The sequence below is a fragment of the Homalodisca vitripennis genome, chromosome 2 (assembly GCF_021130785.1).
Source record: "Homalodisca vitripennis isolate AUS2020 chromosome 2, UT_GWSS_2.1, whole genome shotgun sequence".
Lineage (NCBI taxonomy): Eukaryota > Metazoa > Arthropoda > Insecta > Hemiptera > Cicadellidae > Homalodisca > Homalodisca vitripennis.
Window position 1 is genome coordinate 7998739 of NC_060208.1, and position 72089 is coordinate 8070827.

At 34.6% G+C, this 72089-nt stretch overlaps 2 protein-coding genes across 2 annotated transcripts; both read left to right on the top strand.

Annotated features, from left to right (window-relative positions):
• Positions 1-1558: 1558 nt before the first annotated feature.
• Positions 1559-27060, top strand: LOC124353505 (ATP-dependent RNA helicase abstrakt-like). Its single transcript, XM_046803367.1, is given in 15 exon segments — positions 1559-1858; positions 5430-5549; positions 5837-5978; positions 7000-7135; positions 9889-9904; positions 9907-10100; positions 13350-13483; positions 16249-16405; positions 18547-18627; positions 19412-19493; positions 21809-21940; positions 22661-22829; positions 23809-23958; positions 25926-26108; positions 26866-27060. Coding segments are annotated over 15 exon segments (1884 nt in total). The 5' UTR covers positions 1559-1807; the 3' UTR covers positions 27003-27060.
• Positions 27061-32422: 5362 nt separating this feature from the next.
• On the top strand, positions 32423-50680 carry LOC124353506 (tRNA pseudouridine synthase Pus10). The gene is made up of 9 exons (XM_046803368.1): positions 32423-32825; positions 35276-35380; positions 36245-36546; positions 40108-40334; positions 41411-41536; positions 43606-43798; positions 44914-45146; positions 45851-45996; positions 50589-50680. Exons 1-9 carry the CDS (start codon positions 32643-32645, stop codon positions 50616-50618), a joined length of 1545 nt encoding a protein of 514 aa, XP_046659324.1. The 5' UTR covers positions 32423-32642; the 3' UTR covers positions 50619-50680.
• The last annotated feature ends 21409 nt before the right edge of the window (positions 50681-72089 follow it).

Genomic DNA, 72089 nt, shown 5'->3' on the forward strand with positions numbered 1-72089 from the left:
ACGAATAAACATAGTTATCTGCTTTATCCCGTGCGGCGGACCCACAGTTATCTGCTTTATCCCGTGCGGATCCCGTGCGGCGGACCCACTGGACGGGCATCGTAACGTTACCGGGCGTTACACTTTTTCATGAGTGACTCCGAGCCGCAACCTAATTTAAGACGTTGTCACGTCAAAATAAATATGTTGTTCATTAATAAAATAAAACAAATTAAATAGTAATAGATAATTTTAAATCTAAAACTATCTAAACCTTAAATTTAGAACATCCGAATGTATAGTTGTTAGATCTCTGATGAACTATTTCTAAATAATTAATTTTAAGCTTATGCGGATTCAGAATTTTGTTAATACTTTTTAAAGAAAAACATTCATCGAATTTTTGATGCTCCATTGTATAGCATTGTTGCACGGGCCCGGTATCAGGTATGAAGTTAACGTGATTAAATTGGTACAGTGTATGAGACAAGGTTCAGGCCTTCCAATACTGTACTCTCTTTAGCCAATTGATGGTCTGTAATTGGATGAATGTTCATTGTTTATTATGGAGTAATATCCTTTATGATTACTCTTAGTTAATTGACGAAATTTCTTACAGGTTGTTTTTTACGTGTGAGTTTATCCTCGTCGAGGTATTTTAAGGATTTACTAGACAGTAGTTTGTTTATTATAGGTTGAGGGAGTAAGTAAATACGCTTACTGGCAGTTCATGAAGAAGTTCTCTTAACGTATTTAGTGCCAAGTATAATTTCATTATGAAAATTTAATAAGGTTTTTGTCACAATAAAGTGTAGAATGAAAAGCTAAATGCTCCATGTTTCTATGCCAAAATCATGTATGAATAATAATAAAAAAGCATTAATTAACGTACTTTGAGGGTTTAACTTTGCAGCCATTGTGAAAGGATAGGGGTAAATCAAACCACTATCCAAAGTACCTTGTGGGGCTATACCAAGAGGTAGTTAAGCGATAACAAAAAACAAAATAAACCACTTTAAAATTTAATTTTTGTGTATGATTGGTATCTACATTTTATTAGTTCAGGTAGTAATTTTCTGTGAAGAATTTGATAAAGAAGGTTACGTTTCGCTTGTTATCAGTATGTTTGTTCTGGAACGTAATGACTTGTGTTGCGTAGTGTTTAAGTACCTATTTAAATTAGAATAGTTTGAACAAAACTGAGTGTATTAAATGTATGATATTATTTCATCGTTTTGTAGCTTTTTCAAGTATACATAGAAAATAAATGCTATATGAAATAAATAGTACATAAAGTAAGGTGCACCTAATTGTACACATTTAACAGTCAAATATGTTCTGAGATTTTGAATAAATCTATATAAGTTGTTATCTACATAAAAATAAACTATAATAAATGTTAAAATTATACTCTGATAATCATAAATAAAATTAATTCTAACAACTATTTATCCCACATTTTATACATATATACCTAATCTGAAAAGTATTTGGATTTTAATGCGGGTGCCTTTGGAAAAATAAACAATTTTCTTTTTTGTACATCTATGATATAGATGTTGATGTTGGAGTTGGACAAGTTTCTAAATAAATGTAAACAAACAAGGTTACGTGTTGTATTGCAATTCACTAGTGCAATTTACCTACTTAGAATCGTATTATGTAATGTATTTTAGTTATTAATCAAGCTTTAATAAATATGATCGTTTGCTAAAAAGCATAATAGATATAAATAACGTTATTCAGATACATTTTACTGTCTCTTCCTTCAATAGTTTAGGTTAGGTATCGTACAACATTTTGGTCTGTTTATGCTAATTTGTTTTAAATGGATAACTATAGTGACATCGACAGAAAACGTCCTGAGCCGCCAATAAAGGTATAGTAATAAGCATTAATTTATATCTGTAAATAGTAATTAGTATCCTATAACCCAACAGATTTAACACCCATTCATTGAACCTACATGTATCGTAGTTGTAAACAAAAAATTAGTTATGGGCTATATTTGTAAACCACATGCATATTCACGTTTCACCTACCATCCACTTACTGGAGTGTTAAGAAGTAAGTTGGGTAGCAATATCAATTAAATAAAGTGAAGAAAGACGTTAAACCCAAGAACAGGAGAATATCTTTTATTGTCAGTGAATTTCTAATACACCCTGGCATAGGCCTTACAATGATGTAATTTTACTCCCAGTAGCGTTGATTGGCTACTTTCTGGTTGATTCTGTCTACCAAGTGCAATCAACCACTTTATAGGTGATCGTTAGTCACCAGTTAAAATCATATTTTGGCCTTTATCTTTTTGTTCATAGAGAAACAAGCTATTGTTCATTATTAAATTGACGCATAACAGAATATTATAGTGCAAATATTAAAATTAGCATCAAATGTATGATTACATTGATTACATTTCTTATGCGATCACCAATGATCAAATAGTCGTTATGAGACTTACATATGTTGTTTGTTCTGACCTACCTTCAGATGGTTTGTTTTCAGTATTTATTAAATTTTTCTTTGTCTTATTATTATACATTGCCCAAGGTAATTCATAAGTAAAATACAATAAATAGTATTGCTGAGTAGGATAATCTCGATGATATCATCACCAAAAGTTCTCTTAGACATAACAAATATTAATGTAAACAAACATACTGTAATTTAACTACCTGACTATCACACACATGCCCCGGTCAACCCTACCTAATGACCTACCATCCTACCCTAGACCCTAGTGCCCTACCTAAGAGCCTAAAGTTTTGTAGGTCTTTCCTCACTACTCTTGTTTGATTTATATTGCTACAGTATAATAAGTGGGCACCATCACAAAAGATGATGATTATTGGTTTTAAATATTTATACTATCGAATACGATATTTTACATTTATATTACTATCCTATTAAGGGGCGTCCGGGGGCCATATGCTGCGCATGTTAAATTAGTCATTTTAAGGTACACATATCTCTAAAACCTTACGCCGTAACCTACTATAATTTTTTTTATTTTGTTATGTAGGCCTATGTCTTTTAGAGTATTTATGGCACAGGAATTTCTAAAATAACTTTATTTAGGTATTTTAACAAATTTTTCTAAAATTTACTTTTTTTATTCGAAAATTTTGACTTTGCAACCATGTAGAATTGGTTTTAGGTTTTAAAACCAAATTTCCTGTGCTGTAAATAAAAAACATGAAATTTTTAACAAAATAAAAACAAAAACTATACTAATATCTCGAGTATTTTGGAAGATATGGGTACAGAAGTGTAAAAAAAACAAGTTTTTCGGGAATTTAATTTTTTCTAGGCTATAACCTAAACAATAGTGACTCATGTATCTCAGTGCATTCCTGCTGCATAGGCTGGGTTATATGGATCCTCCTGCTGCTCATATATATCCTACAGACGTCTTTTAGCTGCCTCCCGCTTCTGGCGACCCTTCTTTTCAATCTCTTCCACCGCCTTTTGCGCCTTACTTATGCTCATCCTGTCGAATCGCTTCATAACATCAACACAGTTTTTGCCTGGCATTATACCTACTTTCTTGAGTACTTCATATTTAACAATGTTTCCTTTGTTGAAACAGGCAATGGCTTCATAAACACCAAACTCAAGGGTCTTTTTCATATCTAAAGTCGATTTTGGAATACGCGACCACACCACACTGTTTAGCGACTCGCCCGGAATTTGGGTCTGTCCATGAAGACGTTTCGCCAGCAGCGTGGTGTTAGCTAAGTCCTTGAAAATTTGTTTAACCTGGTCCATTACTACAGGGACAATGTGGAAGTGTTCATGGTGGTCATATAGGCTGCTTTCTTCTGGATAGCATGTTCGTATTTGCACCACGTATCAACAGTTTTCGGACACAAACTAAGCGCTGGTTCTTTATTTGTTGAAATGAGATGGAAATACTCCGCCCAAACAGCCCTCTTCATATTTTCCAGACTGTCAAAATTCCTTCTAATGGCCAGCCCATAGTATAATTAAATTTCATTTATAGCCTCAAGAGTCAAACTACCTTTCCCCCCAATAGTTTTATCATCAGGAAGTGTAAACAACACAATTCACAAAGCAAATAACACAGAAACTTTGTTATAACAGATGCCAACAAATGAGAAAGAACCATATGACAGTAAAGAACAAACAGTGTTACCAACACAACAAGTATGTGTAGCTTATATTATTACAACTGTAGTATGTATAAACATACGTCCCTCGCCCTGACACTCCTGCCAGCGAAAAACACAGTACAGACCATTACAAATAAATTAATTACATAAGGTTGTACTTGTCCAAATTGTATGTATGATATGTCAAATTACTCGTAAGATTCCAAAGAATACAAAAATGTCAAAAAATAAAAATTGAAATTTTGGCCCAAAATGGACCCCGGACGCAAAGCATGTTCCATTTCAAAAATCATGAAAATAAATGTAAAGTAGGTCAATTGTAAAAAAACTTTAATATCTTGTGCAAAATATATTTTTAAATAACTTACGGTACTTTGGGATTATACCGACCACACCCAGACATGAATCGTTATTTGACATTTTGCTTCTACTGATTACTAGATTAGCGTAGAACAATATTTCGTCAATATAAAACAGGAATTGTCTTATCGCAAACCCCTCCCCATCCTCAGACAGAGGTCAAAGTCAAGCGATCTAGTAGATAACGTGATTGCAGAGTCTCGTTGCCCGTTCAGCTGGTTCGTCGCTTTGTTGTACTTCCGTGTTTTACCTCTACATTTCTCTAAACACACAAAAATTCAACAAAAACAAACATTACTAAACTCTTTATTGAAAAAATACTTAAAACTTGTTTTTATTCTTGATCACACTCTGCCACCCAAAATGCGAGTGCCTCCGGCCATCAGCGCCGATGTCGACGAAAGAAAAACATCCCTCGAGATAGTACCTATCAGTAAAATATCAAATTCTAGAGGGGCTGATCAGAAATATAAATTTAATTGTAATGGAAAGGCAATTATGTACCGTGCAAATCATGTGATGCCGCGCGGGCCGTAATCGGGATTCTCGAGAAAGATAAGATAACAGCGACAACGATACCGATCACAATACCTGGAAACACTTGTAAGTTTGTAATTTTATAATTAAACAGTTGTTTTTTCGTTCTATCATGTTTGTTTCTATAAATTTATATTTTTGTGTTCTTCATACTGGTGTGGTCGGTATAATCCCCAAAGTATCTAACTTACTTTTGCATTTTTGTGTAGGATTGCTCATTTGGGGTTTCTTTTCAATACTAAGGGGACAAAATAAAATAATATCTGTTTATAACTTATCAAATTAATTGACAATTTGACTAATTGATGCAAAACTGTAAAATATATGTGCCACTTTTTTATAGTAATGAAAAACTGGCACCTTTGAGTATGTCTAGTGGCATTCAAAGTTTTAAACAAACTTTCATTTTTGTTTCAGAGGTACAGACGAAATGATGAATCCGGTAGTTCTGCTTCAGACGATGACTCTTACGTTCCATATGTGCCAGTCAAAGAGAGGAAGAAACAACAGATGATGAAATTAGGAAGACTTACTCAGGTTAGAGCTACTTATTTAATTTTTTTCCGATATCCAGTTTTACATAAATATATTATTACATTTTAGAAATCTAAATATGTATAGATTTTCTTGGTTGGTGCAAAAACAAAAATCACCTGTGGAACCATAAATAAATTACATGCTAAGTGAATAACTTATTTGTTTTACCAGCAATTGGTACATGCATCACTGCCTATTACTTCTTTACTGTATATTATTGTTATGTATTATCTAACTTTTATCAGCAATTTACTGTATTATACTTTGCATATGTGTTTGATACACAGCTAAAAGAAGAGTTTGGCCAGAAGGGAAAGTCTTCGAGCGAGAATGAACACGATGATGAGGAGGAAGACGGCCAGGTGTGGGGACGAAAGAGTAACATCAGTCTTCTGGACCAGCACACAGAGCTCAAAAAAATGGCAGAAGGTTTGTTTGCCAAATTAAATAATAGTTTTGTAACAAAGATGCAAATGTTTGAACATTTAAACATCTCTTTAATGCGGTCATGCTAGGCCTGATTAAAAAGTAGGAAAGGCTAAAATGTCAGGTTAATATTAATTTATATTACTTGAACCAAGGAGTTCTGTGTTATTCATAGAAAAAGAAGTATACCCCTTTTTTATACTTAATATAATGGCATCGTTGTTATACTTATTTTATCCCAATGGTATAAAGCCATTATATACAGTATGTGTTAAAAGTATGGATACACTCTGTTTAGTTTTTACGGATAACGTTCGAGGGATAGAACTCAGGACACCTTTCTAGGAAATAGAAGGGAATTTTTTAGTCGCTGTTACAATTTTGTCAATTTCCCAAATGGGATTTAGGGAGTGGGTGGTTCAAAATTTTAAAATGTAGAGCCATTAAGTGACACCCCATTTGAAAGGTGAATACACCTTGATGAAAGAAGAATAAGAATGGAAACTAGAGCTTTCTCTCTCAACCCAGTACAAAATGGCAGCTCATTAAGTTAAAAGCATGGATGTATCCTGCTCAACCTTCGGTGGACAAAGATAGACAAATGAGACTGAGGACACCCCTCTAGGAACAAAAGCAAAACATTTACATGTTTCGACATCAGAGACACCTATAAATAGGTGAAGTGGTAGTCTCATTGTCTCATCACACTTCAGTGCACTACCATGTGATAGATACGATCTCTAAGCACGGTGGAGCAAAATTCTTTAAAAATGTATCGTATTAAAAGAAAATTAAAAAAATCTGTAATTTTATGATTATTGCTGCAACTTAGTACTATATTAAGCATGAAGTCTTTCAACATCTTAACTCATTAAATGAATGTCGAAAAAAGTACTAATCCTCAAAAAGTTTTAGTTGCCATTGAATAAATATAAGAAAAATTGTCCAGAATTGCTTTCTTTCACTTTTGAATCCTTGTTAAAATAGCTGGGAGAGTTATAACCGTAATGTTTATTGTTTACAGCGAAGAAGGAGAGTGCAATGGAAAGACAACTGAAGGAGGAAGAGAAGATTTTGGAGAGTGTAGCAGAGAAGAAGGCCCTCATGGGAGTAGCAGAACTGGCAAAGGGTATCCAATACGAGGATCCTATCAAAACCAGGTGAGTTTAGATGATTTTGTGTATAAGATGAGGCAAAAGTACACCACATAATATAAGTTTTTAGCAGCTGCTTGTAGGAAAACGAAGCTTGTGTACTTGTTGGGTATGAAATTGTACCTTTTGATTAACCCTCTCCCGCTCACAAGGCATGAATCGGCACGGCCACAATATAGCCACTGCAGCCTAAACGGCACAGATCGGCACGCACTGCTTTATCTACTAGAGCCGATAAGTGCTGCTCTCGAGTAGCAATAGTTTGTACTACTACGGGTTGTTTGCTATCAGGAGACCATTTACTTTACTTTTACAGTAGATTTATTCCATTATTTTGCTACTTATATTAGTTGTGCGGAAACAATGGCGGGTTGTAGTCGTACACTTTGTGACAGTGAAATCGATCTCGTTATTAGTAGTGATTGCGACGATTCAAGTGAGTGTAGTGATGTACCAGAGCTTTGTGAAGTGGTTAGTGGCATTGAGGATGTATTTCGGAGTGATCACAGTGGCAGGGGCAGTGACGGCGAGCCAGACAATGACCTTCACCAAGTAACTGCGCAACAAACAACCCGGCGCCCAGCTGTCTGTGTGCCCCCTCCCTGGTCTCGTACAATCAACTTCATTGAACCAATATATAGTAAAATAATTAATATATATAATTATAGTTAATTACAATGACAGAACGTATGTAAGTTCAGACGCCACGTATTTTGACCGAGCCCGACCGGCAGAGCGAATTAATTGAGGTTAGAAGCACCGTGAGCGCCTGGAAACAATGGAAGCGGGAGAGGGTTAACATAACAAATTTTACACCTGCCCCAAAAATCATTGTTACACCTCCTTATAGATGAAAATTAAAAACATAATACAAGTCAGAGATTACTATCTCATTTCTTTACAAAATTACAGCCTTATTTTAATGCTGGGTATAGAAATATGTAGGATAACTACCCATGTAGTTTTGGAGGAGTGAATTAAATCCCCCAAAAAAATCAAAATAAAGCGGTAAGAGTTAAAAATCAAGAGTCAAAGGGAAGTTAATTTTAAAAAGTTTAAACACTTTTTTTAACTATATCTGATATAGTAAGTGTCCTCCTACTCAACTTCAACATCCATAAATGGTAATTTAGTAAAACTTTATTCTCCTCCTATCAGCTAAACTCATCACCACTTCATTCATTCTATAGTCGAGGTTGCTTATGAACAAGTGCACATTAGATGAATGGATTCACAGATCAAGACCAAACTAGGAAGAACCGCAGGAAGGACACTTTTTTAATCGTTTATTGAAAAATTTACAGCAGACTACTGATGTAGCAGATAAAAAGACCTTTGTTCACCAAAACCTCTAAAAGATACTAAAAACATACAAAGTTTTTAAACACTTTTTTCAAGAAATGGAGCTATTATCATCATGAGTAAGTTTGATCCTTGTCCAACTCCATGAAATGTAGCTTATACCATTCTCTTAAATGGAGGAAGGAAGGAAACAAGTGCAAAGATTTTGTTATTAATACATACAAATTACCTGTCTTCTTCTTCTTCTTCTTCTATGGAGTGGCCTATTGCCATGCACTTAAGCCTCAAGGGCCTTTTGCACACCATGAGGCTGAACCAGTTTACGGTTTTAGCAGTTCTACAAACCACCGAAAACAACTTAACAGGTTCTCCTGGGGAAATTCACCACCCTTGTCCAGACAACTAAAATGGCGTGCCGCTCCCTTGCTATCGACAGTCAAAGAGCAGGTTTTCAGCAGTTTCCTCCTGATCGACACATTCTACAGAGCGAATCCTCCCGAAGGATACCGACTCTGTGAAGATGCTTCCTAAGTGACCATGTCCTGTAATCAGACCCATTACCCGAGCAGACACCGATCTACTTAGTGAGAGAAAGTCAGACGCCACCCTAGGGAAAGGCGACTGTAGAACCATTCTTCTCATTCTCAGACCTGGATGCAGCCTCCACCTTCTCTCATGCTCAGTGTGAACCCATTCCGAGACAGCCCCAAAGAATTCACACCTCGGAATACTGCAGAATGGTTGAGAACCCGTCATATTGTGCACTTAGCCCAAGTTGGCCAGGGTATCAGCTCTTTCGTTCACAGAGATCCTCTCATGACCAGGAACCCAACAAACAGTCACAATATTGATTCTGGCAAGGTAAGAAACGACTTGGTAGCAATCCCAGACAAGTTGAAGTTGAACACACGAGCATAATGGCTGTGACTTCTGCCTTAAAGAGTATAAGATAAGGACCCATAGAGACCACCAACTCCCTACATGGTCTCACCCCCAATTCCGGCGCCAGTGCCACTTTTTGTTTTAGAGCCCTCTATAAACCACTCAAGCTTTGCTGGTGGAAGAAGTGTCTTTCCCTCCAGCAGACTATATAATAATCCTGAAGGGTTTGTCGAAGAGAATTACCTGTCAGTATTGAAATAACAATGTTTTCAGTAATACAAATTTCTCAAAACTGACACTTGAAGATGGGAACTAACAATGAATAAAATAGCACAATTAAGTTTACAGTAGCAGGTGGATTTATGTTTGTTAAATAATATAATCTCCTTGTACACTGACATTCCATCCTCTGTGTATGTGTGTGTGTGTGTGTGTGTGTATGTGTGTGTGTGTGTTTTGACATTCCATCCTGTGTGTGTCCTGCTTTATTTCACTGACAATAAACAGATTTGACTATTATTTAACAAAATTGGGAAAGAAAAACAAATTGTTGATATGTAATTTTATCCATGTAGCTGGCGGCCACCTCGGTGTGTGTGTTGAACTTGCCGGCGCACCGTCACGACAGGGTGCGGCACAAACTGCGTATCTTGGTGGAAGGGGAGGACGTGCCCCCACCACTCCGCACTTTCAAGGAGATGAAATTTCCACGAGGGATTCTGGCAGGGCTGGAGGCAAAAGGGATCACCAAACCGACACCTATCCAGGTGCAAGGTATCCCTACAGTGTAAGTGTTTATTTTTTGTTACTCTCCGTAGAGATTGTGTCTCTTGTGGAGATGCGTCCATTGCTCTCTGCCGGAGAATCTCCAATATTCAGTTGGTATGGTATAATCGAAAGTGTAATAGGAGAATAAGATACAGTATCTGCCCTCTCTTATGAGATACAGATATGTACTCTTTGTTACAAATTTAGAGTATTAGTCCTATTTTTGACATAGAAACACTAGTAGGAAGATTAGTGGAATATTTCATTTCCACTGAGCATTATGGCAGCAATAGATAGAAGAATTACTGGTTTTTAACTTAAAACACTTTGAGTGTGTTTCCCTAATTTTAAATTTTATGGAACGTCAAAACTCTCGATAAATGCATTTGATCTAATTCTAAGGAACATAAATTTTTTATTTTAACGTATTTCACAGTCGCTAATTTTACGTTGTAATTACGTATTATTGTAATTGCGGATGTCTATTGTGTTGTAATATAATTCTTCATTACAATACATGTACTTTATTACATCAGCTTGTTTGTAAAAGAATAGTGGGAGAATTGGATTGTGTGTTTATTTTCAACCGTCAAGACACTCAGTCAAGACGTCCAATTTTATTTTATGAAATGTTTGTTGGTGATTTTTTTAAAGTGATATTAAATTGCTTTGAATATTTATTATAATTGAAGAAAGAAACATTAATTTCTACATCACAATAAAGACAAAAACTGGGATTTCAACAATCTGATTATATTTTGATATATCTTAACTAGTTTCTTAACTAAGTTAGTGAAAGAAAACAGTGACAGCCAGCAATCCGTGGATGACCACACATTTTAGGGATAGCATTCAAATCAAAAATCAAATCAAATCAAATCACGTTTATTTCCACACACAAAAAGAAATGAAATACAAAATAAACCTTTACATTGAAATGATAACAAATGTAGCATTTGTATATTATCTAATTCATATAAACATACAAAAGTATTCTAGTAATACAATTCAAAAACTAAAATTAAATAATTAACGTTAAATAATATAAAAAAGACTTGTGTTACATAAATAAATCAATATAATGAATAAAGAGATGATATAATAAAGAGATATATATACATATACATGTACATACATATACACATACATACATATCCACATACATACACGCATACCTAGTAAAAACAGCATTAAGTTTGCTACATAATTTCTGGATAAATTCAAATAATGGGAAAGAGCCTACATGGGCCTTAATGGCCTGTGCGTAGACTCGAGTTGAAATTGTTACGATTCGAATTTTATCTCGAGCAGAGTGTAGATTAATTTTATAAAATTTGATAATTGAAAGAAGACATCTAAAGCAGAATAAACGACGGATATGACCTCGAATTCCGATAATCAGCAATATAGTGGAGAAAGTAGAAAAAACAAATAAAAATATTGAGTGAACAAAAATTACAAAAAATAGGCTAATTACTTAAGTGATTGGATTTTATTATATATAGTTTGAAGAGGAGAGGAGAGAGGACAGTGCCGTCAGTCAGTGTCAGACAGTCTAGGTCCGTCTGTAGTCAACAGAGATAAGTAACTGGGCACTCTCACTGCTTATGAGAATCAAAAACTCCTTGGCATGTTTCTTAAAAACCTCAAGAGAGGGAGAGTCAAACAGCTTGAAATTTCTAAACCTATTAGAATAATTTCGATATAAAATGTGTGCTAGATAAAAACTGTTTGTTGTCGCAAATGATTGGTGAATAGTGTTAATTCCGACTGTATTTGCATATCTTGTGTTATAAAAAATGTGGGATTGTAGAAAAAATTGAGCCGAAATGTTTGTAAATATGAATAAAATATAAGACTTTAATAAAAAATTTTTTAATTGGCAGAATTCCTGTTTCTTGAAACAATAAATCAGAGGGATATCGTCTACACTTCGCAAAACCGGCTTTCAGAATAGATTTCTGAACTATATCTAAACTTTTAGTATGTGAAGGAAAAGCACCCTCCCAAGCTAGAATGCCATACGAAAAAAGGGATTGCACATAAGCAAAATAAACTATTTTAGTTTCATCAAAACTCAAAATGCTATTTAACTGCCTAAAAGCAAATATATACTTTCTTGCTTTATTTTTTAAGAAATTAATGTGATCTATCCATTTCATTCGAGCATCAAACAACACACCCAAATATTTGTATGACGACACTTTCTCGATTTTATTACATCCACAGGCATTGTTATAGTGATTATTACAATTATGAATATCAAATATCAAATCAAATATCAAATATCCTTTATTTCCATCAGACATGTAACATGCATTGGATTGCGTCATAAATATTTAAAAAAAAAAACACATGTACAGTTTTTGTATCTATAAAATTATTATTAATCAATTATTAATATTTATATATTATAATTAATCAATTATTAAAACTAATTAATTTTACATCATACAGACTATTTATTTCCAATAAATTCACTGAGGGTGTAGAAACATTTTTCTATTAAAAAAGCCTTCAGTGTTCTCTGAATAATTAAATCGTGTAAGTTGTAATCTGAATTTGATGTAAGAGAAGGGGGCATAAATTTAGTTTTTGAGATGTTAAGTGATAAAACATTTTGGTCCATCCATTTTTTAATTGTCATGAGGTCATTTAAAGATTTATTTTGAACATCCTGCCAAGATTTACCTTTGATAATAATTAGCGTGTCGTCAGCAAAAAGAAATAGTTTACCATGAATCTGCAGTTTTGAAATGTTGTTAATGTATATCAAAAATAATATAGGGCCCAGAGTGCTTCCTTGAACTACACCATAATCCACAGGAAGCTTTCACCATTCACACACCGCAGACAGACACAAACTGCCGTCTGTCCGCAAGGTAGCTCCTAAACCATGCGAGAGCATTACCCGTTACACCTATAGCTGATAATTTGTTTCTATCCAATACTGGAAATTGACAACTCTAGACAAAGATGGTGCTCTTCACTATTTATATTTATACCCCCAGTTAACAAAGTAGTTAGTGGACCTGAGGTGTTCCTCTTAATTTATAACTTGGTTTTTCTATGTCAAATGAAGATGAGTAGAGTAACCCTCCAGTTTGGTATAAAGGTTCCCCTGCTCATCCTGTCTTGTACAATTTATCTTAAATTATAAATTTGTATTACTTGCAATACTCCACTATAAAACCAGATCATTCTATACAGTTAATGGATATTGTCGAGACTGTAAGCACTTGAATTGCAGTGATATCTCTGTACACAGGTTGTCTGGAAGGGACATGATCGGAATCGCGTTCACAGGCAGTGGAAAGACGCTGGTGTTTGTATTGCCTCTCCTCATGTTCTGTGTGGAACAAGAAGTCAGACTACCATTCATTCCTAATGAGGGTCCCTACGGTAGGACATTGATACTGTTCTGTATTTAGTTAGACTTAAGTAATAAAATTAGTTTCTTCATTACAAATACATTTTTGTAATGGACAACAATGGGAACTAAACAGCTTTTTTGTACTAGAGCTTGATATTCTAGAATTGAACTATACTGAATAGAGGTGATACAAGGTGTGTTTGGAAAGTAGGTACTGTTTTGAAAAAACTTTTTTTAAGTCAATTTTATTTTAACATGAAAGGGCATACTGTAAACAATTTGTCTACATAGTTCCACCACTATTCAAACACTTACCATATTCGGTGACCAAGTTCAATTCCTTCTGCATAAAATCTTCTTGCCGGTGATGATCACCATGATTTCACACCTTTTTCAATTCATAGTCTGATCCAAAGCACTTGTTGCCGAGCTTGCAATCGCAATCTCAATCGGACAGCACCAAATCCAGGCTGTAGGATGAGGGATCGAACTGCTTTTGTACACTGCAAGTCACCTGATTTTGTGAACATCTGTGAGCATTGTTGGAACCCATTAGAAACACAGCTTGTGATAACCCAGGCGGTCTGTAACAATCTGTATGTGTTTGTAAAATTTGTGAAAATTCATTTGAAAGCATCGCCATTGTAAACCATCTGTTTTCTATGTAGAGCAACCAAAATGACTTTAGTTGAGAGCCAATGAACATGGAAGACTGCAGCGCTGCGATAGCAGTATAATGAAATAATACATACTTTCTGAATACGCCTTGTTGTTTTGTTTGCATATTGTTTTCTAGGGATATGCATGTCTAGAAAAGCTTTTTGTTAGTGTAATTTAATTCATCATCTGACATTGAAATGGGTGAAGAATGGTGGTGGAGAGAAAAAAATCTACCTGGTAAAAGTCAAAGTAAGACTGTTCTGTGGATGTAAGTGAAATAAAAATTGGACGAAGGGAAAAATTGAACTTCGATACAACATATTTATAACAAAATTATAAATTAATAACATTTGAAAGTTCTTATTAGGAATGAAAAGAGTAATTTTATTAAGTTAAAGCGAGAACTTACTGAAGTCATTGTCTCCCCCTCCCCCAAGTAAGATCAGATGGGATTTACTTCACTTCATAAGTAAACGCCTTCATTCACGGCGACAGCTGAGCACCGGGCTTAATTACATACAATGTGACAAAATTTACATTTGGCCTTGCAATTTTGTCCATTTCAGTTTGCCAAAAACCAAAATATGTAATCACAAATAAGGCATTTTTATTTATTATTTATTTATTTATTTACTTTAGTGTCTATATACAAAACTCTCCTTGGAATTAAAAAAGCAGAGAAGGAGATGTGACAAAAATTTACATTTGGCCTTGCAATTTTGTCCATTTCAGTTTGCCAAAAACCAAAATATCTAATCACAAATAGTAGTAAGAAAAATAATTAGTAGGTACGTAGTTTTACAATTACAACTATAAAAATCAAATTTTAACATATACTACTACTCAAGACACACTCAAGAACACAGCTCATAAGATATGAGAAAAGTTAGCTTATTTGTGTGATATATTCAAAGATTAAAAAACTATTCTATTAACTCTTTACTCGCTGTGTCCTTCATTCACGGCGACAGCTGAGCACCGGGCTTAATTACATACAAAGACTCCAGCACTAAGTACTTTTTCATTTTTATGAGTTTTTGACATAATTTACCAAACTAAACTTGTTATTTAAAGTTTAATAAATCGTGTAAATAATTAACAATGTTTCCAAACTTACCAAATAATTTCAATTTGTTAAATAATTACATCATATTACCTCTATCATACAACTATCTACGAATGAACATTGTAAAATATCAGCGTAACCATTTCCGAACTCGTGTATGACACAAAGCATGTGGTGTCCAATTAGTTTAAGTAATGTCCACAAAATTGCAGCACCAACTGGAGAGCTTCTAGACATTTCTAACATAATAGAACACCAAGTAACAAAATATAACAGCTGATACAACAAAAATAAAGTAGTTAATAATATGAAAACGAGTATATTTGGGCATGGCGGTTGCTCATAAATCTACAGTTGCACGGAATATCTCGGGCGTGGCAGTTAAAAGGTTAAATAAATTGTAAAATAAAGTCATATCTTTTTAAACTACTAATAATGGAAATGGTACCAGATAATATTAAGATTTTTACTGAAATATGACTAAACTCTATTAATCTCAATGCTTCATGGATAAAAATGTCTTAAATGGATTAAAATAATTAAAAATGTTCTATGCAACAATAAAAAATTTAAAAAACTCCTTAGAATTGCTAGTTGTGTTTGTCATAAGTTTTTTCCAAGTAAAAGTACTAATATGTTTATGTCATGGCTGTTCGTGCCTCATAAATCTGTACTGTATTATAATATCTCTTCCTTTGTTCTGTTACCTTTTACTTTACTCTTGCGCTACACCCGTGTTGTCAGTGGTATGCCTTGTCCGTTCTTACCACAACCAACCAAAATGATTGGGATTTGCCAATTTATAACTAATGTCAATTCTTTTGCTAAGAATCAGGAATCAGTTAATATGTTAAATATACATTTATTGAGTTTTTTTTTTTTAATTTTAATACAGTACTTTAAAATAATTCCATCCTAAAAACTCAGTTTAAACAATCCTACCTGATTGCAATTGAATATAACACAATAAACCCTGCCTGTTTCCTCTTGATTGGAGACCTGATCTTACATATTTATAGTGAAAATGTCTATTGCTAGTTTCAGTTTGCTAATGATTCTATGTCCTAGGCTTGATAATCTGCCCCTCAAGAGAACTGGCCAAACAGACGTACGACATTGTGAACCACTACAGTGACAGTCTCAGACAACAAGGGTTGCCCCAACTGAGGGTGTGTCTGGCCATCGGTGGTGTGGCTGTCTCTGAATCTCTGGAGGTGATCAACAGGTACATATTGTCTCAGCTAGACTTACCTTTGAAATAATTATTAATAATTCTAATGCGCTTTCAAAAGTTACTACCTTTTTTGTCCCTTAAGGTTTGTGTTTGGATCCAATTATATTCAGTAAATCAGTGCAATGTTTTAATGACAATTTGCTCAAGATAAAAAATTAGTTGGAGGACACAGGCGTAGATAAAATGCAGATAAATGTTCCATTTTGAATATTTGCTCACCATCTACTAAGGAGATAATGAACACAGATAGTATCGATTTTGCTTTGAGGAAAAACTTTTTAGAAGATATGAAATTTATAAAAGTGTTGGAAGTCACAATTTGACACTGAGCTTTTTAAGTTTTAAGACACTAGGTTTTTGAAGTATGTTGAAAATTTTCTATTAAATTAAGAATTTTAAATAGATTTAACACTTTCACTGCCGCCTCCTAATTTTGACAACTTTCTTACACTGCCGCCCATTTTTAACGATTTTTAAATATATATAATTTTTTAACTAATTATAAGAAAACCATAGGACTTACATTTTTTTAAAGCTAAGTTCTTCCTCTTTCTACACAGATGCTCATGCATAAATATTTTCAAACAGAAAGTCTTGGTTGAAAACTTAAAAACATAACGTTTTTTGTAAAAAATAAAAAGTTGACCAAAAAACATCACCATGTACTAGTCTGTAGCATAATATATTTTTTATTATTTTTTTCTGTATTTAGAATTGTCATTACTAACACTATAGCTACACATGTTTACAATTAAAATTTACTTATGCTGAAATATTTTTTTTAGTGTGGAAAGTCTTGAATAATAAAAAATAAAAAATAAAAAATAAATAAAATAAAATAAACAATAAACTGTAAAATTCTGTAATAAACCAATTATTTACAAAACACAAGAATAAATGTTTTTATTACTAATTTGCTTATATTTGTTATTTGAGTAAAAATACAATGTCAACAAACTTACTTGCATCTCCAAGAAGTCCATCAGTAGTAAAATCGGGATCATTATCTGTGTCATCTTGGAATAAATCATCACTTTCACTGTCACTTGAACATCTGAGTAACTCTTCTAGAACTTGATTGTCTTCAATACTGTTACGATTCATTGTATTTACTCACAAAACAATCATAAACAAACGTAATAGCAAGCAAAACAATAACGACGCAGACGACGAACTACGGTAGCAGAACGACAACAAATAGCCGACGCCCGACGCGAAGCGGTAAACAAACCACTTTTTTTTCCGATGTTACAGATGACTGCCAACAACATTTCATAGATTATAATACATAGAGTAAGAAACAAAAACATCGAATTAGCGAATGACTATCAATGCCGAATTTCATAGTCGTTTTAAATGAGTTTTTATTACTGTAAAAGTCGGCGCCGTCAAATGACGTTGTCGGCAGTCTATAGAACTCCTTGCGCGACGTCAAATTACGTTGTCGGCAGTGAAAGTGTTAAGACTGATACTGTGTTATCGAAACTGCACATAATTTATTTTAATTTCTTGATATTTTCAACTGTAAATTATACTCTTTCTATGTTTGGAAATCGTTTAACTCAGAAGTTTATAATGTTCTTTCATGAGGCAAAGTTGTGCTCTAAGATTTTTTTATAATTTAAGAAAATATGAGCACATTTCTCGCTGTAGAAAGTGGGCCAATTTGCTCTCGGCGAGTGATCATTATAGGCTCCAGACAGTGACATCGAAGCATAAGGTTTTGAAATCTGATGAACCCTCTTACCTGAATTGCAAGCTGTTAACATGTGCAATGGTTAGAGAATGACACACCCCGACAGGATGACAACTGCTGTGTATAAGGCTGGAGGCAACAGAGAAAAGAAAGCTTTCTTGTACTTAGGGCTTCAGAAGTATACACCCTTCCTACCCACCTTTAAGAGATTAACGTCTAAAGTATAGTTATTGACATGAGTTGATTGTTAAAACAGTTGATTGTAAACTGAAATCCGTTCATGAATAAAGATCGGATATTTATTCTTGTTTCATGAAGGAAATGCAGTGTCAACCTTCCTTACTCATTTTTTTATAGAGGAATGTAATAATTACAATGTGACTCAATAACTCTTACACTGAGGTAATTCCAGTAAGTGACCAACTTTATGTTGCAGAGGCGTCCATGTGATGGTAGCGACTCCAGGCAGACTCATGGACATGCTGGATAAGAAGATGGTACGCCTGGACGTCTGCAGGTGTGTTACCGTTATTGTTACTATTGCACTAATCAGTATGGTAATTTAAAGTATTTTTTATGTGTAATTAATATTAACTCCTTGAGTACTGTGGCCATTTTGCTAGGTCATATGTGTTCTGTAAATTTGCAATCATTTGAGTAAAAAGCTATTGTACAATAACCATTTAACAAATTTAATTAATTATTATTCGTTTGTTGTTAATAAATTAATATATATCTTATTACTGTTAAATAAAGATTGTAAAAATATAAAAAAACGTTATTTACTCCAACCTTTTTTTATTTTTCTTGTGAAACAAAACATAATTTTTTGTTACCAAAATCAAAAGTATACTTCAAAGAAAAACTTATTTACAGTATTGTTTTACAAAAAAAATATAACAGCAATAATATTTTTTAAGTGTTTAATTAAAAATCTGCAATTGCATTACAGATTTAATGATATTGATAACATCATTAAGTATTTAGTGGTAATATAAACTACACTAATTCTACTTTTATGTAGCTGACAAAAAATTCTATTATAGTTTTGATAGGGCAGGAAGAAAAGTTTGCGGAGGTTCTTCTTCTTGGCATAAAAACGTTAAGTTAAACATCAATGAGTAACCTCTGTAGTTGTAGCTTACAAAACGCTCATTGGACACGAAATTTGCCATTCATGTCAATTTGACATATTAACATTCCACCAATGTTTCGTTTAGCAGATAAAAGTCCAAATGAATATGTATGTTATTACTGATGTAAGAAAATATACAATTTTCTAAACATAAATTTTACAACAGGTATCTGTGCATGGATGAAGCAGACAGGATGATCGACATGGGATTCGAAGAAGATGTGCGGACAATTTTCTCCTTCTTCAAAGTGAGTTCTGTAATTTTATTGTAATAATTGAGTTTAGTTTCAGCTTTGATTACATTAGTTACACAAGAGATACACCATTTAATGCTATAAATTTGTGCACGGAAAAGTGAGCGCTTAGACACTTTCTGTGGTGTGACAGTCTGTACTGTGGTGTGCCCTGGCTGCCGTGAAGTGAACTTACCTTCTCTCACTCAGAACCTTATCGAATCTCAGAACTAATTCAACTAATCCCATTGACCTCGCACGCCTCGTCCATATGAATGATTTATCTCCTGTGCAACTAATAGAATCAAAGGTTTTAGTTACTTTTTTCATCTTAAAAATTTGTATGTAATTTTTTTCCCTCAGCTTATATTTAATATTTTCAGTGTAAATCTTAACATTAGCTGTATAAATGTAACTGGAATATGACGTATTTAGGTTTTAAATTTCCATTTTTATGGCATTTTTTTGGTATTCATAAAATTCAATACTCTTTGTACAGTTTTCACTATTGTTTGGTGAATCTCTAAAATATTCTCCAGTATGAATTACGCCCGCTTTATTTATAGGTGGGTAAACTTCAGCTTTAATCACTTTTACTGTCAGAAATAATTTTGTATATTGAGAAGATGATTTCAGGATCATTTTATCAGCCAATAAATAAGTTTCTATAACAGTACAGTTACTGTGAAATCTAAAAGAAAATAAGTGTTTTATTTCTGGTAACAATGTATTTAATGAAAATGTCTCTAATATTACAATTTGTAAACTAGCTGCCAATTTTTAGTTTCCAAGATTACCAAGTACGCACATCAGTCGAAATATTCTGTTTCCAAATAGACTATGAATTAAGTCATTCATTACGACTTGCCATGGTAAAATCAAAATCTACACATAACGTAGCTGTTGTGGGAAAGGTTGATTCAATGTGAATGTTGAGTTTAGCTCCAGTTCACAAACTTCCTGTGATGTCAAAACAATGTGAAGAATTCGTTTTGAGCTTCTTTGTCACTGACTTTTTTTGGATCTCTTCAGAAGAACAAGATTCTAGGAGTCTAGTCTTTGACAGTGTCAGATTCCAGACGCTATACTAAGAGGAAGGTGAACTGGAGCTAAACCTAATATTTGTGTGTCCTTTTAGGAGTAATATTTTTTATTATATGGTTCATATCGTCGTTGAATTGACATAAGAGCGTATCTAGTTTTTTACAACTTTTCAGGAGAGCAAAAATAAGATTATTGCTCTTTACTTACGTTCATAGCTCTAAAACTAAAAGCCATAGCCCCATGATCTTTTTAGTCAGAAGTATCGTGAATATGGACTTTGTAATGAAGTATTTACCATTAAATTTTTGTTATAGATAACATAGATAAGGAAGATACATCCTTATGTCCCAACAGCAAATGCAACCAAAACATTGAAGCAGGAAGTTACGCCCAACATATTTGTTTGGTTTTTTTATTGTTTATGACCATTTCACATCTAAAATAATAAAACTATCTGTTGGAAATTGAGTTGTGGGAATAAAAAAGGTGCCTTGAGATCAAAAGTATGAAGATTTATTTTGAAAAATTTTCTAACTCACTTTGAGTCTATTAAAAACCAAGTAAAAAGTAAAAGTTCTTATATTTATTATTTTATTCTTAAATTATTGTATATAAAAACTAAAATATATACTTCTTCGGATCATTATTTCTAAACATATAGTACTATTTCTCAGTGTAGTTATAAACTCTAAAACAAACAAGTCAGGAGTTTGAAATTAAAATTACGAAAAAATGTGTATAATACAATACCTTAAACATTTCAAAGCTTCTTACTATTGCTAATTAATTATGACTATAATATAGTATTAGTTATAAAAGATTAAAAAATAGTCACTAGCAATGTCAATTGTTTAGGCCTATACAAAGTTCTGTCTTTGTTGTCAATTCAATATTTCGAAAACTCTACAAGCTAATGAGGCAGGTTTTTGTAAAAATCAACATGTTGTTGATTTCTTATCACTGGTGTTTCGCCTGAACAGAGAGAGTTTAGATCATTGTACTTATCAACATTGACTTTGATAGCCTTATTGTTCAGTTTCTTGGGTTTGGATTTAGGATCTGACGCTTTTCTCGGTAGTGTTATACTCCTATATTCATCATCCAAGTGACTTGATTTGAAGAATATTTTGTCATGTTCTTGCTTCAGAACCATGTACTCCACCATGCTAGGCCAATCTAGTTGTCTTCCATTGTCATCTTGACGGACTTTATTTGATTGACCATGATATTACTATTTTCCTTTTGCTTCATATCAAGTGAAATAAATATGTTTTATAATTTTCCAGGGACAAAGGCAGACATTGCTTTTCTCCGCCACGATGCCCAAAAAGATTCAGAACTTTGCGCGGTCAGCTTTGGTGAAGCCGGTGACAATCAACGTAGGCAGAGCAGGTGCTGCTTCCATGAATGTTATACAGGTACGTGTAACAGTCAAATTTTGGTGTTTTGTGCGATTTTTAACTGTTCGAATATAGGTAAGCTCAAGCAGTTTAAAAAAAGAGTAAATTTTTCAAAAATAGTGGGGACAAAGCCTCATTTTTTCTTTTCATCTGTTGGAATTATAATCGCCTCAAGAACAAAACTCAATATTAGCCTTTTGGAGTCCTACCTCCAGCACGTCAAAAGCTGTACAATAAATGAAATATAATATGTATTGAATCACAAAAAGTACTTGCTCCGCCGGTACTCAAACCCGAATATATTTCAAAATAAAAAGAAAATTTAAAACATTATTTTAAATTATCTGGTAATTCTATTGTTAGTAGTTAAAATCCTTAATTCAGTGTATTATTTTTCTATCTATTTTATTTTTGCCATCTATTTTGCTTAAACAAACAGAAAAAGTATGGAAATATAAGAGATATTATAAAATATTACAACTCTGAATAATATTGAATGTCAATAATTTATCAATGCATTGTTTGTAAGTCAATGCCACTTGTTCTTATTTCCCAGCCTAGTATTACTGTATTTTTTAGTTTTCTTTTTCCATGCCTCTGATTCTTACCTTGAAGAAAGAATTTTCCACTTAACTCGGTGTTAATGCTTATCTACTTCTCTCCCTTCAATTCTCTATAAATCAGTGGTGTCTACATGGTCTCAACTCTGTTCAAACGGATGTTGTATTGTTGTTGCAGGAAGTAGAGTATGTGAAGCAGGAGGCGAAGATAGTCTACCTCTTGGAGTGTCTGCAGAAGACCTCTCCGCCGGTGCTCATTTTTGCAGAGAAGAAGCAGGATGTGGATGCCATCCACGAGTACCTGCTGTTGAAGGGTGTGGAGGCTGTGGCCATTCATGGAGGAAAAGGTAACAATTTCGTACTGTACACCTTGTGTTTTAAAGTACGCTTCGTCTCAACTTTTGGTAACTATTTCTTAAACATTGTGTTTTAATTTTAAATCACTCAACTTTAAATCGATCTGTACAAGTACGAGCGTTTTTTTTTTTTTTTTTTTTTTTTTTTTTTTACCTCTGATCTCATACCAAGGCCACCAAACAGAGCAGGTCCGCCGTGTTCGCAGCATTGGATTGTGCATCTTCCACTCTACAACATTTATCACTGTCGAGTTCAAGTAATTTACTTATCAAGACAGTAGAGCTTTCTCCCACCACTACAGGCAACTGATGTATACAACAAAGAAAAATAAGTGGACCTAATATTGATCCTTGTGGGACTCCATGCTCAACTGTTCTTAGTTTTGAATGAAATTTTTTTATTATTATTGCTTTGAAAAGGCACCTCTATAAGGAAATAATTATAACTTTGGAAACATTTTAAAACAAAAACAATACTGAGAGTGTACAATGTATATGCTTAGATCTTTTAGATTAGAGTGACAGATAATTAGTACAAATTGGGTTGGGGGTTTAGGGCCGCCTCCTACCAAAATCTTATGAATTATGAACCATTGTATTGTGGGGTAATATCAACATTAACAATTACACATTGGTAGGAGGAAACGCTGCCACTGTCCCAGCTTCTAAGAGGGTTGGGGGAGCATTTATCCATCAGGTCCAGGTTTCCTAATAACCTCTAGCACTGAGGAAGCCTTATCTATTCCAATCTTGCACCTCAACGATGTGATATCCTTTGGATACCAAAATGTTCTAAGAGATGTAAAATTTATTTTGACTTGTGAGGGTAAGCTTTTTGGTATTTTAGTTAATTTGTTCCTGGATAAATTCTCTGGCATCTACAAGTATTCTTTCCTTTTAGACACATGATTTGTAATCTCAGTAATTTTGCTCTCTTTGTTAAAAATATTGATTTGTTTCTCAATTTCAGACCAAGAAGAGAGATCCCGTTCTGTGGAAGCGTTCAGGCAAGGTCGCAAGGATGTGTTGGTGGCCACAGACGTTGCTTCAAAGGGTCTGGACTTTGCCAACGTGCAGCATGTCATCAACTACGACATGCCAGACGACGTTGAGAACTACGGTGAGTAGTAACAATCCAGCAGTTCTTAGACTTCGGTAGAAACTTATATAGAATCTGAGATATACTTGTTTATTAAAATGTTTTGTTTTCCACCTGGAGTTTTGTTGCCTTCTTTTTGGATATTATTGGGATACTTTTGTGGTACATTGCAATACTTAAATGTTCTTTTATGTGCCAATGCTAACAATGATTTTCAGCTCACTATTGTAATTAATTGAAACACCTTCTGAATAATTTCCTGTTGCATTTTAAACACATCTAATACTTAATATTATACTTGCACACTAGTGCACGATAATTCAATACCGTACTTACACAATAATGCACATTTTGAGCATTGGCATATTCCTTTAAACCATTATTTATATGCTGAATTTTGTGTCCTTTAACAGTATACACATTTACTCTGCTTATTTTATCACCATTTAGTGATTTTGGAAAATTAGAGCTGTAATCACAGAAAACGTGTTATGTATATTCAATCCTCCCAAAGTAGATTCAGACTAACAATCTTGTGTATTATTTAGTGTTTTCCTGGAATTTAATAAACGCTAGATAGAAATGGAGACTAAATGATATGTCAGTCTGTTTATTTTATCAAATTTTTGCAACATCAAAATTTTCTCATGTATTTTTATGGGAAATTTGGGATACTAATTAGAATGGATTTAGATGTTGCAAAACAGCAGTATATAATACAAATTCATTGTACTGTCTTGTTTGAGCATCAAGGCATCATTTGCCCAAACTGTATATATTGGCTCTATATGGATGAATATTATATGCAGATATAAATTTCTATACAAAAATTTAGGAGTGGATGCCAAACGAGCTTCTGATTAATTTATTTCTTTTTCAAAGTCAAAGTCAAAAATTCTTTATTAACATATACATTGAGTACAGTTTTGGCGTCAAAAAAATCATACACTTAATTAATTAAACATTATACAATCAAAAGGTTACAAAAAGATACAGAGTCAATGAGATAAAATAGTTAAGTTACATTGGATATTTGATGTAGTCAGAAAGGTCAAGCATTGAAAAATTCCTCTAGAGTATAAAATGATTTCTGTAGCAGCCAGGTCTTGAGTGATCTCTTCAAGTTCTTGTCTTCTCTATTTCTCTTCAGTTCTTCCGGGAGTTGGTTGAAAAATTTGCTTCCCATGTAGGTAGGTGTCTTTTCAAACAGGGTCAGGTGATGTGTAGGTAGGGCATAGTCATAGGCGTTCCTAGTGTTATAGTTGTGATTGTTACCGAGGTGTTCAGGTTTCTGAGTTATTGTGTAGCAGATGGCCTCGCAGATGTAGAGTGAGACCACTGTCAAGATTTTAAGTTCTCCAAAAGCTTGACGGCATGACTCGAGAGAAGTCAGTCCTGCTAGTATTCGGATAGCTTTTTTTTGTAGAACTAGAACACGGTCCCTGTTTCTTGCTGAGGAGTTGCCCCATGCTAGTAATCCATACCTCAGATGGGACTCAACTAGAGAGAAGTAAGCTGTTCTTGTAGTTTCATGGTTACAAGACCTTTTTACTCTTTTAAGAGCATAAATACTAGAGTTAAGCTTACTACAGAGATTGTCAATATGTGGATTCCATGATAGCTTGTCGTCTATTGTAATACCAAGATACTTTGCTTCATTATCTTGAGTTATTTCTGGTAGTCCATAGTAGTCATTTGTTCTTCGGCCTTTCCATATAAGTTGCTGAGTTTTGCTCTCATTAAGGACAAGATTATTGTGTTGGCAATATTGTTTTGTCATATTTAGAGCTATAAAAGAGTCCAATTCGAGGGATATTGAGGCTTTTTATTATACCATACATAACTAAAACTTTTGATGAATCAACATTTTAGCCATAACTTCTCTCAAATTTCCATACAGCTTGGAAATATTTTTTCAAAGTGAACATCAGCATTTGAACAAAATGTGTTGCAAGCCTGTGTGTTACTGATAACTGATCTACTTTCAGTCCATCGTATTGGGCGTACTGGCAGGTCCGGACGCACTGGTATCGCCACAACCTTCATCAACAAGGCCAACGATGAGTCGGTGCTGCTCGACCTCAAACATCTGCTCATCGAAGCCAAACAGAAGGTTCCTCCGTTCCTTGCAGAGCTGCAATCTGAGAATGAGAAATACCTCGACTTGGGTGGTGAGTTTTACGTATTAATTGAGAAATTGATAATGTTCATTCTCAAGATGTCCACAAGTATTAAGATGTATTAATTATTTTATGACAAAGTAGTATTTTTTAATGCAATAGAGATTTTGTCTTTAAAGTTCTTTAAGTTTTAGTAAACAATAATTTTGCTGCAAGCTGTCAGTAAATATAAATATATTTTTTGAAAATGGTGAAATCAAACATTTCTTTTAATATTTATGAAATAGTTGGGCTTTGTATATAAAAAATATCAATTTTTAAGAAAGCTAAACTTGTAACACATTATTTTTAGGTCTTGTTAATCTAAATTAATTTTTGTATATAACTCAACCAAATAATATATCTCCTATTCAATATCCTCTGTTCAAACAGTTTCAAATTTATATTTTACATATTATTGATTTCTTTTATCAGGGCCTTCAAAATGAGATGCAACTTAACCTATGCATACACTTTAAATTTTCTGTTGACTCTTCACTAGCCATCCTTAATGAGGAGGTGAAAAATGCACCAACGGTGCTTAGAATGTAATTTTTTAGGCCCTTAATTTATTTTCTGAGTTTTATTCCTATAAGTTAAACTCAGTTTACCTATTTTACAGCACAGTTCTTTTATAGATCCAGAAATTCTTCTATGTAAAATTCATGAAACTAATCTGGCACCTTCTGTGGTTGGATGGTCTTTGACCGGAGTGGTCGTAGAACTACTCAACCTATTCTCTGGTTAACCTGTAAATTGTTGCTTACAGATGAGCGAGGGTGCAGCTACTGTGGAGGTTTGGGACACAGGATTACTGACTGTCCCAAGTTGGAGGCTATCCAGAACAAACAAGCCTCCAACATCGGAAGGCGAGACTACTTGGCTAGCAATGCTGCTGACTACTAGTATCTCGCTCTCTTCTTGTACATATTATTTTGTAAATAAACCTTTATTTATATGTCCATTTACGAATTTGTGTTCTTTACCCAGTGAATTTGTCTAAAAAGTTTCTCCAAAAGAATTAAACAGGGGTAGAATGGTTGAGTTTATGGTACACATGACATGTAAAGATTGAAGATCTCAGACTATTGAGTTATGCTATGGTTCCTCAATTTACCGTGCTTTTATATCCTCAAAAGCTCAAACCCCATTTTGACTTGTGCTGTCACGTGATGACATAAGCTTCAATGGTGGCTTCAGATATACTCGTACTGTATATTAATTACATGATTTATTTTGGTTTTCTCCATAATCCCAGACTTTTGAAGTGGACATGCAAGAATATCATCTCTGTAAATAGTTATCTGAAATTACAGTATTGCTTTTTCAAATCAAGTTCCAATAGTCATATACTAGCCTATATTTTCTTCCAAAATGATAATAATTTCTAAAAGTAAGTTTGTTTTGAGAGATGAAAAAAATAGATGTTAGTCATTTGTCAGATTATGTTTTTACATTTTAACCATACACAAGTTTTCTAAAAAATGTAAACCGACCTGTATTATCCCTTAATATGTCATTTGTCAGATTATTTTTTGCATTTTAACCATACACAAGTTTTCTAAAAAATGTAAACAGACCTGTATTATCCTTTAAGATTTTGGTATACAAATTTTCGTAGTTTGTTGTTTTGCACTTCAGATGTAGTAGATTCATAAATTTGCTTGGATATCTTTCTCCATGTTTTTCTTAGTATTATGTGACTTGGATTTTAAATATTGTCTTATAGTAGTCAGCTACAAGTTTTATGAGGAACTTTCAAAAAGACAAACTGATCTAGGGAAAACTGTTGATAACACAAGTTTGGTACTTCTGATATAAGTTAGAAGCACTTGATCAGCTGATTATCACATTGTTGTGTTCATAACCTCAAACTCTCACAAACTTAATCAACTTTATTTATCACAGTGTAAACTGTATAATTGTGTCAAAGTAAATGTTTGCTATTGAATATAGCATGGATTGACAACAAGCTTAAATAAATAAAAGAATTGTGGTTCTATTAGTGACCAGGCACAAACTTGGCAACACTATAGTAGCCTTGTTATAGCAGAAGTGCTTTGACTAGAATCAACAAAATATTTCATTTGAGTTAATTAATGCTGAGCATTGGCAGAAAGTGAGAGCGAGGTATCATCTGCAAATAAGCAGACTTTCCAACAGTTGGATACCTATAGAAGAAGGTCATTAATAATAATAGCAAAAAAAACAATTGCCCCGAGGGCTGAACCCTGTGGCACACAAATACGGATTTCAGTATAAACAGATTGAGCACTCTTCTAACTTTCATGTATGAGTTCTCTCAATCAAGAGCCAGCCCTCTAATTCCCAAAAGTCGAATTTGTTTAAAAGTATTTCATGGTTAACCATGAACAAATGCTTAAGTGAGATAAAAAATGCCAAGAGATTTGTTACCTCTATCATGAGCATTAACAACTGTTTATACAAAAACTCAATTAATTGCATCAATTGTAGATTTATCTTTAATGAAGCCATATTGGACTTCAGAAAAAAGACCATTTTTAATTATAAATCAAAATAGCCTATTCAAAAATATTTTTCCGATTATCTTAGATAAAGGTTTAATTATGGCATGTTTGAAACTCTCGGGAAATATTCATTTTTCGAATGAATTATTTATTAGAAACGTAAGAGGTATGGAAACTGTACCTTCTACAGACTTTATCAACTTAGATGAAGTACCATCAATTCCAGTGTATGTTTTATGTGTAAAAGGTAAAATCACCTCTAGACTTCCATTTCAATCATCCTACGTATAAGAATAGTAAGTCAGAACAATACTTGCAAGACGGAGTTGAAGGTGGGATTTTAGATATAAGTGATTGGGCATAGTAAAGATGGATTCTGGAAGAACGTTCATTAAACACATTGGTTATTCTCCATGGGTTATGTGCTGCAGTTTCATTTGCCAGAATCAGGGATAAATCCATTTTTTCTTTACAGTGATAAGTTTTTCTGGCATTTAAAATGGAGCAAATAGTTTTAGATTTATTGAAAGATACCTAATGCTGTTTTGTGTAAATCATGTTCAGACTTCGATTTCCTGATCTCTTTTTTTATAAGTAGAACGAACCCTCTTATATTCCCTACACAGGAGATAATCAACATGAAGATGTTCTGTCTCAGAGTAAAGAAACTCCAATCTATCTTCGAGTTGAAGAACTACTTGTAAAGGATTCTTTTGTATTGAGTGTTTTTGCGTTTTCATTTTTCAGCAATGGAAAACATACCCACACGATGCTTAGCTGTACTGTGAAAAGTGCAAAATTGAGCGTTACAATCAGTTACAATCATACGTGTTATAGATGTCATCATACTCTCATTCTTCAGAATATAATAGAATGTTTCAAACTTTTCCTTAGAAAATAACACAAGAAGTGCTATGAAGTCTTAATAACAGCTTCCTCTCCATGATGATTAGATAACGGAACATTAACAACCTTACTTGAGATTAAATTTTCATCTCTATTGGTAAAGATATTGTCTAATACAGACAATAGTGGGCTGATTTAGCATGTTTAACTTTCTCAGCTGGTGATTGGGCATATGGTGAAACAGAAACCAAAAGATGTCATTCCATGTATAAATTGTCTACTAGATGCTGTGTCATTCAATAGATCTACATTAAAGTCACCAACAACAAAAACCTGTGAAGAACAACCAATACAAAATCATAAAGTTTAAACAATTCTGACAATTGTAACCAGGGATTCGGTAAACTGCAAGAACAAACAAGGGAACATGATGATCATTACTTATCTAAACCTTGCTGCTGCTAACTGACAGATTCAGAACAGAAATTAGATATATCAACTTCATCATACTGAACAGTTGATGTAGAAAGAATACACACCCCCTTTTCTCTCTTTTCACAGCAAAATCAGTTGCATTTTCTGATAGCCCTACTCTTTACTTTTGTGCGAAATAAACCATTTGTTTGATGATAAGACTTAAAGTGACTAGATCACGCTGAAATTATTTGTCTGTGAATGATGAATGGGAGAATTATACCAGACCCTGGTTTTATATTTAAACTCATATCTTCACCCATTCTCATTTCGTATTTGATTTGACTGACATGACAATGCACCAAAGACTTGTTGCAAAACATTAAATAAATATTATAAGTTTTCAAAGCAACCATTAGCATAACCGTGTGCTTAAAGTGACGTGGTCTTTATAGTGCCTCTAGTCAAACGAGAGACATGGTTTTTACAGAGAGAGTTGTTTGTTTACTTCAATAATAGTAGTATTTTTAAAAAAACTTGACATAATGCTCTAGTAGTATACCTGGTAGAACAATTTGAGCTTTCGTAGCAAATTTCAATAATGTATTAAACCTGGGAACAAGATTTTGCAGTGCCATGTATATAATTAAAGTAGTTTGAACTAGCCATAACTATAATGTAATCACCCTAATTCGCTTCATTCAACTTGTGAACAAGCGAGGACTTAAACCTCTAGCACTTGATTCGTTATACCATTCGGCATAACATATATAACAACATTAAATTTAGACGTTAATCTTGCCTGTAACAGTTTAGAAAAGCTGATTCCCATGGCTATCACTGGACAAATTCTTTGAGACTTTGAGTTGAGTTTGAAAAGGCTGTATCAGTTGTGGTCGATACCCCGTCGAAGGTACGAACCTCGCATGTATGACTAGATTTGCTTGGCTTATTAAAATTAACATTATTATTCAGCTTTATGATTTTTACATATTTAATAGGGTTTTTATTAAATTATTTCTCAGGTGGACAAACTTCGGAAGATTGATCTTTATTTTCAACATCCAAAACAGAAAGTGTCTGAAACCTTAAAATTTTACCGATAATACTCTATTTCTAACTTTAGATTTTTTGGGACAATCAATTGTCTAAGTATTTTAATTCTTATTCTTTATGGATCTGCTCGTCGTTTGTTTTGTTTGTATCCTGGTAAAGTTTTACTTCATGTACTAGGTCCTTGCAAGTTATGTGATTTTAACACAGTTGGTTCGAAACCAACCCTTAAATGACATTAATAGACGACAGTCATGTTATTACACAGTTGGCTTTTACAACAGCTATATTAAAACCGCATTCTGAGCTATATATATATATATATTTTTTTTTTTTTTGCAATGAACATATTACTAGTTATATTCAAACTTAAGGTAACCGTCATAGCGGCTTCCTTATTTAAACTAATCAGAGAATTAAAAGACAAGCCTCAGATTTATACTTGCCTATACATAACAACGGCCGGTAAGTTGCCTTATCTCTATTCCCAGCATCATTATTGTTACTGACTCAACAAAATACATATTTACATAAATAATTCACAGTTGGAGCCAATATATCAATAACGGTTCCAACAATACGCAGTTTGATACTCTGAGACAATACAGGACGTAAAGAAATCATGTCATTACTCGTTACATAGTTTGCCATTTCGCTAAAGAAAGATACAATTATAATGTCATCAACCCACTTGGGGACCGTCCCTAAATTACGTAGAGCTAAAATCGGTCTTTCCAGATCCCCTCCCACCCTTGTAACGATAACATTAACGGTGCGTAACACTGCTAAAAACCCCCATCCCTCCCTCCACTAAGGCCGTACATAATTTAGGGACGGTCCCTTGTTGTTTGAATCACATTTATTTAAAATTAGATCTTTATTTTTTCTAATAACAATTTTATATCTTCAAATAGAATATTGTTTTTCTCTTTCAATTGCTTAAGTTAGTCACTGCCTCAAGCTTTTTCAAAAGCAATATCTACTTTCTCGTCCGCCAAGGTATTAATTTCTAAATATCAGCTATTCACGGGCGATTTTTAGCTCGTAGAACTCGGTGGAAAGAAAAATTGCTTCTCAGTTTCTTTTCAGAGTCCAACTTTTCAATTTCGTTTCTGTTACGAAGTGAAATGGATGTAGTTTTGTAGTTTATGTAAGGTCGCAAATTTGTCATCAAACATAATACATATAACTTATGTACCATGGGAAAGGTACGTCTATCTATGTTTACTCAATAGCAATGCCTGATGGGTTCCTGGCGAGAAGGAATCCTAATCATTACCAGAAATCCTTTTCCTTTATCAACTTGGATTCCAGAATTCTATGCTTTCTAATTACTAACAATATACTACACATAAGGTGGTAAATGTGTTGTAAATATTGGCAATATCCACCAATAATTTTAACAATTAAATAGTAATGTGATCTTTTCATTTCTTACATTTAATATAAGTAAGAGGACGATTACTATAATGTCATAGGACTTTGAGGCTGCATGGAAGATCTTAAAGTCTGTCTCGTATGCAAACAGTTTTGAAATGAACTAGTTGAACTGTCTGTGAATGTTGTGTTTATTTAGTAAAATTTAGAATAACTTTATTTAAACTCAGCTTTAATTCCAGCATCCAACTATGTTCGGTTACGCTTAAGTTTATACATTTTTTTTATTTAAATCTAATTTATGCTGTACAGAATAAACAGTTGAGTCAACTAATAGGTTAAGTTAACCTATAAATTGTTCTTTGAAATGAATGGGTTAAAAGACGTGTCAGATTTAAATGGAACAGATAAAATCAATTCAGAAGTTTGTGTCAAATTAACAGAATTAGGATGTTGTGGTATGTGTTCTTTGAGGTATTATGGTGAAACTAGTGCTGAATATTTCAGAGACTTCCATAAGAGCATTGTTGATAAAAAATATTCTACACAGGTAAGAGTTAGGTTAGCCTACTTGTACACAAGTCAGGTCTAGAACCAGGGTTGCTAACCATCCCGAGTTTGTCAGGACAGGCCTGACTTTTCAGAGTGTCCTGGATTTCAACTAGGTTAATCCTTAACAGGACTAATTGTCCCGATTTTTCAAATAATTGAGTAAGCGACACAACAATCGTTTGTATATGGAACTGAATGACTGGATCACAAACACTAGCTCATATTCCAAGCATTTTGTATGGGACTGTACTACAGCTACTGTGAAAAACAAAACTACAGTTAATCTATAAACATTTATTTAATTGTACCACTTCTCAAGTATAGAGTTTAAAATTTCAATTGACGATATTACAAACTTTGTGTATAATAAACATAATGTACACAATATTTCTTTTAATTCTAAATTTTGATAATTCTATTGTTTTATATTAAACTTAGATTTATGTTAATTTTGTTTACATTGTAAATAGTTTTGTTTTAACATTTTCAAGCCCAGCCCTATTTTGGAGTACAGCACACAAAATCAGTTTTCTAGCCTATTGTATTCACTTAGTATTATAATTACGGAATATAATAACAGGTGTATATAGTAACGATATTGCTAAATAACATCATTTTTGTCGATGAAATGTTATTTCATATAAAAAAATAAACTGCCATGCCTTGTTAATAATGTTGACATGTCGTAACTTGTAACTCACTCATCTCCTATATAATAATAATAAAACATGTGAGAAAATAGCGGGAATCCAAGTCAATTAATAGTAATACAAAAAAATGTGAGAGAGAAGGGGGAATCAAGTCAAGTAATCAGAACAGCTGACTACAACTCAGCTCACACTTAAGTTGTAAACATTACAAAAAATCCAGTACTTTGAAGACCGTTATCCGGAGACCAAGGTCAATTTGGTATGGTTTATTATGAAATAATAAAAAAGTTTGCGGTTTAAAAATAACCCTGTTACTTGACGCCATAGTGGCATTACCGGGTTTTGAACATGTTGAAAGTAGCCTACTTAACAAATGTTTGTTCTTTAAAACTCAGGTGTTCCAAAATTGCATGGAATTGAGTAATTATATACTGTAGAATCAAACTTTGTATTTTGTTTTGGTTATAAAACAATAAGTAAGATGAGATGGGCAGGATAAGAAGTTTTTATGGAATTTAAGTAATTTTTAGGGGGACAAGCCGTCAGATACAGACTCCACTTGTTGCCCTGGGACCCCCAGACTTCCATCCTAATTTTTCCTAAAGTCAAGTTGGCAATCCTGGGTCGGAGGACTTATTCAATATTAATAGTTGACCAATTTTAATAAAATTTATTGAATTTCTTGTTAAGGACATTGTCGACTTTCAATTAAGACACTCACTAAAATCTAGTAAGTGATGCCTCTATCTTTCTAAGTGATTCAAGATATTGATATTAGTGTTTGTACTATATAAGTGTAGAATCAATCCAATATTTAGCTAAGAATCTATGAAAGACACTGTGTACCTAGGTACAGTGTACAGAGTACGAGGAGCAGATCCGATTTTTATTTCTCATAGTAGGCTATAATAATTCATATTTAACCATTTCGATATGAAGGACATTATCTGTTTAAAATACTGGCGTTTTTATTTTTGAAATGTTTTATTTACATAAAATCTTAGCATCTGAACATATAGATCTTGATAAATTCATTGTTTTAAAATATGACGTAATGGACAATTGATCACATAATGGGTAATTATTAGCGAACAATTTTACTTTTTTGTAGATGAACAGGCCCTAATTTTTGTGGATAGAAGAGTGATTAAACGGAGAAGGTTGCAGCAGTTCATTTTGTTTCTAAAAATTGTTCTCAGTAGTGGCATGTCAAACCTTTCCCTTCTCACAAAAAGAGGTGGTAGAAAGAAACAGGATTTTTCTGGACAATTGCCGTCGTTCAGTAATACAATGATGTCCAGAAAAATCTTGTTTTCTTCATAATTCTTCCATTGTCAAAAACAAACTTCAAAGAGGTGATAGATTCAAAAATTCAGCTACATCTTCAAGTGAAACATCCATGTGTTGTAGCCAAGTCTGCAACCAATGGTGCGCAGGAACTAAACAATGGTAATTCAATATTGGTCTAATCAGTGCAACAAATAAGGTTTTCATTGCTTCTATGCTTGGGTGATGAAAGCCAAATTCTACATTTTTTAATAAAATAAGCAGTTGGTACTGTCATGCTCACACAGACCCAGTTCTTCTATTTTGCATGGAACATGGTGTTATTAGCACTACTATAAGATGCTTTGATGACTGATCTTTGTTATGCAGTAACTTGCATACCAATTCTCAATATATAATTCTAAACCTAATGTACATTATAGGTCTAAGAACTGGTCTGTTTTACATATTTCTTTCTTCTATGTGGACTAGGATTATTAAAGATTGAAGCAGTGTTTTCATGTTTTTATAGGTGTTGAGTGAAACTGAAAATCCGTTAAAGAGACCAGCAAACAACGCATGCGTAGCATGTCTTGGTATGCTTCAACCTCCAATGTGTGATAAAGTTATTGATAAGGTAAGTCATAAATGTTGTACTGTATCATGGATCTACAAATCTAAAGTTCTGTGGAATTAGTTTGTAGAACTATTGTTATAGTTAATTATTGTGATTTTTCAGCATACATCTGTTACATTATTCTGTGAATATTTTCCACGTTCAAAGTATTTAACGTAAACATATTTGTACTTTCTATTTCATCGAACACAATACGGTAAGTACATAAAATGCCTTTAGCTTATTATAAAGTTTGAAAAATAAATTTATTGATTAAAACAATATTTATCAATATCGATACCGTATTTCATTACCATACATAGTCTATATTTTACAATTCTGTACAACTGTAGAAAGAATATATAAATATAGCATGTACAATAAACATTTCTTCATATTTTTCTAAATGGCGGCCTATTGCTATGCTTTTTATCTCGAGGGACTTTTGCACATCCCACAAGTGTTCTTTTATAACTACCAGTTTACAATATCTGCAATATTCTGCAAATTGCTGAATACAACCGATCAGGTCCTCCTGAGGAATTCACCACCCTTGTTCAGAGTACAAGAGATGGTGTAGGATTCCCTTGATATTGCAGGGCAAAGGGCAGGTGTTCAGCAGTTTCATCCTGAGTGGATCCTCCTGAAAATACTGACCCTGTGAAGTTGTTTCCTCAGCTGCCCATGTTCCGTAATTAGGCCCACAACCTGAGAAGACAGCTTAAAAAGCATTGTATTTTGTTTACAAATGTAATTCTCTTTATTATGATTTTTTGTTGATCAGTTCAATTACGAATGTAATTTTAGGTCGTTAAGTTAACCTATACGAGATTTGATAACAGATCAAGCATTTTTAGTTTCAGTACCCTCCATCTATTGTTGCAGATTGTTGAAGCTGTTAGCAAAGAAGACTATGACAACCCAACATTCAATGTAGCATTCACCCTTCCGGTCAGTTTCTACCTGCGCGCCCACGCGCTGCTCGTACTGCTGGCAGACAGTTACCCCGATCACATCAGGACTCACCTGCCTCTCGGTCTGGTCACCGTGGGTGTAAAGGACGCGTGGAAGTATGTGTTCACTGATCAGCTGGCCAAGAGGATCAATAAGACGTTCAGCAACGAGTCAGACCTCAAGATCCAGATTAATATTCAGTACGAAGACGACCATGCGGAGATCGAGTGTTTGTGAGTTCTCCTTGTTGTCATAATAAACATTTTTAGTTGATTTAATAAAAGTGAGAGTGAATATATGCAGTACATAAGTACCAAATATCAAGTTTACATTCTGGTTGATTATTATAATACGATTTAACAGGCTCCTTGTTTACTGGATAATAATCGATAGGAAACTCTCTGTCATTGTAAAACAGCTAAATACTGGTAGAAATGCCAAAACCTGGTTAATGTTAATGTTTTGGTGTGTAGTTACTGTATATAGATTTTATGTTATATAGTCAAAATCTTTATTCTCTCCTTATACACAAAATTAACCTTTATACTTGAAGTAGAATATACTTTTTGAAGTAATTAAATTAAATTTTTTTCAACTACGCATTCCTTATTTTGTGATCATTTTATTGAAGTTATTTTATTTAAGTAGCATTGTAAAAGTATACAAAAATCCAACACATTATATAGGCCTATGTCTAGAAAGCGAAATTTTACTTTTGGAACAAAATACAATTTAAGGCATTTATAGAATGTAAATTGTTTTCACTTATTTGCAACCACTGGTTCGTGAGCTACATCAGAACTTCTATTATTTGAATCAGTTGATAAGAAAAAAACTTGGTTTTTCTAGTTTTTGAATTATTTGGATGGGGTCTGGTCACAGGGATTATTGTAAGTAACTGGATTTATTGTACTTAAATAACTAGAGACAAGACAAAGACAAAGACAAGACAAAGACAAAATTATCTTTATTGACATGGACATAAAGTACAGTCATGGCGTCAAGAGTTTTTTAGCTTGAGGTACATGGTCATTCAATGAGAAGGTCTCCCCATCTGCAGGCATTCTTCAACAGAGTAGAACTCCCTCTCCATTAGCCACTCAAGAAGAGCTCCTTTAAAATTCTTGTTGCTTCTTTGTGATTTCAGCTTTGATGGAAGGATGTTGAATAGCCTTGCCCCGATATAGGAAAGCTTTTTTTCATAGGCAGTCAGGTGGTGTGCAGGGAGTCTATAGTTAACTCTGTTCCTGGTATTATAGGAATGGGTCTCCAAGAATTGGTCAAGTCCTTTGTGAACTGCATATATTATTACTTTGCTGATATACAGGTTGGCCGCTGTCTGCAGCTTCAGTCTCTTAAATACCCCTCTGCAGGAATCTCGAAAGCCCAATTCAGCTATTATTCTGATGGCCTTTTTTTGCAAGAGCAGTACCCTTTGTAGATTTCTTTGAGATGAAAACCCCCATATAGTCAGTCCATAGCGCATTAACGACTCAAATAGCGCAAAGTAAGCTGTTCTTGAGGTTTCTGTGTCGCTGATGTGTTTGAGTCGCTTAATGATGTATAGGGCAGTGCTAAGTTTTTTGCACAATTGGTCTACATGAGCTTTCCAATTGAGATCACTGTCTAGGGTTATCCCAAGGTATTTGGCCTCATTAGATGTTGAGACATTGGGTAGCTCGAGAGCACTCCTTCTTTGTGGGCCAAAAAAAAGCTGTTGCGTTTTTTCTTCATTCAGTACAAGATCATTTTCCTGACTGTACTGTTTTACTATACTTGCAGCAATGTAGGCATTAATTTCCAGATCTTTAACATTCTTGTGTGAAACCATGAGGGCAGTGTCATCAGCATAGAGGAATACTTCACAGTGGTCCTGTAGCGTCGAAATGATGTCATTTGTGTATAAAATAAATAGTACAGGGCCAAGCACAGACCCCTGCGGAACTCCTCTCGTTATCTGTGTTTGTGTGGATCTAAATTTATGAGATGTCTTGTTGACCACTTGAGTTATTTCAGTCATTTGTGTCCTTCCGCTGAGATAGCTCTGGAGCCACTGATGCGCTGCATCTCTTATTCCTAGTGTGTGTAGTTTATCTAGAAGGTGTTTGTGGCTCAGTCTATCAAAAGCTTTACTAAAATCAAGTAAGATTCCTGTTGTTGTGGCCCCCTCTTCAGCTGCATCAATGATAGTCTCGACTAGTTCAGTTATGGCTGTGGTGGTGGACTTGCCTTTTCTAAACCCATGTTGCCGGCTGGTTAAAAGATTGTTGTTTTCTAGATGAGTAAGTAATCTTGTTAGTACTATTTTCTCAAAAATTTTTGATAGGGTGCAGATGAGAGATATAGGTCTGTAGTTGCTGGCCAGGGAAGTGGGTCCTTTCTTGTACTTTGGATAAATTAACGAGTTTTTTAGGAGAGAGGGGAAGACGCCTTGTTGGAAAGATTGAGAGATATATAGGATCTATAAAACTATCTTCTGCATTGTATTCTAGATGGAAGTAATAAGGTTTTATAATTGAGGACACGTTTTTACTTCCACAAAAATCTAATATAAAATCGCTTTTGCGATTGTAAAAACATGCCTTCCATAAAACCTTCCATCGTCAATAACAAACTTTAAACAAAAAATGTAATGTTAAACTTAACATTACCATTTCTATTCCAATTCATACATTTAAAATGTTAATAATTTTTTCAGTTAAGAGAAAGTATACTAATGAGAAGAACGTATAATTTTTGACATCAAGATTATTAAAATTTAGATCATGTTAATGTAAATTTTCTGCATATTGCAGATCGAAGGAATAAACTAGAAACACCATCAGCTGTACTCCATGATAGTTTCAAAACCTGTGTGTAAATCTCTGTACCTAGATAACGTTGTTTAGTTTATAATCACCTTCCGCTTAGAACAGCGTCTGAAATCTGGCACTGTCGCAGACTTGACTGAAATCTGGCACTGTCGCAGACTTGACTGAAATCTGGCACTGTCTCAGACTTGACTGAAATCTGGCACTGTCGCAGACTTGACTGAAATCTGGCACTGTCGCAGACTTGACTGAAATCTGGCACTGCCGCAGACTTGACTGAAATCTGGCACTGTCGCAGACTTGACTGAAATCTGGCACTGTCGCACACTTGACTGAAATCTGGCACTGTCTCAGACTTGACTTGACTGAAATCTGGCACTGTCGCAGACTTGACTGAAATCTGGCACTGTCGCAGACTTGACTGAAATCTGGCACTGCCGCAGACTTGACTGAAATCTGGCACTGTCGCAGACTTGACTGAAATCTGGCACTGTCGCAGACTTGACTGAAATCTGAAGCCTCTGTCTGTCTGAAGAGAACCCAAAAAAGTCAGCGAAGATGTTCAAAATGAATTCTTTGCATCATTTCAACATCAGAGACACCTAGACTATAAATGAGGTCTGTCTGGCTAATCCAGCAGCCATCCATTGTAATCCAGAAGATGTTCACAAATTCTCATCAGGTGCATAATTGTCTAGGTGTCTCTGGTGTCGAAGCGATGAAAAGAGTTCATTGTAATGTCTTCGTCACTTACTTTTTTGGATCTCTTCAGACACATGTGAACTCCTGATTCCAGGACTTTTCAGACCTTTCAGAATTGTCTGTGACAGTGTCAGATTTTAGACGCTGCACTAAGCTGAAGGTGAAATGGAGTTAAACTCATAATTTGCATTGAATCTACCCTTCCGAACATAGCTACGTTATGTGTAGATGCTTTTATTCACTGGGCTAGCTCTAAATTATCTTCTGATTGGTCTTTTTTAGACTGGATATGTACCCGAACAAGTTTAATGAGCAGAAGATCAAGGCAAAAAAATTGCGCCACCTCAAGGGTCCAACTCTGTTGTACTCTCGGAAGACTGTGGAGACGGTGCTGACTCTGGAAGACAGAGATCGCTTTGCTCGCTACTACCCAATACCTCCCGTCGTGCCCACCCACGCTGCTGTCTGCAATAATGTTCTCTTTGAGCACAACTGCATTTACGTTGCTGGTTCGTATATCATCAATCTGGCTTTGGAATATCTTTTAACTCTTTGTAAAGTATTGACATTCTGGAGTGTCTCAAAGAATAAGGGTATAAAAAATAATTGTTTTTATTGTTTCATTTTGCAAATCATCAAATCAACACGATGATTGCTTCCAGCATAGTAAACAAAGTGTGGTTGCCATATGGAGAGCTTGTGAAAGAATTTTGAAAAAGTGGTAATGATATCAAATTGCACTGAGTGAAAAGTCTGGAATGAAGTTTTGTTTTAGGTCTAAAATAATTGGAAGAAGCCCAAGAACTTAATATTGAGAAGAAATCCTCTACTTCCACTAACTCATAGGCGCCAACAGGGCTGTCGTAATTAATTCTTACTCGGCCAATGTCTCTAGTAATGATTCAGAAGTTAGTTTCTTGATGGAACACATATGAAATGATAAAATTGTTGTTAACTTACTACTGTTGCCATAGATTAACAGAAGAAATTTAACTTTTCGTTTCAATACACGTGTTAATTATCTAAAATCATACAAAATCCATAATTGCTTACTATTAGACGCTCAAAATAAAATTACATGAATGTATTTTATTTTACAATATTGACATAAAAGAGCTAAACCTAGAACATGTAATAACTACCTAATGGAACACTTTTTGAGCACTGTTTACACACCAATACAATATTTAAAATTTTTTACAATAATTTACGCTTTTTAACACTAAATGTAATCCTTTGAAATAAATAAAATGTGAATAAAATTTGAGTAATACAGTCAGCAAGTCATCTGTTTGGTTTAAAAACCAAGTGGGATAAGACAAAATATAATGTGGTAAAGACAATAAGATATGTTGATTTGTCCTCTATCTAGCTATACACAAAACTGCTTGAAATAGTTCTGATTGCCAATGATAGATTTCATAGTTTACTGTATTCACAAAGATGTGGTGTTCAAACCGAATACTACATGTTTGTTAGTGATGGATTGTGTTGAAAGAGTGTAACAGCGGCATGATTGTTGAATGAAAATGTTCTTTACTTTCCGGATGGTCTTTAAATTTGTCAATATAATTTTTCTGTACAGGGCGCTACAACAAGTTGGTGCGAGGCCTGCCACAGACGGCTTGGTTGGTACAGGACCAGCGGAAACTGGAGACCTCGGTCCATGAGCTCATCGGGGAGAGTGTACAAGCCGTGACGAGAGCACAAGGTACATGTTGTGCCAACTTGGATTATGTACATGGAATAAGTAAAAGAATATCTAAGTAGGTATTGCCATCCTACTTGGCACCATTTCTACTATGCACGTTTGTATGTTACATTTGCTGCAGAAGAATCAACAACTACAATATCTCTCAATAAGTTGTGGGTTAAATGATGTGCAAGTTCTTGCCAGTCTCAATGCGGTAACAACGTTAGTGTATTCTTTGTTTCCTATAAGAAATATTGTAGAGTTACCAACAAAGACTACTTAATTATCAGTGTTGAGTGATGAATTCTGGCTGACTATTTGATGTAAAACCACATGCGGATTTTTAGTTTGTGTTATATGACCTACATTGTTACCCAACATTTGGTTTAGTGGTGTTTCAGCAGAAAGTTGAAAAGTAAAATGATGATTACTTAAGTATGATAAGTGACTTTTAAATAATTCCAAAAATTATGCATTATTTTAATAAAAAGCATACACTGACGTGGATTAACATTTACCAAAAAACACTCTATATGTTTTATTATTTTGCTTTGCTTATATTTGTTAACAAGTTCACGACAATGGCTTATTTTAGGACTTTTTATTTGGCATTGCATTGTTTAATAATAATGGCAAAAAACTGTAGTTGTTTTTTTTACGTTAAACGTCTAAGTATAACAAAAAATTTATGTAAGATTCACATGTTATTTAAATTTTGTGCGTGTGCCCCATGAGGTACCTTAAAAATTAAGCAATTGTGCAATTGTGACGGGGTACACACTAGTCCAAGGTATTTATTTAAGCTCGAGATCGCATTTAGCAAATCGCCAAGACAGGCAAACAATTAAAACGCAATAAGGAAATGAATAGCAACGAATATCCCACTGGGTGCACAACGCGCTTTACGAAAATTCAGTGTGAACCCGATCGGGTACACGACGGTAGTTATGAAAGATCGCATGTACTCGATGGGGTACACGTCGTCGTGAACATGTTAAATAAAACTTAATTTCAAAATATTTGGACATATTGTATACGCAAACCCTAATTGTACATTTAATCTTATACCTAAAAATGTAATTTTTCTTTATTTGTTCATCGTGTTTTAAGAAGAAATAAAATCATTTTGCTCTTTCTTTCAAACATTTTATACCCTTGTTCTCTGGTTCTGTATCGTTTATTGATAAAGATATTTTTATTAGATCTATTTTTTCATGATACTTACTCGTATTATTACTACGTTTTAAATCAATGCTACCCAATCTTCTGCCAAGATCCCAACATCCAAAATCACAAAATTCTTGTCCCGACCCCTTGAAATTTGACATAGTATCATCATTGTAGACATAGTAGTCACTTTGATGATCATGATTTGATTCTTATGTATTTTAATATACCCACTATATAAAAATACAATACAGCTCTTGTACAAACTAGTTAAAAAATGTAAATTACTGCTATTATTGGTTATGCTATTCTATAATAATTACTTTTTATTGTTTTTCAGTATTGATGGTTTTTTACCTAGTTGAGATGTGTCTGTAGCCCAAATACGAAATGTAAAATTTGGTTTTCAGAATTGGCTTTACGAAGCTAAATGAGACAGGGCATACCACAGATACATAGAAAAACTCGGATAATACCAGAAATTGCAATTAAATATTTACATTTATAGAAAAACTTAATATTAATGAAAAAAACACGGTTTATTTATAAAATAAATTACTGTATTACTACTCAATTATATCATAACTGGTGACAAGACTTATGGGAAGCACGTCAATCGTCAAACAAAAAGGCGGTTGATGGAACAGTGACCTACACTGAATTGTATGCTGATGTAAACCAGTGGTTGAAATTGTAAGCCGTAATATTCTACAGTATTGAAAAATGTATGCCACTACTTGTGTCTTAATTTGAATGGTGACTATGTAGGGAAATAGGCTAAGAATGGAAATTTCAGAACATTATATTAGACAGCCCCTGTATATGTTTAAGTAAGCATATATAAAATATTAAAACTCTGTAACTCCAAGTAATATCTGCTCTATTAATTGTTCCACAACTCCCCCGTGTCTGCCACTCAGGTAACAAGCTGATAGCGTCGGGCCGGGAAGATGTAGATGTGAGGATGTTGGGTTCGGGGCGGCCGTTCGTCGTGGAGTTGATGGGCCCCAGGCACGTCATGCTGAGCAACCAGGAGATCCAGGAGCTGGAAATCAGGATAAACACTCACGGAGCAGGCAGGATAGCAGTTCACAACCTCAAGATTGTGCCCAAGTAAGATTTTGTGGGTCATTATTTGAAAACTTTCAAATGAAAATTTTTTTAATTTACATATTGGGTTTCCTGTTTTTCCATAATACTTTTTTCACAAACAGATGTCTTTAAGGTTCCAAATATTTCACAGGCTTACCCATTGTATACTTTATTGAAACATGAATTTTGTTTCTTTTATTTATAATATTTAATATATAATGAACAGTAAAAGTTAGAGAAATTCGATACTTTTACATATTTTTGTGTGGAAAGGTATGGTGACAGAGCAAATGCTGTGAAGTGCAGGTCAAAGATCACAATTATTGAGAACAGAAGTGACCATTCAGTCATCAGGTTCATCTTAAAAAATTGTAGGAGAATCAGTCTTAACTATTATTTTGTATATTATAATTATTAAAGTTTTTAATGTATGATAAAGTAATCAGAGTAAATATTGTTGTAATTTATGTTAATTTTCTAAATACTACATGACTTTTCTAAGTGGCAATATTTTTATAAAAAGCACTTTTTCAGTTGTTTTTTAAAATTTAGCTATCAAGAATATAGGTCCAAAGTTTACTGTAACGTGTTTGCTTAACTATTTTTGTGCATTTGAATGACTTGTGAATTTTATTTTTCCTTTGGAAACTCAGGAGCAATACCTATGATTAGAAAGAGCCTTTTATAGAAGCCCTTTAAAAAATTTGGCAACCAAACCTATTAGTCCACTATCCTTTTTCTCTGTTGAATTAGAACATCAAAAGTTGAATTTTGAGTTAAGGTTCAGTTCACCTTTCTTTTATTGCAGCATCTGGTATCTAACACTGTCTCAGACTTTTTCTCAGACAATTGTGTACCTGATGAGACAATGAGACTACCACTTCACCTATTTATAGGTGTCTCTGATGTCGAATTTTTCCAAGTTTTAGACAGATACCAGACGCTGCAATAAAAGGAAGGTGAACTGGAGCTAAACTCAAAATTTAATTAAATCAACCATTCTTACCATAGCTATGTTATCAGCAGTTGAATCTTGTTTTAATGTTCTCAGGTCAAAGTATTTTTATATCTGTGATATATCTATCCTAGGGCAATACAGAAATAAAACAAACATTCACCTCTTGGACAATCCACAGGTCATCGTTGGAACTGCTAAAGAAAGGGGAGGAGTTGAAGAGAAAGACGTACGTGGCGTACTGCGCAGCGCGGTCTCTAGACAGAGCTAGGCTGGAGGAGGTCGCAAAGAAGGCACCGGTCACTCTGCAGCAGAAGACGCCTGTGAGAGTTTTACACCGACGCCCCATTGCTACCAGGGCCAAAGTTGTGCACTGGATGGAGGTCTCCGACATCAAACACTGTCAGGAGAATGGTAATGATTAGTTTGAGACAAGGTGTTGTTTGTAGTGTACTCTGTCGGACTATATATATGCAGATGACGGTACTCTTCTGTCAACTCAATGTTAACGATCTTTTAAAAAATACTTCTATTTGGTGTCCTGCTAATAAATTTCTTTTAAATACAAATAAGACTGAAACAGTTATTTTTAGTTTGAGATCATTACTAGATAACATTATTTTTGCCCAGTAGGCTATGTAAGTTGTTTAAGGAATAATTATGGACCGGCAACTGTCTTTTTTTAGAAATAATAATTTTTTTAGTAAATAAATACAAAATGGTGGCTAGTGGCTGAATGAAGTAGAAATTGGAAAAATGTTATTCTTCATTTCTAGCTTAGAATTACACATAAAATCTGAAATACATAGCCGGCCCAACCTTTTTGTTACACTTTGTTTATCACTCTGAACTTTATTGGCAATAGCATACCATATAAACATGGGAAATAAAAACTCACCCAAGGTAATCTCCAAATTCACTTTGTGTGGTTTACATGATTAATAAATCTTAATTTCACTTCTTTTAATAAACATGTACTTCATTTATACCATATTATCACATTGTTATTTAATAAGCTTTAAATTATTGCTCAAAGGATTAAAATGTTACGATTCTGTTTCAAAATTTGTATTATTAATCCTGAAGTTTTAAATTAAGAAGTGCCGATGTATTTTCAGACACAACCTACTTCAAGTTGACTCTGAATACCCAAGCTGGCACATACATCAAGGAGTTCATTCATGGGGACTTTGGCCGTACGAAGCCGAGTCTGGGGGACATTCTGGGTGGAGTGTCTGCAGACTGTCTAGCTCTGGATGTTCAGGTAGGCATCACGTAACCGGAGTGGTTCACTTCTTAGACTAGCCTAGCAGAACCTAGATGTGGTCCAACATAATCAGATGTCATTAAATAGTAGGACTTCCTGGTCAACAAATTGTAGTTTGTAGTTGATGGAGGAGTTTGACGGTTGGAGTTGGTGGGTCTGTCTCAATGCAAATACTTGATACTTGATATTTGAAGTCTTCATCGATGACTGGAATTCCAGATAGATTGCGTCAGTTTGGTTGATCCCGGAAGGTGGGACTAGAAGAGTGGCGTCGCATCCAGCTCAGTGAGTGAATAGAGAGGCTTTTCTATTAATTTGTTGTAGATTTCACTTCTGAACTTTAAACTGTTCAACGCTTTTTTCTCTTCAGGTAGGATGTTAAAGAGTTTCAATGCTGCTACGGGGAAACACTTTTGGGACTTTGACAGTCTACATTTCGGGATATTCAACGCTTATGCTCCTCTGGTGTTGTAGTTGTGAACGTCTTGTCTTTGGGTAAAATTCTGCTGGTTATTCTTTACGTACAACAACGAGTTTAAAACGTACTGCCCATATACTGTCAAAATTCCCAGTCGTCTGAAGATCGGACGACAGTGGTCCAGGTGTTTGGCAGATGTTAGGGTTGCTTATAGCTTCTTCTGGAGCAGCAATACCTCACCACACATAGGGGCATGTCCCCAGAGAAACAATCCGTAGGACAGGTGGCTGTGAAAAAATGCATGGTACACAATTTCAAGGTATTTCTCCGTAATTACATGTTTGAGTTTCCAGAGAAGGAAAACTACCCTGGAGAGCTTTGTGCAGATTTGCGTTATATGCTGATTCCAATCCAGCTTAAGATCAAGCCAAAAACCAAGTAGCTTAACAGTCTCCACATTATCTTCCAGATTTGTACCGCTTCAAAGTGCACAAGATCTGCTGGGTTTTATCTTTGTTTAATTTAAGCTTGTTTGCTGCAAACCACATTTTTGCCACAGACAGTAGATCTTCGGCATCTCTGAGAACTTTCATCCATGCACCCTCCTCTTGAGGACCAGTGTGGTATCAATCAGCAAAAAAGTAAATGCCTGGCCGTTTTAGTCTGAGGTCGTTGACTAGGACGGATGAACAGCAATGGTCCAGTACGGAGCCCTGTGGGACGCCCGTGCATAATTTCCCTGCTGCTAGATGTTGCGCCCACCGATGGAGACTATCTGGCGTCTGTTTTCCAAGTAGTTTCCAGGGTCTGTAGAGCAATTTCCCTTATTCCATACTTCTTCATCTTATCAAGTAGGATTCTATGAGGCACACAGTCGAAAGCCTTACTCAGATCGCATAGCGTTAAGGCCAGCGAAATCCCCCATCCTCAAAGGCCCTGATAATTTCCGCAGACAAAGACAGAAGAGCAGTGGTGGTAGAGCAGTCTCTTCTGAAGTCATGTTAGGTGATCTCCCAACAGAAGGTGAGATTCAAAGAAATTTGTCAATTGAGTTTTTAGAATTGTTTCTAGCACCTTAGACATTATCGGGTGAGGACAGAGATAGGCCTGTAGTTTGCAATGTCTTCTGCATTTCCCTTTTTTAAAGATAGGCACAGTAAGTACGTGCAACTTTCAATTTGGCAGGAAAAACACCCTGTCTAAAGGCAAGCTGTTTATAAGCTGTACAAAGAGGAACCACCACAGTATCAATCACTGCCTTTAATACCTTGCATGACACTCCGTAGATGTCAGGGCTACTTGATGCTTTGAAGTTTTTAACAATTTTGGACCACCTCTGATGGGGTCACCTCTTTCCATTGGCTCAGGCAAGGGCCTCTGGCCATGCTCAGCATTTATAGTTCTAAAATTTAACGGGTCCTGTACTCCAGCTGGTATGCTTGACACAATTTCTTCTACAGTGTCGACAAAAAAGTTGTTTAAAGGAGTCTGGACTCGAAGAACTGACAACTTTAGGCTTTTTAGATCTAGAGTCATTAACCACTTCCCAAGCAGCCTTGCAGGGGTTTGGGGGATATTTTCAATGAACTGTACATTGTGGGCCCTTTTTGCGTCAGTAACCTTCGACCTGTAGAGTCTGTTTGTTCTAAGATAGGTCGAGTAGAAGTTGATTTGTTCTTCCACTGACTTGGCAGATTTGTAGCGATCATGAACTGCAACCACGAGAGACTTAAGGTGACGCAATTTTGGCGTGTACCATGTTTTGTCCACAATTTTGGCAGTAGGCCCTAGTTCTTTTACTCTTAACTCCACTAAGTGTTTTAGCTGGGGATAGATTGTCAAATTCAAACATGAACGAGGTGAAAAAATGAATTGAAACAGGATTCCGGTTCCAGAACAGTAGATTCAGGCATTTCCTTCCTCCAGTTCCAGTTGTCCTAATTGCCAAGATAACAGGGGTACATCTTTGACTGTCCTTTTAATAAAATTATAGGCTTCATGCCATGAAGGAGGAGTTGTACCTTCAGATGTGGCTGAGCACGGATAGTTTAAGTGCACAGGAAAAGATAATGGTTTTAGGAAAAGCACAGCCCTGGGGAAACGTACATCTTCTCCCCACTGACTGAGAAGCTGCTTCCCTTTTTCCAAGGTTGTTTGGCTGAGACTTACATTATCCTTATCCATAATCCTTACAGTCTCTATCCTAAGAGATCTAATGTTCCTTGTGAATATCACATCACTCCAGAACAGTGACCTATTAGGTTTAAGGATTTAGGAGTGTCCAGTTTATTTCTCCCTTCTGTTACTCATGTACTACTGTAACAACGAAAGACAACACATGTGATAATTCCTTTCTAAAGATAAAACACATGTTCCTTTGAAGCCCCACTAACTTTTAGCTGTGGAACTCGAGGTCAAATTCCTTTCAGTGGCAGAATATTTTTTGTACCTCAGACTTTATCTTAAATTTGTTCTATTGTCATATGTATTGTATTGTTATATACTATTTAATTCAGGAATCAAGGTAGATTTTCCTTATAAATAATAAGTATATATGTATTTTTAAAATGTAGTCACAGCATGTTTTCAAACATTAAAAAAAGTAAAAAAATACATCAATTAAAAGTTTTTGGTTTGTCCAAAAGTTACGATCGTTTATATAAAAAAAAACAGAATATACAAAAAAATAGGGCATTTTATTATGAGTAAAACTAAAAAGAATAAAAGGTTCAAAATTTTTTTTTACATATTATGGTAAAATATAACAAAACATTATTTTTGTGACAGTACGTGCATCTGGTGCAGTAAGCAAAAACGTAAGAAATAATTCTGAGAATATAAAACGTATACAGTAAATATGTAATGGAATATGAAAATTATTAGAAAGTTTATTATTTATGTCAATTGCACATTTCCCTTTCTATTAATATCCCTATCAATATTGATACGTTTTGAGCATATTTTAAAAACGTAAAAACAAAAAATTTAGAACTTGTTAAATGATCCAATATTTAGCGCTGCTATCTAAAATAGAGCTAAAACGCCCGATATTGGGTTCTTGCAAGTTGCAGGGTTAACCCCTTTGGGATAGTTAGTGTTCAGGTTTTCCATGCAATCAGCCAGTTATTGCAAAAATTACAATGGTTTATAGGTGACATTTTATTTTTTTATTGCAACATATGGGGTTTATTATTTTTATAACAATTTTGATTTCTCATTCACTTCGTGCACAATAAAAAATTGTGGAATAAGTTATGTAAATATTGTAAATTCTATAAAAACAACAAATAACATAAGTAAGTAATATTAGCGAATCTCAACATTCGCCGACACCCATGAGACACTTCTTGTTATAAAAAGTTCCCTTTCTTGGAATATCGTTTACCAAAATTTGAATTTTTTCTTCCTTGCATGAACTTTGCTCTTCAAATTCAAAGATCAAAGGTTAATGTATAGATAAAGGACAAATGAACAGAAACCGATTTTTTTTACCGGCCCATGGAAAGACGTAACTTATGCTTGACATTGTCAAGAAAGAAAGATCTTTTCCGGCAGAAACTATTCATGAAAACCTTTTAGCATTGTTCAAGTCAAAACTGAGTTTGTGCAAACAATATTGACTAAAGATTATTTTTGAGTTTGATTATTTGAAAAGATAACAGGTTTTAGGGATCAAAATTATCTACTTTATCATGTATGAAAAAAACCTGACTATTGACAAAAAATAAAATTGAAAACTAACCAATAAATTATGAAGAACTTGCTAAAGCAAAGTTAAATAAATAATAAGTTGTATTCTATAAAAACGCAAGTGTTTACCTTCCTCATGGCCCGGAGTGGTTAAACTAATCACCAACCATGTCACTGTACAAAATGACTCTGAACAACACATACCACTCACACCAGAGAAGGCTGGAAAAAGAGGCTGAGGAATATAAATTCTGTTTTCTTGGCATCCGTAGAGCATATATTATTCCAATTCTTAAAAGGTAGTATTTTATTTTGTGACATACAACAACAGCAAATGTTCAAAAACCGGTTATCCTTAACATAACAGGTAGAATATTAAGTAGACATTTCGCTAATATGTAGTAAGCACTGATCTTGGATCTGATATCATTAATAGTAGTCAGACACAGTCCACTAACTCATGAAACTTGTGTTGTTCCAGAGTATTGAGCTAGATTGGCCACCAGCGTGAAATGTCAGTCCAGGACTTTATAGAACAAATTTTTTACAATAAACGTTATTTGTTACGTGAAAGTGTATTTTCTTTTTTTCCCTTGGGGCGGCCTACTGCCATGCACTTAAGCCTCAAGGGCTTTTTGCGCACCCCGGAAACACCATGAGGCCTACCAGTCTACAACTTCAGCAGTTCAACAAACCGCCGAAAACAACCTATCAAGTCCTCCTGGGAAAAATTCACCATCCCTGTCCAAGCTACCAAAGATGGCATACCGCTCTCTTGCTATTGCAGGGCAATCAAAGAGCAGGTGCTCAGCAGTCTCCTCCTGCTCATTACACCTTCCACAGAGCGGATCCTCCTGAAGGATGCCAACTCTGTGAAGATGCTTCCTCAGGTGACCATGCCCCGTAATGAGACCAATGACCTTAGAAGACATTGATCTGTTTAATGAGAGAAGGTCCGAAGCCACCTTGGAGGAAGGTGACTGTAATACCATTCTACTCACTCTCAAACCCGGATGCAACCTCCACCTTCTCCCATGCTCCGCGCGAATCCATTTCGAGACAACCCTTGAGGATTCACAGCTTGGAACACCGCACAACGGTTGAGGGCCCGTCATTTACTCTCATTTCCTGTGATTTTCTTTTACATAGTGTACCAAATTAGAATATTTACCAGTTGTTAACTTGCCAGTGGGGTATAGCAGTCTTTTCGACTGCACAATTACTGATTGTCTAATCACATCTCTGCATTGATCTTTCCTTTCATATAATCCTGTATTCCACTAGAAACATTGATAGACTCATCATTCCACACCACCACTGCAAAAGGTCCATGTCATATGTTGGTCCCAAAATATTCAATGCTCTGCTGCATAGCTTGAAGTGAGGCATCTTTTAAAAACAATAAGGTTCTGTGCTTTTGAGAATCCCCACTGGACGCGAGAGATAGGCAACCAAAAGTACTGGACCCTCAATACTTAGTGCGGTATTATTGATAACAGAATTGTTGGTCCTTTTTTTTCAAAAGAGACTTAGATGGAAATATGAACAACAACTTCCTCGTCAATTACTTGCCTAATTTAGTATTGAATATTTCTGAACAAGCTATCCAAGAATTGGTGTTTATTCACAATGTGGGGTGCCAGTCCACTACTTTGAAGTGGAATATCCTCAAAAATGGATTGGGAGAGGTGGACCAGTCAACTATACATCCAGATCCTCAGATTTACGTGCATGGACTACTGCTCGTGGGGAAGGTTGAGACTTGGTCTCATGACTAGAGAAGGACATGGTGCACAAATCAGGGCAGTTGAATCAATCATTGGAGAAGAGGTCTTAAGGGCTGTAGAGAACTCGGTTCCAGGATAGAAACAGAAACAGAAATCTTTATTTGCTATCATCAAGATAGAAACAGGCGTCATGTAGGCTACATTATATATAGAAAAGAGTCTATTTGCTTTGCCAATTGCCATGGTCACTCTCTCCTCTTAAAAATTCATTGACACTGTAGAAAGGGTCTATCTGCCAGCCAAGATTTTAATTTCCTCCTAAAAACTTTCAGCTCCAAGAACTTCAAGGATGCGGGTAAGGCATTGTAGAATTTGCACCTGCGTAAGAAGGTTTTGATTCAAAGAGCTTCAAGCGATGGACCGGCAGGTTGAAGTCAGTTCCATGTCTGGTGCAGTGTGTGTGAACATCCTGATGTCGCTTATTTATTCCCAGGAGACAAGCTAGTGTTGTAGACTGGAAGATATATATATTTACAACGGTTAATAACTTCAGATGTTTAAAGACTGGCCGGCAACTATCTTGTATTTTCATTCCTTTTATGGTTCGGATGGCTCTCTTCTGTAAAATTAGAACTCATTGTAAGTTTATGTGCAGAGGTTCCACCCCATACCGAAAACTCCGTAGTATATGAGGCTCTCAAAAAGGGCATGGTAGGCTGTTAAAGCTGCCTCCTCTGTGCTGACAGATAATGTTCTTTTAATGGCGAAGACAGCTGTGGACAGCCTTTGACAGAGAACATCTATGTGCTCATTCCACTTAAGATCTCCATCCAAGTGTAATCCAAGATGTTTAATTGAAGTGACAGCATCGATGTCAGGAAGGTTTGAGACTTCATCCCTCTTGGTGCCAAAGGTAACCTGCTTTGGTCTTGGAAGCATTGAACACAAGATCATGCCTTGCACAGTAGTCCATCGCCAAATTCAGGCCAATGTACGCGTTTATTTCGAGGCTTTCAACAGACTTCTGAGAAGTGGATAGGACGGTGTCGTCCGCGTACATGATGGCCCTAATAAGGCTCCCGTCACTGCAGGCAGGTCATTGGTGGACAGCACAAACAAGAGTGGGCCCAAGACCGAGCCCTGAGGAACCCCCCTCACCATGGGCCGAGAGTCTGATCTGGATGTGGATCTGATGCCTTTGATGGATTGAGCTATTTCAACCACTTGGTTTCTGTTAGAAAGATAAGATCGAAAACCAACACAGTGCCGTATCTCGGATAACCAAGATGGTGTAATTTTGTCACAATCATGTCATGGCTTAAACAATCAAAGGCCTTGCTCATGTCAACAAAAATGCCCACAACACTATCTCCATTTTCTATGCCATCCACAATAAATTCAAACAAATCCACCAAGGCTGTGAGAGTGGACCTACCCTTACACAAAACCATGTTGTCTATTCAGTGAGAAGATTGTTGATATTTAGGTGTTCAAGGATTCTAGATAGAACAATCCTCTCGAGGATCTTAGAGATAGTGGGGATTTAATGAGATGGGCCTGTAATTCCCTATTTCATGTTTACTGCCTTTTTTGAGAAGAGGAAAAACTTTGGCGGTTTTTAGTTTTTGTGGAAACACACCCTGGGCCAACGACAGCTGGATGACATGAAGCAAGGGTGGTAGAAGTTCATGTTTGGCTGCTTTCAGTATTTTAGCTGAGATTCCATCCACTCCCGTTGAAGATTTAGGCTTCAATGAATCTATTGTAATTGCAAGCTCTTCAATTGATACGGGTTTCAGGATATGTATAGTTTGTTCCACAGGGATTGCGATGAGTAGTTTCAGCTTGGTTATAAGAAGGGCTGCTATTATTTACTCTAATTGTTTCATCTGCTATTGTTGTAAAGTATCTGTTGAAGTGATTAGCTACGTCTGTAGCATTATCTACCACTCTTCATTTACTTCAAGGTTTATGGCATTTACAGAAGACTCTTTGGATGATTTCCTCTCACCATTGATTATTTGCCAAACAGCTTTGCTTTTATTCATAGATCGGTTAATGACAGATGCGCTATTTTCTTTTCTTAGAGACCTAAGTTTTAAGTCGTAGGCTTTTTTTAGTCGAACAGCAGTCTGTTTATCATTGTCTGAGTATATTCAGGATGTACTTCCTTTGAGCCCTCCAAAAATTCCTCTTTCAATAGCTTTGCTTCTTCGTCGTAGCATGCAGATATTTTGTAGTTGCGGTTTTGTCTAGACTTCTTCAGGGGGCAGTATATATCTAGATTAAAAGTTAGAGTGTGAATCAGAGACTCATAAGCGCCATCTGCATTGTCTGAACCAAAAACTCCAATCCAGTTCTCAGCTGCAAGATTTTGTTTTAGGTTGTGCAAATTTTGTGCATTGAGGTGACGACCGAAGAGAAGATTCTGTTATTCGTTGTCTTGCTGGGAAAGTGAGGTGACAAAGCTGACACGTGTGGTCTGAGATCAGCTGTATGCATTATAATCAACCTTAATAAGATTTGTACTGGACGTTTGTACATACGGCATCAATAGATGTTTTGTGAAGATGCAGTAATCCTAGTTGCTGGGAGTTGAAGCCTCGTCAGGCTGTGTGAGGCCATAAGGTCGTTGAAAAAGGGGTTCTTTCAGGCAATGGCTGCAAGTTGTCGATATTGATGTCACCTATTAGAAGTACCTTGCCCTTGTCTGAAGATGGAAATGAGCCCAGTATATCTGACAGGAGCTCAAGTGCTCGAACGATAGTTTCTTGGCGTTTTAATAGGAGGGCGATATACTCCTAGAATGTATAGAATTTCTTTGCCACTCAACTTGATGGATACTCCTGCTACCTCACATATCAATGGTAGACTTTTACATTCCACGTTTAAATTAGCAGTTTCGTTTTCTAGGGTACATTTTTTATATATTGCGACACCCCCCTTTTGCCGATTTCTTCTCCCGAAGGCAGAAATCAAACTATAGCCAAGTAATCTGGTGATAGTGATTAGTTTTGTCGCTTTGTCCATGTTCAGTAATCACAACAATGTCTGGTGATAAAGAATGCAGAAGATGATTGAATCTATCAATCTTATTGCCAATCCTATCAACATTTTGGTGTAGCACAGTTAGATTTTTTGACGTGTCCCATCTTGAATTTATGAAAAGACGTCTTCTCTGACTAAACTTCTCTCTGCTTTTCTTCAATGGGCTCTTCCATAAAAAAAAGTCTCTTGGTGGCAATGGTTCTTGAACTGGTGCATCTAATTCACCTGACGCAGTAGACTCAAATACAATGTCACCTGTTACCGAGCAAACACCTACGTGCTTGGTGTCAGACAAGTGCCCCCGTAGCTGGTCTGTCTTTTATTTGGTTTTCTTTTCAAGAATTGTGTCAAAAATACTTTCATAAAAGACTTCAAGACACTCTTTTTTATCCAAGGGGACTGCAAACATTGGGGTTTATTTCCCAGTTTCAAAGCTGATTGTAAAAGCTTTAAGCTCCGAGAGACAACGCCCAATCTTGTTTTCAACATCTGGGAGAGAATCACCATTTACAACTGAGCTTGTTATGTTAGATTTCTTCTGTTTCAAGTTTTCTCTGTTCAAGTATTGCATTTTTTTCATTATATTTAGCTGCTTGTAAGGAAATGCTGAAAACATTCTTTCTGTTTCTTGAGCTAACTTTTTTTACGTTTTGTTGGTGTTACAATTAGGTGAAGCAGTAGTATTTGTATCAAACAAATCATAAGATAACTGCTTTATTTTCTATGACTGATTTAGTGGTTCTGTGTATTGTTTTGGAGGGCTTCAAATGCATTTTCAATTCTATCCTGCCTTATTTTAATTTTAGTCATTTCGAGGAGCAAGAGGAGTTAGAACCATGAGCTGAAGATTCAGTAAAGTCTGTCTGTGTTTCAGTACTTCTGTAAATTTTGTCTGTTAAAGTAGGAGATAATTCAGCACTCTTTTTTGAGTTTGAAGTGAATTATTCTCTTGAGTCAGTTTCTTTACTTGTCCTTCAGCTTGGTAACAAGTTCTTCTTTCTCCTTGTCATAATACTCAAAAGTAGCAGTCAATTCCAGCCGCAGTTGATTTTCTTTTCCTAGTTGCACTTCTACTTCCTGAAGAGTTTCTGTGAGAGCTTTATTTTTCTGGAGATAAGAAGAGATTTATCGTTTTCTAGCTCTTCTATTTGTTGTTGAAAGTAGGTATTATTTTTAGTGTTTAACTCCGTGATTTTATTAGCCAGGTCAGCGTTATAAGATTTCATATTCTGTAGTTCTTGTTTTAGCTTTTGGTTTTCACAAAGGAGGGCACTCCCAGCTTCGGCAGCTAGAGTTAAGGATGTTTCTAGAGCTTGTTCATCTTGCTCTTCATAGTCTTTTATTTTGTGTTCAATTACGTCTATATTTGTACTGCTGGAGTTTGTTTTACACATGTAAATAGAACTCTGTTTGGAAAACAATGGATTATAGTTCGAACATAATAAATAAGGTTAGTTGAATAACATACGATAAACCTATGGTTTGTTATTTTGCTGGATCGAAATATTTAGAACCTAGATGAATGTAGAGATAATAATTACTTAAATAAAATTATAGCATCTAATGGAGTAAAAGTTGTAAAACAGATAAAAAAATAATTTACTAAGAACTTATGGTAAATACAGGAGTTCAAAACATATTGCAACAAAACGTCATGAAATTAGTACTCCATCTAAGATAAAGCCTAACTTTAATCAGTTTAGTTTTTAAGAGAGCTATTGATGTGTGTAATGAAAGTCATACCTTGCTATTTGAATTTTTAGGTTTTATTTATTTAAAATATCCCAAATTTGAAGTATGAAAACAAAATTAGAAATGTGCTGAAAAGTGAAAAACGTAAAATATTTTTGCAAAAAGTACTTCTTTGGTAAAACTTTGGATATAAAGTTTTAACAAGGTAACAGTAAAACCTACTTTGAAACCGTACAGTTTTTAAGAAAAAATTAATAGAGACCTTTGAAATGAAATATGATTCTGCTTACTTTTACATTTGAAAAATTTTTCAAATAAGATCCCCTCCAAAGTGCCATTTTAGGGTATCTTTGGGTGTTCAAAATTATTTTCTTGCATTCTTTGGTGTCGAAAAGGGAGATTTTCATCAAAACGAAGAAGATAGGTTTCTTGGTTCGGCAGCCATACATCAGGGACTGCAGTCCGTAGTCACGTTGTATATTTATAGTACATCTCATAGTCATGGATAAGAGCATTACATGTGCATATGCAGGTAAAACCAAATCCTGTGGTCCAATATTCTAACCACCTTTCTTATTAATACAATAAAAAAATTGAAATAAGTGTAAGAGTCCCAGCGTCTCATATTTACATACCAATCAGGATACAAGAGTAAGAAAATACTTCATTGCATTGCATAGTTTTGTTGAAATTTTCACAAATTCTTTAAAACTGATTAATAATTAGGTAGGAATGCACCTCACCACTCGTCAAATCCATAGCTTATTCCATTGCCGAGATGTGCAGACAGATAGAAAGGTGCATAATCATAAAAAATTGTTACTTCTCAATGGCAGACAAAAGGAAACTGTGTCGGCCTACCGAGTGATAGGCTTCAATGACGCTCAGCCAAATTCTGTGATTGGACATGCACATCATAGAACTCATTCTTGTCTATGTAAAAATATTTTACGCACAATTTAGTCAATAGATAAAATCTTTCTCAAGATATATTGTCAAATAATGCATTTCCACTTTTTGTTTATTGAATTAGGTAGGTTTCATAGCAGTGTTGAAATAATTAAAGTTCCGGTGAGCTAGGGAAGGTACTACAGTGGAAGAGTGCTAACTCTCGTCATTGACTTTCCACTGTTTTTCCTTTTACCTGTGAATGAAAATCACATGTTGAAATCTTAAGAGTAGATTCAGTTAGCTTACAAATTTATTTATTCTGCTACTTTATCGTTGCCACCATGGTTAGCCTACCCATAAGATCAATCTAAAAATATTCACTAGCGTTCGGCCAAACTCCATACGGTGACATGTACCATCATCAAACTCTGTGTTGCTAATACGTATATGAAGCTCCATGCAAAATTGCAAGTTTATAGGTTAGTTTATTTTCTATGTAACACGTGGACAAACAGACAGAAATTAATATTTCCAGCCCCATGAGTAATAAATAGGTTTCGCTAAAGCTCAGCCAACAGATGGATCATCTCTGATTTAGAGAACCAAATAGAATGAGATGTGTCCACCATGCTCAAAGATGTTAACACATCAAAACCCTGCCAAATATAGGGGTGTTACACTAATGAAAAATTAAATTCTTTTAGCCTTATGTCAACTAAATATCAGTTTTATGAATAACATGTTATGTAGAATGTGCTATGACGCTTCTGTGGCATCTTCAGTAGTTACGATATCAGGTGTATTATCAGAATAAATAAATTAGCTGATACAGTACACTCCTACTAAGAAATGAGTGAAATCTGAGCAGCTGGTAGAAATACAAGTCATATATTTGAACCTGAAGTAATGAAATGATTACAATACTTGTAAGACGAAGTTATAGAAACCTACCCGTTTGATATCTATAACAGTCTAAGAATGAACTTCCATATTTTCCTGCTCTGTCATGCTCTCATCTTTTTGGGGATAGGGGCTTCAGGTCTAGATCCCTGGTACCTACTGTAGAGCCTGTTTAGGTCAACATACAGCACACTGACTTTGAATGTGAAAATTTTTTCAGGTTTATTTCTGTGTAATGATCTTTTAACAATGGTGAATCTTGTATGTAAATTAGGTTACAATGACAACTGAGTGGCAATAAAACAGCCTAAATGTGACAGAACTAAATCAGTCGCTGATAATGTATTTGGATTATAGTTTTGACCAGAATATAAATAACAGTACACAACTTATAGGTTATAAATGATGTGAGCAGGCTATACAGGCGGCCATCTTGATTATAACCTCACAAGAACAATGTTAACCTCAAACACATTTGCTTCCTTATTCTTATTTGGCAGACTGTGTAACTATAATACTTTCAGCTCTTAAGTGTAGTGCAAATATTATGTAATGTTATAATGATGGTTCCAAAGTTGCGGAATCTTCGACTCCAATTTATGTGCCGTCAGAACGTTCAGACAAAACTATCACAGCCACCTTCTCTCATAAAGTGCTTTATTCCAGTGCGCGCGCACCTTAACAACTTTTTGTTTTCTCGTTACAACCGATCAGGTGCTAGAGCTTCTTTCATATCGTCTATCATTCACTCTGTTTCTTATCAGTCTACTCTCATCTGTCGGGAAAAGCTTCTTCCAGAATACTTGACTTCTTCTATTCTTTTTTCAACGTATTTATTTTACTTGGTTTCCTAGTCAAGGTGGACAGCATGTACCGAGGACTGCATGGTCGAGGGAGAGCTTGGACAGGATACGCGAACTCTGGATACCTGCCGACCTCGAGTACTAAAGTACTCCCCCAGTTGATACATCCGAAGAGGATACAATAAGAAGGGTTACCGCCAAAGGAACCTGGGAATCAAGCTGCAAGGCTTGCCCCAGAGGCCTCATTGTGTATAATAAAAATTAGAAACAGTATAGTTTTGTGCTCTGGAGGTCATGTTCGATCAGGTTATGCAGAGTTTTGATACCATGAGAACAATCAAATTGCAATAAGCTGATTTTGTATACAAAACCTACCTAAAGAGGGTGTTTGGAATTTGGAAAAAAGACCAAAATGGAGAGGTTTGAATAAGTAAAAGTCCTTCTCATCAAAGATACCTTCTTTGCCAGAGGAATATCTTGGTGTTAAAATGAGATAATCAAAATACTGTGCCACTGAAGACTAACAAGATTTGTATTTTCTGTTAAAAATAGTAATATTAGTGAAATTGGTCGACAAATCTCTGAAGGGGAACAATTAAATTGAGGAAACAGTAGTTACTGATTTAATTGTCCCATCAATCTAAAGGGGAGTTGGAATCGGTGATCATATCACTTACTTGATTGTTTAGTTAAATTATTCCATAGGGATAGTAAATTAAGTGTTGCACATATATTATTACTAGCCCTTACCTGCGGTTTCGCACGCAATTTCTCAGGTTTTGCTCCTGTAATATATGCACCTTTGGTTCGAGTGAATTTTATTTCTGCCACCAATTTTTAATTTGCCTTCTTCCCACGAGCAGGAAAATATGTTAAAACGTGTGTATTTAGGCCTATGGCCTATTGATTTACTTCGATGTTAGTTTTTTTTTCTAGAGCTAATTTTGCTTCTTTCCCGATCAAGAAAACATACACATACACAGCTTTGATAAGCCTACTCTGGTTACAAGATAACTAATTTAGGTTTAATAAGTCTTTAAATGTAAAGTAAAAGCTACACCGCAATTTCTCTTATATCTGAACTGCTAGCAGTTAGCCGCTGCTTTGCACGCATAGTAGGTGTTGCACGTGTATGACCGCTGCTGGTTCGAGTGTATAATATCCGACGCCAATGTTGAGTTTGTCTTTTTGCCACGATCAAGAAAATACGTCAAAATGTTTGTAGCAATGGCCATTGTAATTGCTATTCTCAGTATGATTTGTTCAATATTTGATTTTGCATTGTTTCCCAATCAATAGAAATATGTCACAGATCAGAAAAGCCCACTTCTATCAAAAGTGAACTAAGATGGCTTTTATATCTTTAAATTTATAGTGAAAGTTGGATAGTAACATTGTCTTTTAGATCCAATATTTAGTATTTGATACAAATATACAGTTAAAACTACATTAACAATGACATTACATGTTTGATTCTTTATAAACTGAAAAATGTTTTAGAACATTTAGAGCTGGAATTAGTATATTAGTTCAGCGAACTTTATCCTACCATAGTTATTGTCGACTGCTTCAAAGGGAGTCTTCGGAGTCAAATTCTGACTATGTTATGTTTTAGAACATTTTCTTAAGTAGACGAGTAGACCTAATCGCTGAAATCTAAAACGGCTTTAAAAGTAACGGTTATTCTTACCATAATAAAAAATTACTCATATGTACTCACTCTAAATATAAACAAATTGAAAGTAATAATGTTTACACAGAACAGTTGATTAAATTAGGCATGCCCATTTAATTAATATTTCAGAACTTAAGAAACCAAGATGGGATTTTTCGCGACTTTAAAGACCAGAGGAGTGTTGCCCAGAGGGATTTTTGAAATAAGAGTAGGCCTGTATATACGTAAGAATGTCCGTGTAAAATTTCATTTCAATCGGTTCAAAAATTTACGCGTGAAAGCAAAACAAATAAACAAAGGCACTTTATAATATTATTAGGATTAGCAGTATTGGATAAATATTTTTTTATTAAAGTAAGAAAGTAAGTAACTTAGACAAAAAAGATGTATAACAAAATATTTGTGGATAATAATTAATATGATAAATTAGGGTAATAAATTGATAAGCCATTGCAAATTATATGACATTTTATCAAGTAACAGAGTAACACATTTTATGGAGGTACTTTGTTGAATAAGTTGGTTTATAGTCTTTCGTCACATTTTTTCGAACCCTTCCGTAGTCTGTTGTGTGGTTTATTGTAAACTAAATGTGTCTGTCTATAAACGCCTTCACATATCTGTGGCTCTTTTCGCAGTACAAAACGGCAATGCTGATTGCTTGCACATTTTGCAGGGGGCCAGAAATGTAACTTTTCTGCAATATGATAAAATTTTGTTTTATTTTATTTGTTCAAATTTTATATTGTTTACTAATTGTTGCTTGTGTATAATTTATTGATGACATTCAGTTTTAAATGTCATGTTTTTAATTTATTGAATTATTTAAATTTTAATTACTTTTTAATTATTATTTAAATTTATTTATTTATTTAAATTATATTTTAAATTTATTTATTATTTAAATTTATTATTATAAAATATTATAAATTTATTTTTTAAATTTAAACTGAAAATAGGTGCTCGACAGTAAATACGATATTTTCTCTCCGCGCCGTGTAATATACGATGTTATGGTGTCGGGAGGTTGGCCAGCCTGTGCCGGCGCCGGCCAGTCTAGAGCACACCTGCACCCTAGATCACGGCTGCGGCTCACAGGTGTCCAAGTGTTGGCCAACTTGCCTGTATCTCCGCCTCCGCTGCCAAACATTCCAACACTCCGGTCGTCCGTCGTGACCGAACCGCCACGGAGTTAGTCCGCTTTGTGGGTGCAGTACCGCCGCCATGACCTTTCAAGCGATAACGTCCGTAATCTACAAGCGGAGGTCCTGGTCATGTACTTCATCTGTGTTGGCTTTGGAAATTCCTTCATAAAATATTAAACAAATATAAATAAACTGTTCAATGGGTCGAAAATTATTTAAAAGTTACTTATGACCTTTTAAAAACAAACTTCTCAATGAAAAAACAGTAATAAATATCATGTAAGCAAGTATTTGTCTCTAGTGTATTGTGAAAACTACAATATTACGATTTAACTTCTAAACTCTGACAAATTAAGTACAATTGATAAAATGTCGGTACCGGGCAGTATTTTGTTTATTCATATAAATGACGTTTGTTTTTATTGTATAATCAAATATTATTCATTCATGAATTTTATGGCTTTCATCGTAGTATAAAGAAAAAAATCTTAAAAATGGCGTATACACTCAAATTAGGTTCAAACTTAACTTTTTATAAAAAAATAAAACTTTTTTTAACTTAAATTTTTTAATGTTTTTATCAAGCAAATTTTGTTTGAAACGATATGTTTCACTTTCTCCATTTAATTAAAAAAAAACACAATAATATTATGAAAATCTGTTGGATAGTTATTTTACAACAGCAATTTTCTCAAAGCTTACAAATATGCAAAAAACAACTGCTCGGCACTTTATGCGTATGACTTGGGAAAATACCAGTGGCACTCAAAGGGTTAAAAACCTAAAGTATTCTAAAATCTATTGGTTACATCACACACTTAAAAACTCAACGATTTCCAGTTGGAAGATTCCTGAGCCCCTATTTTTGGAAGGTATTTTATACTTCCTAAATTACCCAGAGAGTCATTCCCCCCCCACACCATGAAACGCTACTGATTTTTGGTAAATCTATCCTATTAGGTACAGGACATAAAGTGTGTGCTTTAATTTAATAAAATTATAAAAATTCACAAATTTTTAGTTTACGTTTTGTTTGTAGTAAAAAAATTTCGAAACATTAGTTAGGAACTGGAACATTTTAGATTAACTGAGCCTGGCTCTCCAAAAAATTCAAATTCAAAATGAAATTTTATTTCACACACATATTTTTACGTACGTATTTTTACATTGTATTTATAAAAATAATCTTGCTACATTAACATCTAAAATATCATGTTTGAAATAGTAAAAATATATAAAATAAGTGATTTAAAAATAAAATAAAATAAAGTGTGAAATAATTAGGAATATCCCCTAAGCACAAAGGCCCGTTTGGGATAAACCTTCACATAAAAAAGAAAAACCCAAACTGCAAATCAGAACTAAAAGAAAAAAGTTTCTCCATAAAATGATTGTAACAATATTTAATAATAAAAATAAATTTAAGTGTATTGTTGTACACTGGTGTTATATACACAAAAACTATCAGGTGAATAAATGGTTTCTTACTTTGAATACATATATTTATCAACTTTTAATCAATGGAAATATACTACACATTATGTAACTGAAAATAACTTTTTAGCTGATAGAAAACAACCTATAATATGCAAGAAACAAACGAACAATAATAATCGCAAGTAAAAAAGTGGGATTTTACCAATAAATGTACCCCATAAAAAATAGAATACCTTACGAAAAAAATGCATAAGTAAAAACCAAAACTATTATATTGTTTTTATAAAACCCTCAGCGTTGCTTGAAGTAAATAAACGAGTTTTAAGCTATTTTTGAAAACTCGAAAACGTACCTTGTTTTATTTTAAGAGAAATTAAGCTATAAAACCGTGTTACATTAAAACTGTAAAAATGTTTTTAAAAAAATGTAAATTTGGTTTTGGAACGTTTATAGATCAGCGAGTCTCTCAAGATTCTCGCTGTGGTTACAACTATTGGCTCGGTGTGAACTGGAAAGCTTAGATTACATGATAGATAAGATAACGGCCGCATAAGTCTATTCAATATTCAAATGCTTATCGAGGAAAAGTATCTTGATTTTCGTGTTCAATATCTTGAAATCGCATTGCTGATTCTTCTCCACATGATTGTAAAAGGACAGTTATTACATATTCAGCGAGATTGTGTTCAAGTTAAGTAGCGAGACTGTGTTCAAGTTAAGTAGCGAGACTGTGTTCAAGTTAAGTAGCGAGATTGTGTTCAAGTTAAGTAGCGAGACTGTGTTCAAGTTAAGTAGCGAGACTGTGTTCAAGTTAAGTAGCGAGACTGTGTTCAAGTTAAGTAGCGAGACTGTGTTCAAGTTAAGTAGCGAGACTGTGTTCAAGTTAAGTAGCGAGACTGTGTTCAAGTTAAGTAGCGAGACTGTGTTCAAGTTAAGTAGCGAGACTGTGTTCAAGTTAAGTAGCGAGACTGTGTTCAAGTTAAGTAGCGAGATTGTGTTCAAGTTAAGTAGCGAGACTGTGTTCAAGTTAAGTAGCGAGACTGTGTTCAAGTTAAGTAGCGATACTGTGTTCAAGTTAAGTAGCGAGATTTTGTTCAAGTTAAGTAGCGAGACTGTGTTCAAGTTAAGTAGCGAGACTGTGTTCAAGTTAAGTAGCGAGACTGTGTTCAAGTTAAGTAGCGAGACTGTGTTCAAGTTAAGTAGCGAGATTGTGTTCAAGTTAAGTAGCGAGACTGTGTTCAAGTTAAGTAGCGAGATTGTGTTCAAGTTAAGTAGCGAGACTGTGTTCAAGTTAAGTAGCGAGACTGTGTTCAAGTTAAGTAGCGAGACTGTGTTCAAGTTAAGTAGCGAGACTGTGTTCAAGTTAAGTAGCGAGACTGTGTTCAAGTTAAGTAGCGAGACTGTGTTCAAGTTAAGTAGCGAGACTGTGTTCAAGTTAAGTAGCGAGATTGTGTTCAAGTTAAGTAGCGAGACTGTGTTCAAGTTAAGTAGCGAGACTGTGTTCAAGTTAAGTAGCGATACTGTGTTCAAGTTAAGTAGCGAGATTTTGTTCAAGTTAAGTAGCGAGACTGTGTTCAAGTTAAGTAGCGAGACTGTGTTCAAGTTAAGTAGCGAGACTGTGTTCAAGTTAAGTAGCGAGACTGTGTTCAAGTTAAGTAGCGAGATTGTGTTCAAGTTAAGTAGCGAGACTGTGTTCAAGTTAAGTAGCGAGATTGTGTTCAAGTAAAGTAGCGAGATTGTGTTCAAGTTAAGTAGCGAGATTGTGTTCAAGTTAAGTAGCGAGACTGTGTTCAAGTTAAGTAGCGAGATTGTGTTCAAGTTAAGTAGCGAGATTGTGTTCAAGTAAAGTAGCGAGATTGTGTTCAAGTTAAGTAGCGAGATTGTGTTCAAGTTAAGTAGCGAGAATGTGTTCAAGTTAAGTAGCGAGATTGTGTTCAAGTTAAGTAGCGAGATTGTGTTCAAGTTAAGTAGTGAGAATGTGTTCAAGTTAAGTAGCGAGATTGTGTTCAAGTTAAGTTGTTGTTGTGTTGAGCTTTTGATTTAGCTCAGGCAGTATTTGTGTGCCAGCAGCGACTGTAGCGGCAGTATAGAGACTATAGAGACAACCTGCTGCACGACGCGCCGTGCCTGTGTGGACCTCTTCTTGAGCAGTGTGTGGCGACGTTGAGATAAAAAATCATTGTGTTCTGATTCTATTCTGTCCTGGCCTTGGTTCTTCCTCTACTCCTCTGGAAAATTCCATCAGGATCTTAGCTTGTATGCCTGATAAATTACATTGTATATTCAAACTGTTAATTGCTATTGTATCCCTATTGCTATGGTTACATTTATCGCTATTTATTTATTTCATTTTAGTATTATATTGTACAGCAAATTGCATGTCATTCTAGTTATTTACGTCATTGTTAATTAATACGTCTTTTTAACTCAGTAACATAAGGCAAAATAAGGATGCAACCTCGGAATGAAAGATAATAAGCTAAAAATTTGCATACGTCTTTATTTTGATGGTATAAAACTTACCTCAAAAGTCTCATATAATCACGTGTACGCGGTCTTTGAGATATTTAAGGTCAAAGTTCCTGAAAATCAGTTTTTTGAAAAATATCTCGTTTCCCTTACGCTAAATGACTTTGAAGGTGGTAAGAGAAATTGTAGAAGAACGAAAAATTTTCTTCAACTTTTGTCTGAAGTTAATTTTATGTACGTTCAACCCTTTTTGAGATACAATGCAAAGAGTAGGGGACCGCTTACCTGTATATATACGATAATGCGAGGTCAGTCAGTAGAATACAATAAATAACTGAGTTATATTGTTAATTATTCACTTACTATTATTATTATTACTTAATACTATTATTATTGTTTAGCATTATTATCATTATTATTACATTTTTATTATTATCATTATTATTAAATTTGTATTATTATTTATTATTTAATATTCCATATTTATAGATATTAATTATAAATTATATATTCTCTAAATAATAATTATTATATTTTTACCAAACATACAATATTAAAAGAAATACTTTTCTTCCATATTACTATATTACTATGAATATTATACCATATGAATATTATATCATCGATGGTTGATTTCTCTTGCATCGCGTTGTATGGAATAAAGATGATACTATCTCTCATATTTTGAATAAATACGTCAAATATTTACAAACACATTATGGGTCAAGTATCGTTGTTGTATTTGATGGTTACTCAGACTACACTAAGAACATTAAAGCAATGGAACAATTAAGAAGAACTGCTGGTGTTTCAAAATCTTACGAACTCCGCTTTGATGAAACAATGGAGGTGCCAATTAGCCAAGAAAAAGTTTTTATCGAATTCATCTAATAAAAAAAAATATTTATAGACACATGCTTATCAACAAATTAAAAACTGTTAATATCACTACAAAACAAGCCAGAGATGATGGTGATGTTATCATTGTAGAAACAGCTATTGCAGAGTCTGAACTTCTTGTCTTGTAGGAGAATATATTGATTTGCTAGTTATCTTGATAGCACGTGCTCAATCACATCAACAAGAAATTAAAAACAAAAAAAAATGTGTAAGAGTAATGTGGAGACAAAACTGTATTTATCGAAAGGTTTTGATAAATACCCTCATTCTAAGAAAACACATTATTTTTACACGCGTTTAGTGGATGTGATACGACTTCTGCGCTTTATAAAAAAGGTAAAATATCGTTTATGAAAATGTTTCGAAAAATATCACGATTTAAATCAATCAGCTGAACTATTAAAAAAAAAAACTGCTCTGTACAAGAATTATTTGAAAAATGGAGTATTTTCTTAGCAACGTATAATGCTCCGAAATCAGAAGACGATATAGACTCTTTTCGATACACATAGTTCATCAAATCAACAAGACGCAACAAATCAGTGCAGTTATCAAGTCTTCCACCTTCAAGTACAGCAGCTCGTCAGCATATCCTTCGAGTCTATTATCAGACCCAAATTTGGTTGGGAAATGATTTAGAACCCCAGGAATTCGGATGGGTACTGCAAAATGGAACCAATAACGGACATTATTACCACCAGCACCAGAAGAACTGCTGAATACAATATTTTGCAATTGCAAGAAAGGTTGTGGTTCTAATTGCGGATGCAGGAAATCAGGATTGCGATGCACTTTAATTTGTAGGCAGTGTAATGGGACAATCATGCCTCAACGCTTCATCAAACTTCAGATGGTTTCAATGAAGGAAGTGAATATGCACCTGATATTCTTGAATGATGATAATGAATCCGATATTGAACAGCCAGAGGAAGAAGAAGAAAATTAAAACAAAAATATTAACCATTAATAATAAAAACAAATATTATATATTTGTAATTTTAATACATTGATTATTGGATCAATAAATAAATATATAATTATAATTCATTTGAAATATTTCTTTTAATATTGTATGTTTGGTAAAAATAAAATAAGTATTATTTAGAGAATATATAATTTATAATTAATATCTATAAATATGGAATATTAATAATAAATAATAATAAAAATTTAATAATAACGATAATAATAAAAATGTAATAATAATGCTAACAATAATAATAGTATTAAGTAACAATAATAATAGTAAGTGAATAATTAACAATATAACTCATTTATTTATTGTATTCTACTGGCTGACCTCGCATTATCGTATATACAGGTAAGCGGTCCCCTACTCTTACTCTTTGCATTGTATCTCAAAAAGGGTTGAACGTACATAAAATTACTTCAGACAAAAGTTGAAGAGAATTTTTTGTTCTTCAATTTCTCTTACCACCTTCAAAGTCATTTAGCGTAAGGGAAACGAGATATTTTCAAAAAACTGATTTTCGTGAACTATGACCTTAAATATCTAAAGACGCGTACACGTGATTATATGAGACTTTTGAGGTAAGTTTTATACCATCAAAATAAAGACGTATGCAAATCTTTAGCTTATTATCTTTCATTCCGAGGTTGCATCCTTATTTTACCGGACTATTTTGTTTAGTGGGAATTAGTGTACTGCTACGTATTTAAAATTATATTAGTGAATGTAAGTTATTGCTGCTACATTTTTGAAATTTGTTGTTAAATGGTATAAATGAAATATTGATCTACATTTCACTCCCCCAGTGTAGTTTAGTATTAGGACGAAATCAATTGAGCATTTGTTTAAAAAAATGGTTGTTTGAAAAACACAATCTTTAAGAAACAGTAGAAATAGTAGAAAGAACTTAACAAGATTTCTCAATACTAACAAAATGTAAGCCTAAGGCCAAAATACTCAGTGTGGTATTATCGTTAAAATATTGTTGATAACAACTAATCACATACTAAAAGAGTTTTTGACGCATACCTTCCTAATTTTACCTCCTTATTCTAAATGTGAAATGGGTCATGAGACAATGGTTTACTGGCTGAGCGTTAGCGCTGCCTATGGATCGAAAGGCTTGAACAAATTCATTTCTGCCAGACTGTCAGACTGTTCGCATGATATTTCGAGGAAGAACTGACCTTAAGGGTTGAAATTGTGCAGGAAGCAACATCGAGTTCGATAATGGATGCATGCCACTCCTTGGGATTTGGCTGAGCGTTAGTGAACATTTTTAGATCGGTCTTACGGGTAACCACGATGACAACGATATAATCGCAGAATTAACACATTTGTAAAAACACTTAGTACAACCATATGCCATTTAAACATCTGACATAGTAACATAAACGTAGTATATATGTTACTATAACGAAGTTTAATGGAATGGACTTTTGCATACAACTTAAGCGAAGCGATGTGTCAACTAAAGACTGTCACAAGTAACAATTAATAAGCAACAAATAACCAAAAAGATTATATTAATAATCAATAGTATTATTATCGTTATTGTTAATGTTGTCATTTTTTAGAGATACAGTCGAATACATTGTTACAGAGGGATCAATATTCCAAAATGAAAGGGATATGGTATACTGTGTTGCAGGAGAATAAATTGTTGCAGGGGTATCAATATTCCAGAAAGAAAGGGAGATGGTATAGTGTGTTACAGTTGACTAATTTGTTACAGGGAGATCAATATCCCAAAAGGAAAGGGAGATGGTATACTGTGTTACAGTAGAATAATTTGTTACAGGGATATCAATATTCCAGAAAGAAAGGAAGATGGTATACTGTGTTACAGTAGAATAATTTGTTACAGGGATATCAATATTCCAGAAAGAAAGGGAGATGGTATACTGTGTTACAGTAGAATAATTTGTTACAGGGATATCAATATTCCAGAAAGAAAGGGAGATGGTATAGTGTGTTACAGTTGACTAATTTGTTACAGTGATATCAATATTCCAGAAAGAAAGGGAGATGGTATACTGTGTTACAGTAGAATAATTTGTTACAGAGATATCAATATTCCAGAAAGAAAGGGAGATGGTATACTGTGTTACAGTAGAATAATTTGTTACAGGGATATCAATATTCCAGAAAGAAAGGGAGATGGTATACTGTGTTACAGTAGAATAATTTGTTACAGGGATATCAATATTCCAGAAAGAAAGGGAGATGGTATAGTGTGTTACAGTTGACTAATTTGTTACAGGGAGATCAATATCCCAAAAGGAAAGGGAGATGGTATTGTGTGTTACAGTTGACTAATTTGTTACAGGGATATCAATATTCCAGAAAGAAAGGGAGATGGTATACTGTGTTACAGTAGAATAATTTGTTACAGGGGGGTCGATAATCCAAAATCTCTCCTGTAGCCTATGTATCGGTAAAAACCTGCGAATTCTTCAAAGTAGGTGTAACCAAAAACACAACAAAACTGAGAATTCCCAGAACTATTTTTGTACACTAAGCACAAAGGTCATAGTCATCTAAGATCGAAGCAAAATCTAATTTTGGGCAAAAATGGATATAAATTTACAGATATATATATATTTTTTTATTTTTACTTTTAAACAGATTTTTAACGAATCGATTGTAATTAATGTGTAACAATCTTGCTTTGGACTAAAAGTAAAGATTATTTTACAAAGGTATTGTTGACATAGATGAAATTTTACCGTAAAAGTATTCGGAAAGTAAAATTTAAATTCGGATAAACCATATCTCTTAAACATATTAAAAACAAGATTTAATATTTTGTCATACCTTCAACGGCAGTTGAAATGTTAGAAACTGAAAACCTAGATTTCCAGAGATCTCTAATAATCTTCAAATAACAAATCACCTTTGGTATGCAAAGCAAGAAATGTTGTAGCCTACCAAAACGTACTCGTCTATGGCAATTCCATTCAACATTTTGTGAAAGTAGACGGTTTAATACATCCGCAAAATTGTAAATCCTCATCTGGTACTTGAACTGGAAGGTTATAATGAATAAAAGAAACAGCACAGGTCCGAGCACCGACCCTTGTGGAACTCCAAACCCATATATTAAGAACAGATGATACATAATTCAGACTACGGTACATGAGTTTTACAATTCATATTGCAATTCATTTATGTAAATTTTCTTCGTAATGTTTCGTATAACAGTAGCTTTACACTTTGTCCTTAACAATTCATTAACAGTTGCCACCAGTGATGGCCTAATCGCTTTTAGTCTACCGATCGGGTTGACAGCATACAGCCTGGCAGCATACCAAACGTCCGGGAGGTCATAAGTGAGGTCTGTCGTGAACATTGAACACGTGTTACAACAATAGTCTCTCCATTGTTGGCCTAGCTCACGGATCAGAGCGGCGTTCCGGGAACCAATCGCAGCGTTCCCACGGAGTTGAGACACCTGAGGGCGCCACCACGGCGCCACGGCCACGTCACCGTCCTAGGAAGTGTACTGACCAGCCTACCGCAAGGTCACCAGGAGACTCCTTCCAGGAAAGTGGCCGGTAAACATCACGTGGAAACTACTGTTGACACCTGCGCTTTCCTTCTCACAGTGGGGACAAAGAAAACAACATCTAGCACACCAGGAAAATTCGAAACGTAATAACATTTGAAATATTTCACTCAAGAAAAATAAATTATTAGGCTACCGTAAGACCATAATTCTATGGACTAACTCAAACAATCAAAAAATAAATCAACCCTGTAAACAGTAATGAAGTTCAGAGCTGAGCAAAATCATGCCATTTATTTGTTTTATAATTTGTTTGCTTATAACATAAAACTGCTTCTGTATCAAACGCAGTAGAATAGTAACAGCGCGTAACGCACATTTATTGTGCACTTTTGAATCTCTCTCAAGAATCAAATTTCACCAGTCTAAACGGCTTCCCGCTTAAAAATTAATAAAGATTTAAATGGTCGTTCATTCCTGCTTTTAAAAATTTCGCTTTATCATTTTGTTTCGTTTAGGATTATGCACCTGAAGAAAACAGCAGATACCAATAGTAGTCGAAATGCCATGTTTCTGTTGTACGTCACAACAATGGCAATTGTCTGTAATGTTATTATCCTTTCCAACCGTCTATACGTTGTTATAAAGTCAGCGTAACATTAAGAAAATTTGTTTTGTAACAATAATGAAAAATGTTTCATGAAGTTAAAGGATTTAATTTATTATAACGTACATGTTTTTCTGATTATGATTTCAACTTAATCTATAGGCTAAAAGCAATTAGGCCCTTACTGGTGTCCACTGTAAATGAAATGGT

Excerpts from the sequence above, each read along its gene's own strand:
- LOC124353506 (XM_046803368.1), top strand. The coding sequence starts at position 32,643 with ATGAATGGGTTAAAAGACGTGTCAGATTTAAATGGAACAGATAAAATC. Across the intron at positions 43,799-44,913 it reads AACCTCAAGATTGTGCCCAA|GTCATCGTTGGAACTGCTAA; the intron begins GTAAGATTTTGT and ends GACAATCCACAG. Across the intron at positions 45,147-45,850 it reads CAAACACTGTCAGGAGAATG|ACACAACCTACTTCAAGTTG; the intron begins GTAATGATTAGT and ends ATGTATTTTCAG.